The sequence below is a fragment of the Electrona antarctica genome (genome assembly GCF_951216825.1).
Source record: "Electrona antarctica genome assembly, chromosome: 6".
In the NCBI taxonomy this organism is placed as follows: Eukaryota; Metazoa; Chordata; class Actinopteri; order Myctophiformes; family Myctophidae; genus Electrona; species Electrona antarctica.
In genome coordinates, this window is record NC_136811.1 from 44,440,248 (window position 1) to 44,501,195 (window position 60,948).

The following is a 60,948-nucleotide window of genomic DNA, read 5'->3' on the forward strand; positions in this document are numbered from 1 at the left end:
AGTTACATCTGACATGCCTTACGGTTAACTCTGAAGTGACTTTCCAGCATCTGTTCAATGTTTGTGGATGTGGATTCTTTTCCCCTTTTTGGGGGGGGGGGGGGGGGACTGGAGGCTGCGAAGGGGGTAGAGAAGGTTTGTCCCAAATTAATCTGATTCAGTACAATATCCCTGCAATCCAAGAGAATTGGAGACAAACTCCAGATCTTAATTCAGATGTGCATTTCAAGCCCCTCTGAAGTATAGACAAAGAGGTAATTTCCAGAGGCATCTGGATCCTGTGGCGACACAGGCGAGGCGGGCCCAGCGACAGCACACTACGTTCCCTTCCCATCCCAACCCGCGTCCACCCACCCCTTCCCACTCCAACCACCACCCCAGTCTGTTTATCATAGAATCTCCAACACGCGATCAAACATGAAAGGATGAGTGCTCGCAAGAGTCCTTTTTAGATTTTGTGGAAATGTGACATCTCTGGAAACATTTAGCCTGTCATAGCTGCTGCTGCTCTTCAAAGGCTCCAGAGAGGGAATAGATTAATGTTGCTTCTGTAACAAACCTTCTTCCTGTATGTCCTTCCCCTCCTACCAAACCGACTGGCTCCCTATATCCACTGTAACCCTACAGAGAGATTACAGACTGTATAGCAATAGGGCAGCAAATCATTGTAAGATGCCATGCATGCATTGCATGTATACGTGCATCAGCATTGTGTTGGCCATGTGTTCCCAACTGATAAGGCACAAAACACCAGATTCCATGTTTAGATATCTAACCTGGCTGCCTCTGAAATAATGCGGTGTATTTCCAAATGTGATTTAACACCATCTTAAATGTAAACCGCATGTGTAACAATGCACTGCAAATGAAGTTTTGTCAACAGACGCAGACAACGCCAGATATGACACCTCCTGCCAGCTGTACCTTCTTTGCAGGGACATACTGCATGCGCTAAGAGATATGCACATGTTGTCTTTTCTGGTATTCTCAGGTGAGTGATAACTCTGCGGATGTAAAATTGAACATGTAAGGGTCTCTGTGGTCATCTAAGGAAACTTAACACACACATTATGTGTAGTGTAAAATGGCTGAATGTTCAGTTCTGTTTCGGTTTTTATTTATAGAGCAATATCACCCCAATACAAGGGCTCTTTGTACACTTCACAACATAGAATACACAATAGCAAATATTAAGACGCTCCAGGTTGATTTCAATCACATCCCAGCTATAGTCTACTGATGTAAAGTCAGCAGAGGAGTCAGAAGATTGACACATCAGCCTGACAATCAGCCTGACAGACATGCAGACATGCAGACAGACAGCCAGCCAGCCAGCCAGCCAGACAGACAGACAGACAGACAGACAGACAGGCAGGCAGGCAGACAGACAGACAGACAGACAGACAGACAGACAGACAGACAGACAGACAGACAGACAGACAGACATACAGACAGACAGACAGACAGACAGACAGACAGACAGACAGACAGACAGACAGACAGACAGACAGACAGACAGACAGACAGACAGACAGACAGACAGACAGACAGACAGACAGACAGACAGACAGACAAAGAGATATGGATGCAGTGTTTGGGGTTCGGTCATTCAGACTCATGAGAGGCGGAGAGGGTGAGAGAGAGAGAGAGAGAGAGAGAGAGAGAGAGAGAGAGAGAGAGAGAGAGAGAGAGAGAGAGAGACAGAGAGAGAGACAGAGAGACAGAGAGAAAGGAATGCTGTTTACACATTGCACTCATCCATAAGAAGGCTCCATCTCCACAGTCAGTCAGCCGGACATTCCCTTGTGTTGAGCACCGCATCCAGCCCACCCCACCACCACCACCCTGCCACCCTTAACTGCCACCACTTTACCAACACAAAAAGACACAGCGCTGCACTTTCCTTTTCACCCTAGCATGCAACCCCCTCCACAGTCACCCCCCTTTCCCACCTTTGTATTAGTTGAAAGGCATATGGTTACTGCCATCTGATTCCCCTGCATGGCTGAGAGTGCCTTTCACTTCACCGCAGTTCACAAAGAGGTCACACCACAGCAAACAGAAATATTGTGTGGGAGCTCACTTTTTTGGTGCTTAAGCTAAGAGATGTGAGAGAGACACAAGAATAGCAGGAGGAGAGAAGGTCCCTGATAAAGTTACATCTGGTCAAACAAACCCCACTCCATTCCTCACGCCAGAAAAGGAGAATTTATGCTGCAGTGAATAAAGAGCGGTATTTGGGGGAATTGACAGGAACTAACCTCAGACACGGACAACTGTATATCATTCATTCAATTCCACATCCACGTGCCTCGTTTTGAAGCTAGGTAGGATTTCCTATGAAGCAAAGTGCTGCTATAAGCCTGCTCTGCTGGGACTACAGCCATAGTGATGGTAGACGATGTTTTTTTCTCTTTCTTTTTTCTTTAAAAAAATAATTGTGACAAATTTAGGAATAAGAAAACAAGATGGCTTTTTTTTTAAATGTATTTCTGGGTCAGCTAACAACAGTGACATGAAACATGTAGAAACAAATGTGAAAAGAAAATATATTTGCTACAAAGAATTGTACATGTGATTGACTCAATAAAGTAAAAAGAAAAAGAAAAAAGAAAACAAGATGGTCACATGATGTCAGAGCTAATGTTCATATTGAGACTGTGTGTGTGTGTGTGTGTGTGTGTGTGTGTGTGTGTGTGTGTGTGTGTGTGTGTGTGTGTGTGTGCGTGCGTGCGTGCGTGCGTGCGTGCGTGCGTGTGGTGTAATACGATGAGGCACTATTTAAGTCACAAAGCCCTGGGTACTCTGCGCTATCTAGTCTCACCAGCTCTCTTTGTTTCCTTCTAGTAAATGATTAATAGTCAGTGTTCCTCCGCTGACCTTGTTTGTTAAAAGACTTGTACCTGACAACTTTCTACAGTTTGTGGGCAAAAGGGAAAACTATTTCTGACAATAACAGAGCCCTACTCCAATTTCAGAAGGTAAAATGAGTCGTAAAATATCCCGTTCTCTTTGAAGCTGCCATATAGCGTCCCTTTTGTTCATCTTAATAATTGTCGCCATGAGTCGCAGGGGAAATTTTCACTGCAAACGCCCTGTAATTACATTGCCTGTTCATGCACCAATTTATGACCAATATTTTGCTAGGCATAAAAGCTACTGAACTGTGCATTTGATTTCCAAGTGGAACCCTGGGGAACCACACCAAAACAGCCTCTGGAAAGAAACCACACAGTTAAAGAGACTTCAGCACATCAAACACTTCACAGCGAGCTTAAAAAGATTAATTCTGAAAAGCTAACTCGTATTTACTCTGCCCTTTATGATGATTATACTTTCAGTAGGATAACATTTGGTGAGAAAGTGTCATACTCAGTTTGACTCTGGGCCCGCCGCCTCCCACAGACCGGGGACTCTTCGAGGAGGTCTTCCCCAGTGAACCCCCCCCCCCCCCCCCCCTTCCTCCACCTTGGGGAACAGGCTGACGACCAGCCTGGAAGCGTGCCTGTTCCATGGGGCCATCAAACATTTATTCATCTCATAAGCCACTGCCAACAACCTCAGTTACGGCATGGCCACTGCAGTGAGCTGGGAGCTGACTGATGCAGGGAAGGTCAGACGCAGCTGCGACTGTGATATCCAACTCCTATAAAGTGTAAAAATGAATGACCGTCCTATATGAATGAATGAATGAATAAATGAATGAATGAATGAATGACCTATATGGGTCCAATTGTGTCTCAGAGTCTGAGTTCGGTTAACACTCAGAATTTGACAGTGTGGGGAATGGGGGATGGCTCCCCTGAATGGAAGACTGACTTGCACCATAAATCTGTCCCTCATCGGGAAGACAAAATGAAAAGGGCCCCCGTCATAAAACATCTGTAACAGTTCCATCCGCCACCAACACGTAATGGGGTAATTACCAGGAGGGGGCTGGGACGGCATCAAATATTTAACTGCCTTTTGCACACCATGCGGTGGTGTGTGTGTGTGTGTGTGTGTGTGTGTGTGTGTGTGTGTGTGTGTGTGTGTGTGTGTGTGTGTGTGTGTGTGTGTACATGCTTCCTTGAAAGGGTCCCTGAGTGTGTAAGTGTGTGCGTGTGTGTGCGCGTGTGCGTGTGCGTGTGCGTGTGTGTGTGTGTGTGTGTGTGTGTGTGTGTGTGTACATGCTTCCTTGAAAGGGTCCCTGAGTGTGTAAGTGTGTACATTTATGTGGGGTATAGAGTTATAGTCTGACGTCCCAATAATCCGACATTACTAACCCTACGTCTAACACTGAAGTCCTTAAACCAGAAACCTAACAGCACGCGGAAGCCACGGGTGAGTCTTAACCAGCCACGTATGTCGGACTAACGGGAGGTCGGAACTAACGCATGCACCCCATTTATGTGTACAGTATGCACTCCAGCATGTTCCGCCACAAGTAACAAGCCACAAGAGTGAGAACAGAGTGAGCACTAATCCAAAAGCTTCCATTTCCCAATCATTACCAACACCGGGATCCACATAATCCAAATAGAGATTCTTCCTCCTGTCGTGAGACCTTCACAGATACTCAAAAGGCAAGCTGGTGTATGTTCCACAATTGGCCACGCTCCGCTCCGCACGGTGACAGACGGGCACATCTAATCTGAGATTGAATTATTGATGCCTGATCTGTTGCGAGGCCAAGGCCCGGGCCTTGTGTCTTCCACACCTCGTAATCAAGCATAATTGAGGCTAACTGTACGGCATGGTTGAAATGCAAGACAGGTAAGCCACAGCCTCTCATGATTAATGTAGTGCGTTAGTGTTCTGGGCTCTGACCTTTTGAGATAGGCCAGGCACCATTTTTAAGTGAAAGCTCTGCCTTAGCTGAGTTGTGGAGTTGTCCATCAAGTCCTCCTGCCCCTATAATGCCCTCCCCCACCCAGCAGCACCACCATCTTCTCCTTCCAGAGTCAGATCCTTGTCTTGCTGCCTCGTTGCCCCTGACCCATGTTTGTTTTCTTATATGTCTCCTTTCACGCCAAAAACCTCTGTTTCCCCTTTGGCCCGTTCCTTACATTCAGACATGCACTGTTTGTTCAGGGTGTAAAGTGTTAACAACAGTTATCGTCCTGGGCATGGGGTTCAGTTTAATTCGGAAGAAAAATAAGTCCCTCCCTCTCAGACACAGAGGTAATGGATATTGCTGGGGTGGGTTAGTGATTGATTTATCGTTCGTGCATGTGTGTGTGTGTGTGTGCGTGCGTGCGTGCGTGCGTGCGTGCGTGCGTGCGTGCGTGCGTGCGTGCGTGCGTGCATGCGCGCGTGCGCGTGCGTGTGTTTCAAGTCAAAATGCCAGTCACACTCTGCATGTATGGAAGGACTGTTATACCCACCAATGGCCAGACCAATGAAATCCATTGTCCACCCCACTGGTCAGTAACCCTGCCTCCTCCGCTCCACTAGTCTTCGCAGATGTGAATTGGCAGGGAGGTCATGTCCTTGCTTTGCCCCCAAACACAAGCATTGTCCGAGTTAACTAAGTAAATTTACTTTTGACTCAAGTCCATTCAGACTCTCACACAAACACACACACACACACACACACACACACACACACACACACACACACACACACACACACACACACACACACACACACACACACACAACCACACGTACGCCAACACTCAGACACATGCCCTAACAAAAAAGATGGACTATAAGCACACAAGAAAGACAATCTCCTCTTGAGTGTACAGAGGAGTTTACTGGGGAGTCGTGAGGTGCGTGCGCTGCAGGGATGACTTTAGGACGCAGGTCACCCTCTGTAACACAGACCAGGGGTAGTAAATAGATGAGGAGGGGTGAAAGGGCATGCCTGAGACATTCCTTTAGAAAATAAACAGAAAGAAAGGGGCTTCGCCAGACAGGTACTCCATGCAGATCCATCAACCTGACCCAAACCGCTTTCTGTTTTCTGAATTTCTCATGTGCACTTTGATGTGCTCTCTAAATCCTCCCGGACGGTATCAACAACCTAAACAACGCTGCCCGTGCTTCAATCTGGAACCATACTGGTGGTGATTGGTGAAGCCTCTCGGGCCACAATTCAATGTAAAATATAGTGGCAGCCGCAAAAGTAAAATAAGTAGCACTGTATCGTGTTTCAACAGCCCAGTTGGGAGTGTGTTTAATGTAATTAGGAGGTTATCTATGGGGAAGCAGAGGTGTCTGCTATCTCCCTGCTGCCGTATGATGTGATGAGAGCACGGAGTGGGGTGCTGCAGGGTTGGATGTGCTGCCATTGGACCACAGAGTGTCCTTGTTGTGGCTGCTCGCTTCAGCAGGGCCGGACCCTCAGAGGAAGCAAGCAGATGCTTCATCAGAGGGAACTCCCTGGTCCTTTGTTATGCGATGGCTACTGCTCCAAACCTGGTTTGTTTTTCCTCTCTCTTTCTTTCTCTAGTTATAAAGAGAGCAGCTGCCAAGGGCAACCACAACTCTTTGTAGTCGCTTTTGAGCCAGTCATACATCTGTGTTTTGGTTATTTCCTAAAATAGAGGTTTAAAAACATTCTGAATTAATCTGATGTTTAATATTGTCAAAATATATGTACTCCCCTCCAATGCATGGCTTTCCGAAATTACGTCATGTGGCAACCAAGTCTATGGACTTTAATGTTTGTTTAGGGAAGTTAAATGCCAACGTTTATTAATACATGAAATTTTCACAGACATGAAAACATCAACATGCCCCCAAAAGTCTGGGCGCCACTCACTTCACACGAGTGTTATTTTTCACTTCTGTCTTGTTGTTCAGGAAAATGAAAGAAAGGAGAAAAAAGTGATCTCTGGCATAAAGGCACAAGCAAGTGTATTTAATGTTGAGATCCACCCATGCTATTGTGTTGAAGCTGGTAGTTCAATAAAGGCGGCAGTATAGGGGTCAGTCCAGGCATCTGCTGGTCCTCTAAAACCACTCATCTGTCCATCTGTGGATGCTGCTGCCCTTATGTCCCCTGACACACACACACACTCATTCTTGTATGTATATATGTCCATATGTGTGTGTGTGTGTGTGTGTGTGTGTGTGTGTGTGTGTGTGTGTGTGTGTGTGTGTGTGTGTGTGTGTGTGTGTGTGTGTGTGTGTGTGTGTGTGTGTGTGTGTGTGTGTGTGTGTGTGTTGTGTGTGTGTGTGTGTGTGTGTGTGTGTGTGTGTGTGTGGGGGGGGGGGGGGGTACATATTTTTACTCCCATGCTCTCTCAATGTCTTATTATATAAAGAGGAACACAGGATGGGAAAAGGGTGACGGGGGGTCATTCTGTGTAGTAAGACGAGCACATGGCGAGTGGCGAGTGCTATAAGAACAGGGACCGATCCCTCCAGACAAACATTCAGGAAAGTCTCTAAGAAGGGAAACAGATATTGAAAATCTTTGATAACGAAATTCCTATTTGATGTCATCCACATTATAGAGGGCCTGTTCCAACTACAGGCCTCATGCAGCAGAGGCCAAGCTGCAGTCTCCTGCTTTTGGTTTTCTCAACAATCAAAACTCAGCTGTTCAACAAATCAAAACCAGGGATCAAATTCCTTACAAATATATCATCTATAGTTCTCTTCAATGTCCATTTCACAATTTCTGCTCGCTCAGAGGTCCTCACTGTCTGAGAGATCGGCCTGATTTATCTCCTTTCTGCCGCCTGATGAGGACATCACTGATAGCAATGGGGTTAAGTATGAGGAACATTTATGTCTCCATATATGAGCCAAGAAGTGTTTCTAAACCTTGGAGAGACTCCCGGGCTTTGGACTTGGAGCAACACCTACTAGATCTTCACTATGCAGTCTACGCATGCAGGAAAAACCTTAAATGAACACTCAGGATTTTACTGTGTACTACTATGCGCCACAGTTCTCTAAGAGGAGTCTCCACCACAGATGTGGGGTGTCAAGACTATTTGTGTTATACATTCTCCACATTTCTGATGAAAGGGACCTGTGCCTTTGCCAATTTTGGTTTGGTTAAACTAATATATTAGGACGAAGTTTCAAATAAACACAACTCTCTTTTGCTCTCTCTCTCTCCGAATAGCCTCTCAGCTGAGAGACAATAACTGGGTTGTGATGAAGAACTTTGGAGGAACATTCAACTTAAGAGCGAGGGATGGAGACAGGTAAACAAAGCATTCCTTTCCCTTTCATCACCATTTAACTGTTCCCTACATTCAGTCCGATGCCCACCACCATCCCGGTGAACGTGTCAAATAAATATAAATCAAACGTTTACGTTATTTTCACCATAGGAACTATAACAAGTGTGAGTTCCAGCAGCATCATAATTCACCACTAATATTCTAATCCTGCATCAGGCTTAAAGTATTCACCATTCTCACTGCAGTTACAGACGACAGGACACAATACCTCACACAATGCACTAGTGAGGTGAAACGGATAGCATACCTGCTATAGTGGCTGTATATAGCACATAGCATCCTGATGATGGTGTTCCAACCACCACACAGACATAGCCTGAAGGGCCATTTGGTTATACTCAGGGGAATGGTTGTTGTGTCAGTCATTTGCAGGGGCTGCTAAAGAGTGCACTTAGCATCCTCCATTTCCCCCAGCAAACATGTGGGGAGTGACATGATACTGTACGAGAGCCTGGACAACATATAACATTTCAAAGCAATTTCCTAATTGTTTCCAGGCCAAGGTCGACAGTCTATATGGAAGCAATCCCTGCTTTCAAACTTTTTCATCCCCAGATTGGGAAACATTAAAGTGTTAAGTAAACTTGACCCAGGCTGGCTAATTCATTGGGAAATAGCTGTGGTTCATACATTCAGTACCGTATCAGTGACAGTCAATGTATTTCCTTCTACTTGGATGGTCACCATATGTTTACATATAGTTTGTAATTCTGAGCCAGACTTATACACTGAACAATGACATTCATTGTCTGTGATTAGAGAGTGAACTGTTTACAAATGGCAAGAATACTAGATTAGCCATTATGCCTCCAGCTTGCTCCATATGGACTGTATACACATCTTAACGTGGATGACGGGGGGAAAGAAATCACATGAAATTTATGGGAAATGAACTGACCGATTTATCTTTATTTGTAAAAAGAAAACAAAAAAACATTAGGCTTTTCAAATCCATCGGCATCAACGGTATACTTATTAAGTAAAGAAACTGTCACATATGTCTTTTTAATGTATTTTTGTTTGTAAAGTGACCTTCAAGATCAACCACTTCACACACCGTCTAATATGCCCATGCATGTTGACACTCTGGAATGTCCACATCAACTCTGACACAAGTAAAACACCTCGCTGGTTCTATAGAAAGACTAAATGTGTAATCCAAGCACATTTAATCATTCGATGGGAAATATATAATGATTTTTATTATGATTTTTGTAAGACTGATATTAAATATGCATAGATAGGAATGAGAAACAGAACAATATACAAATATCTCTTATCAGTTATTTACAGTCTTTTAAAAACATAGCAAATAAGCGATTCAAAGTTACTTTTTGCTCTCATAATTAATCTGTTGACCAAATATAGGAACATTCTTTGCCTCTCATTGCAGTCAACGTGAAGATGACCAACAACATCCTTGCATGGATTAAGAATGAACAGTTTGACTTTTGTATATCACATGATTAACCAGTGATGATATTTGCTCTTTGGATGCCTATATGAACACTTAAAAGAGTTAAGGTTTCATTCACAGAGACTCCCCACAAATGTATTTGTGAAAAGGGTGGAATTAATCATTTGAAGTACAAGACCTGGATTTATTTTGAGTTTGGATTTTATTTATACAGTAATGGTGTGGAATATTATCCAATAATATATGTATATAAATGATTTTATATAGCATTGTAATTGCTCTTTACACTCTAAACTGAATACCTCAAAACTCAGATCCTATATGCAATTATGAGGTAGACATTAAAAATGGTCTTTCCACCCTCTGCAAAAAATATTGAATACAGCTTAAATTACTCTTATCAATGTAAGAAATATATGATTATCATGAAACTCTGTACAGCACAAATAATAAAATAATTATAGAATAGAAATTATAACGATTTGAGTGCATTTGTATATTTACAAAGAAATGTGTTTTGTTCATTTCTCCATTCGTTGCACTTTTGTAAAGTTTTCGACTATACAAATATTTACAGCTCAAAAATAATGAACAGCAGTGCATTCAAAGCTAATGTGCATTTAAATAGTATCTCGTTTGCGAGTCTTTTATGTCAGGCGATTCATCAAGGGGCGGGGGGGGTCTTGCTGACTACATGTCTTTAGCGCAGTCAGTTGTGGAAGTGCATTTCGTAAAGATGGCGATGCAGACTGAGCAAAAGTTCGTCTCAATGTTTGAACGCGGTCGCGATGCTCCTGCGTTTTTTTTCTTCCTTTCTTTCTTTCTTTCTTTCTTTTTTACAAGAGGTTTCCAGTCAGTCACTTTGAGGCACAATGTGGTTTGTGTCCGTTATATGCAGGAGTGTGTATAAAGGGGCCACCGTGTTCCCACCGCCTTGCGTTGTGAGCGGCCAGCCGTCTGGAGGAAGCTGGCCTAGGCATCTCTTGCCGGCCGATGCCCCCACAGTCAGAGACCATTGTGTTAGATCACATTCATATACCTAGGCATTGCAGGGCCTATTGATAACGCATCAGGAGAGCGTAATTATTATCCCAGCTGGCCACAGACAATGACTGCCTGGATACACGTAGGCCTGCCTGCCCAAATGAGTGCCCCTCACATGATCACATGGGAGAGCTGCAAACAACAGGCCACCCATAATAATGTCCTCTGGCTTCAGCACGAGCAGGTGCGTCATGGAATTATCGTTGGCCACTCGGGGGAAAAAAAAGGCTGCCCGTCTCTTCTTCGTGTAATCAGCCATTTGGAAATGCACGCACGCACGCGCGCACGCACGCACGCGCGCACACACACACACACACACACACACACACACGCAGACACGCACGAACGAACGAAGAGGATAGGCCCCCATTTCCCGTGCCACACACGGACACGTAGGCTATATTGCTGTGGGAATATAAAAACAAAACAAAAATAAAAGCCTATTTGTTGATTATTAATAACGTTTTGCATGGTTGGAAATGTGGGCGTAATACTATGACACTGGGTGTAAATCATTGTGGTTGGATTGAGTCTGAATTGACAGAATAAATACAGCAAATAATGCCTTCGTGTATCCCTTTTCAATAAAGAATATAGGCGCGCCATCTCCATGTGTTGAGCATTTTACACTTGGAAACGCACGTTTGCCAAACTTTATTCGACCATGGGACCAACTGGCTTTGATTTTAAGTGTTTTCTCTTCTGTTTAGGCCTAGCCTACTTATACAGGCGACACATAAGCGCTGCTACCTGCAGCCACACTGCTCCACCACCATGTCCTCGTACTGTTTGTACACAACGTTGTTGCCCGAGTCAATGTAAAGGATGCTGATGGGACTCAGCTTGGTGGGGACGCAGCAGCTCGGCGGCGTGCTGTTCGGGTCCATGGAGTTCATGAGCGTCTGTATGATGGCGTGGTTGGTCGGCTCCAGGTGCGACCTCAGCGGGAAGTCGCACACGCCCTCGCAGTGGTACGCCTCGTAATCCAGTGGCGCGATGATCCAGTCGTCCCATCCGAGCTCTTTGAAGTTGACGTGCAGCGCCTTTTTGCTGCACCTCGACTTGGACTTCTTGCCGTGTCGCTTGCCGTGGCGGTTGTTCAGCGCCGTCCTCCGTCGGCGTCGGGCTTTAAACTGGAGGCCCCGCTCCTCATCCAGCCTCCCCCCGGAGGCGCCGGCGCCGCCGCCGCGCGACTTGATCTTCTCCTTGATTTCGTTGAACAAATTCTCCCGTTTCTTCGACCTCGTGTACACGACCAAGATGGCCTTCTCCTGCTGGGACCGTCCGGTTCTGCCAAAGCCCAACTGTTTCAGGTCGATTTCCGTTTCTGATTTACCAAGTGTGACCTTGAGCTGGAAACAAAGCTGGCTCCCGCCCTGGGCAGAGTGATGGTGGTTTCTGAACATTTCCCACACATCCAGAACCTCCCATCCCGGTTTTCTGGAATCTAGAGGATCAAGGGACCTGGAATCCAGTAGTCTTTCGGACCGACAGGAGAATAATTGAATGTTATAGAGACCTGTCGGAGACGTCTGGAAATCCCCAGGCACTTTCCTAAATATCCTTAATTCTGTTCCAACCAGCTCCTCTTTGTCTGAAAGGGTTGAGACATCAAACAGATACTTTTGTCTTCGCAAAGGAGAGTGCAAAAGATCGTCTGCAAGATAAAAAGAAATAATTGCAGTCAGATTCACTTAGGGTGTACAGTGTTCAGAAAGGAGGGGGGGTAGGGGAGAGGGGAGGGGGAGCTCGCATTCTCACAGAGAGGCCAGACCCGCTGGCCTTCTTTCTTGTTTTTCAATGCCCACTCAGAACCTCAGCTGAGCCAAACTACGGCTGACACGTCGTCAAATTGGATAAAAAGAACTCACGGCCAACATAATGCTTGATATTATTTTGGAAAGGGGAGTTATTTTATTTTTTGTGTGGTAAAGCGTTGCTATTACAGAGTATACACTACAGAGTAAAACGCATTCGCAACGTTTACAGTGGGCCATGCTAGTGCAGGCCCACTTGTCATTTCTCGTTAAAACTAATTTGATAAATCTTGCATAAATTATAACTTATTATTAGTCAGACCAACATGGGAAAGGAAAGAAGTTTGCAACCGGTTTCTTTTATAACATTACGCGCTAAATACGGATGAGTGATGATGATGATGACGTTAACGAGCCTGCTTTTACACAGTATTGTCATCGCGAATGTCACTTTATAGGTTATTTCGTAGTGTGGGCTATAGGCCAGACAGACTGCAGTTAACAAGGATATATAAATAAATAAAATGGCAAGCACATTTCGTGTTCTATGCAGGGAGCTAAGGGCTTGTGCACAGTTTCACTTTTGGGTACATGAGCTGAGGTATATATAGGCCTATACTACTCGATTTATTATTCTGACTGCACAATTGTAATTAGGCTACAATAATTGTATTACAATTCTGTAATATATAGGATACGACGTGATGATATCTAAACGATAACCATTTCCCAGGAAATCAAACGACTTTAATAAAGGAGAAAAAAAGGTCGATCCCTCATTGTACTTGATGACAGATGAATTATTAGACTAGTAATTTCCACCTCTTTTGCAGATGGGGACAAATTACAAACCTTCCCGTTCTTACTATAGCAGCAGTCACAATCACAATAACAGAAATATGAATAGTTTCTGCGTTCATTATTTAAAAGTGTTTTTTTTTGTTTTGTTTGTTTTGTTGTTTTTTTGCTGTAGGAGTTGTGAAGCAGAAAAACAAGGGGCCTAGTGATGCAGCGGCCCGCGGGGTGCTGCTGCATGCCAGACACAACGAACCAAAGGCGACATACTGTACACTCAGCTGAACAATACACAATTAATGCATTATTCCCTGATGGAGAGACCCATGAGGCCTGGCCTGCATGCACATATTTCAACAAGGCGACGCAATGTGCTTATAGCTACAGGAAATATTACTTAAATGGAAAAGAAAAGTGTTTATATTATAGCTTCAGATTGTTCGTTATTTTAATAAATCTCATGGTTTGATTTTGTTTTAAAGGTGCCCGATTTTCTAAATAGTAGGCTATGCTATTCCATGTCTTAAAAGCGAGCTAAACATAATTTATATACTGAGCATGTGCTGCTCGTTGTGTTCCATCATTTTTCTGGCAACATGTCGATATGGTTTATAATGTGACTTATTATCTAGTGATTAATGTTGATAAGGGTGCACGTTAGTTCACCAGAATGGTGTTTTAAATACATTTGATATGCCTGCGTGTACTTAAATACGTCAAGGCCAAGTGATACAATTTGTTAAGTTATTCCAAATCCATAGGCTATTTGAATCTGCCAGTTTTCCCCCTCTGTGAACCCTGCGGAGTTAAATAGTAAAGGCAGATTGAAACCTTCTGTTTGTTTCCGTAACTTTGCACGTATGGTCTGCATTAGGATTTTTATAAGGCCTCAAACAAATCGAATACAAGGTCACCAAATAATTAACGGTTCTGAATTCCCATCTTCCTCATTAAAATACTTCCTCGTTTATGTTTCATCTCATCTTGCCAAAGAACACATTTTCGAATGAAAGTGCTCGCGCAGATTATGGGCTTTTAAACTATTGGAGGTTTTACTGTTTAGCAATAAAAAAAAAAGAAAAAAAGAAGAAGAAGATAAAGCTCGAACAATTTCTATTAAAGTTTTGACATTTTCACCATAGGCAGATATATGTGAAGCTGATTTTCAGCTTCATAATCAGCTGCTGATCTATTTTATTAACTGTACCGGTAATCCTTATCCAACAGGCTTTAATTGCTGGCAATGTGCCAGGCACTTTTGCATTGTCAAGACCTTGTCGGTGGGTGTATGCGAAGAATTGCAAAACATGTTTTCACTGTCATCTATACATGCCTCTGTTTAATAAGAGAGAGAGACAGAGAGAGAGAGAGAGAGAGAGAGAGAGAGAGAGAGAGAGGGGGGGGGGAGGGTTGGGGGGGGGGGGAGAGAGAGCGAGAGAGAGAGAGAGAGAGAGAGAGAGAGAGTTCTCCTGCATGCTTCCGAGTCCGGCCAGCAGCCCAGCACCATCTGCGTTTTAATGAGTTACCTCAAGTGCCAAAAGTAATTTTCAGAATAGCGTTGTTCTTTTCTGATCTTGCGACTGACCCCAGGCAGCAACGCCCTGCTTTATAAAACAAATTTAATTTTACCTATACAGACTAATATACAGACAGGCGGAATTCGCAGAGAAAGTTTCACGGGGTGCTCTAAAAAACGTGTCTAAAGAAATGATGCGCAGAATACGCATGCCTTCTCACTTCACGCATGGAATACTGTCCCCAAGGTATTCCTTTCCTTACTCATTTAAGAGAGAGAAATAACCTTAGCTGTGTTTATTCTGCAGGTTAATGAAATTCAGCACTCGGGGGGCTTTTGGGACCCCAACAGAAACCACCACTGGGCTCAGAGAACGGAAGAAAAATAATTTTCCGCAATTAAAGTGGCGGTCTCATGGGGAGGTGCGCTGTAAAATACTAACCACTTCACAGCGAAGGAAGCGCTCTTTCATTTTTTTCCCCCCTCGTCGTTTTTTTGGTGATGTGCCATTGGCTGAGCTGGGTCATTATGGGAGAATAGACAGTGTTTGATATGTTATGACATGAACACTCAATTAGATCAGCGAGTTCAAATACTCCAATCAGTGGTTCGATGCTAAGCAACCCTCAGAGAGTCCAGCGAGGGGTCAGACCCAGTGACACATCAAATCAAAATCACAGGCGAAAGTGAGGCGTTTTCATCAAATCAGTTCACAGCCCGTCTCTCTGCAGGCTGCAGTTCGGGGTTGCAAAGATGGGATGGAATGCAAACAAAGATATAGCTTTTATTTCTTCTCCAAAGATTATCTTGGCCTGTGTCCTCGCGCTTGTTAGGTCTGATTGTGTTTATCAGGGCTGTGTTTGTCTACTCAACTCACTTGGTTACACAGTTAACTGACTCTGCACCTGCCTCTCACACTTTTGTCTTCCTTTTTATCATTCCAGTTGGCTACATAGGCTACATACTTGCTATACAACAATCCTGACCAGTGACCACCATTACATTTAAAAAGCGACAATCCAGGGATATAGGCTATTGCGTGTTTTTACGTTTGTTATAGTTCCCGTTTTCATAAATGCAAGTGTTTTAAATATATCCCAACACATTCAAATTGAGGTAAGTCTTTTTTTCTGTTGATCAGGGACCATGGATGGAGAATGATTTACTTTCATTTAAAGAACACATCAATTAGTGTTTTATTATGTCGTGTTAGCTGGAGGTCAATTTAAGCTTAATTTAACTTAATACTCGGCTAAAATAGGCTTCAACGTTTAAAACAGACCAGCATATGCATGGCGAAGGAAAAAAAGGTAAATAAATGGTAAAAAACAAACAGCATTTTAAATAACCTTAAGTTTATAGGCCTACAGCAAATAGCATAGTCGGTCAAAGTATTGCATTATTGTTTATTGGTTTCCTGTTGGTCTCTTTTGTAGTTTTATTTTAATTTAAAGTAAACTAAACATTTAAACACTTAAACAATTGTTTGTTTGTTTCTACTTTTCTTCAACGTGCAATAGACCCGTCGGACAATAAGGGGTGATTTAATAGGGGCTAACAACTATTCCGTTATTTCCTATATGTAAGTTGCAAAATACTTTTGATCTTATAAAAGAGGCATTCATACTTAAATCAGGGGGAAAACATGAACAATTTAGCTGCAGAGTATAGGCTAGCCTAGTTGAAACCAACCTGTTCCTCTGTCCACAAAACTTGTAATGGTGTTGGCAGATTTAGAGGAGCGAAAAAAACTGGCATTTAGTCCGAGCTTCTCTGCAGCTGAGTATGTCCTGTATATAGAAAGCATATAATCGTGCGGCACAATAGCGTCCTTTAGGTCTTCGCGGTGATGGCTCACGACTGGAGAAGATGCGAAGATCTCTTTTAGAAATTTGTTTGACCTTTGTCCGTCATGATGAGGGATCCTGGTTCCCTTGTTTCTCCTTGGCACAGAGGGAGAGATGATAGCAGCCGTCTGAAAACATGGTATATTCCAGAGAAAAATGAGGAGTATATATAGCGTTACTGCTCTAAATGCGTCCATGGTTATGAAGTCCCAAAGATGTTTATGAACTCGTTCCACGATGAAGCCGATGATGAGTGAGCGCTATATCGCCACGCAGCCAGAGAGAAGTCTGAACATGAGCTCATAGAGCTGCACTTTTGCGTTCCCGTCTCACCACAGAAAAGTGCGTTCGCGCTCTTCACTTCACACACGAGCGGAGACTGTTGAATCGACAGAAACACGCCCACTCGCAGAGACGCGGAGGAGAGGACATGCTTTTCCCAAAGTCTCTCCGACCGTGGCTGTTGATAATACCGAGACATTTCTGACGGGTTTCTCAGCACCATAAGTAACGCCACGGGATGCCAAGTTTAAAGGTACAATAACATGTTGACAAAGGTCAGTAGTTCGTGGCAGATTTCAATAGGGCTATAGGTCTGACTGAGCCAACCCTCTGAGACTGAGAGTGTAGAAGGCTACAAATTCAACCAAAGATTCCCTTTGGTTACATTAATAGCCGTATACTCTCAGAGTCACACATTGTTATATTAACACTATAGGATTTGCAGTCGAATGTGCAAACAAGCTGATTTACGCATTGGGCTTCTTATGGAGCTGCATAAATATGAAAATATGGAGCTGCATAAATATGTAAATACTGCTCAGTGTTCAGCAATATTATGTGAATGGCCTATTTATATTAGCATTTCGATTTTTGATAGGCCTACACATTTAATACAATTTGTCTGTGTTTAACAGATTAATGCATTAAGTTTGTATGTGTACAGCCATGCGTTTCAGTAGCTGTATGAATATCAATTTGAATAATTTAACAGAATGGGCTATTAACCCAGTGAATGACAGGTACATCTTTGAGCGCTTAGCTTGGTCAAAGATAATTTGTATAGGACATATTTGTGATGGACTCTATCGACATCTAGTGGTGTTTCACGTGAACTATTAGTAGAAGCTTGATTCATGGCATGCCATGATGAGATGAGTGAGGCAAAGCACTCTCTTATAATAATAATAATAATAATAATAATAATAATAATAATAATAATAATAATAATAATAATAATAATAATGATAATAATGATAATAATAATAATACATTTTATTTATAAGGCGCCTTTCAGGGCACTCAAGGTCGCCGTACAACAGGTTAAAAACAGTTAATACAATTAAAAGAAAAATCATAACTAAGGTACAGCCTGCAGCAGAAGACAACAGAGGTCAGCCTGTCATGCCTGCCTGTCAGCCAGTCATGCCTGCCTAAACAGGTGGGTTTTGAGGTGAGTCCACGTTTCTAATATCAGGGGGGAGGGAGTTCCAGAGGTGATGCCGGGCAGCGCGGCTGAAGGCTCTTGACCCCATAGTGGACAGACGGGCTGGGAGGACTTTCAGATCAAGTGGTGGAGGAGGCAGACAGACATAAGAGACCGGGTGGGAATGTTGACGTGGACAAGGTCAGACAGGTAGGGGGGGCGTTCTGGACCACTTAATCTACGGTTTGACCCAAAATAAATTGCAATAGCAATCGTTCAAGGTTTTTTACGATCCTTAGGGTCATATCCGTCCTTCCTTATAGTCATCCTTTTTCACAAATGTGAGGAGTCATCACATTTGGGCAAGTGGCTATATGGCCGTTTTTAGCCCAAGGAGTGTTTTTCGTGCAAAACGAATGCTTGCAATTGATTCAGAATCATGAATAACCCCATAGTTTGACATGTCACATGCTACTTAAAGCATCATTAAAATGTCATAGGTTTTCAATGGTACCCCAACGTTCAACCCCTGAATTTACCATAATCCAAAATGTATATAATAATCAATTTTATAATATGTTATTTGGATGACTCTCGGATCATAAAAAACCTTGAGCAATTACTATTGCAATGTATTTTGGGTCACGCCCCTTTTTAGCTGACTGGCCCATTACTGCTGTGTGTGTGTGTGTGTGTGTGTGTGTGTGTGTGTGTGTGTGTGTGTGTGTGTGTGTGTGTGTGTGTGTGTGTGTGTGTGTGTGTGTGTGTGTGTGTGTGTGTGTGTGTGTGTGTGTGTGTGTGTGTGTGTGTGTGTGTGTCTTGTGTCTTTTAAGGACAAGGCGCATTTTTGCTCCAGCAGGTGGCATCATTTATCCATGAATGTGGACATGGTGCTGAACACATGGTCTACTTCTATCCTTTGGGTCAGATGCTTTTGTCAACAAGGAGGATCATCTACGCAGCGAAATCATCACCAGTGTTCGAATTGTTACTGCGTAGTGAGTAAGGGACATACAACACCGGTCCTTTATCATCAATTTACGGGTGTGCAATTGTGCAACTGTTCCAAGCTATTAACAGTAGGCCTGTATTAACGTTATTTGGTCTCTTGCTAAACGCACCATTATTAGAATAGCCCGATGATGCTTAATCTATCTGACATTGATTCGGCCTTCACTCCAGGCCTCGCAAGATCGTGACGCACTACTGAAGTCCTCCGATTTCAGCACCATGGAGAGTAGATTCTGGGTGACTTCATGGAGGCAGACCGTACGTCAGACAGACTATTAGATGTCAAATGCACGATGGAGATATAGAAATCAGTTGCAGCATGTTGTCATGTATAGTAGCCTGCCTATATAGTTTAGCAGATATATAAATCGTGTTACTGTTAATGTTATGTCTAATGTTTTGTTTAGAGCCTATACAGGGAGGATTAAATTCCACCATACGGCTTATGTCCTTTCAATATACAGTGGATGCCAGCCACCACTATAGCATCGAGTGCAGGACTACCAGGCGTTAAACTGTACAGTAAACATGCCACTGCCAGTGTTATGTAACACACTTGGGATGTTCGTCTACGTAGGACGCGCGCTATCATAGGTCTGCACGGGGCGCTCTGCTTTTATCCAATCGTGTGTGCACGGACTGAACACATCAAAACACCGAGGGGGGATCATCAACACACCCAGACCCGTCACCAGCAGCAACGACAGAGGACCAGAGCGATCCTTTGTGCTTCACAGATTTAGGCGCATCCTTTGCGACTGGAGGAATCACCATCAAACATCCAGGCAAGAACTGATTTTCTCGAAATGGTATAGTGATAGTAATGCTACTAATAGTTTAATAACGATACGAAACTACAATCCAAAACTATTTTCATGTGCTTTAGCTTTTTGTTATTGTTTCTTTTCCCCCTCGGTGGATCTGTATAAGCATGTACACTGGCCAGGATTTGTTTATGATGTAGCCTAAGCATAGTATGTATACACGAAACAATAACGTACTGTAGCATAATTCACATTTGTGATTATAGCCTATTTATTACCAATATTATTAATTTACTGCACCTAAGCCAAGAGGAGGGGCTGGTCAAATTATGTTTGATAGGTGTTTTCAGCACCGCGAGTCGTTGGACAGCTCCCTATAGTTTATCTGCGTTTCTCCCCAGAAAAAAAGAAAATATGGAAGGGAAAAAAACAGTCTCAGTGCACGAGGGTGGGGGCGCCAGATGAACAAAACAAAAACACTGCTGGTCACAGGGAGAGTACCTATACAGCCATGCAGCAATATGCTCCTTTTAGCATATTTGTAGTTTAAACAGAGACATGTTTTCATGGTTAAGCATTTTGATGGTAACAATGGGAAGCTTTATGTTTTTAAAGTACCAGTTATAGCACATTCACCGATATAAATTGCACTTTCATTCCTCTGTTGCTTAACAGCTGATGATGTGGTGGTTGGTAGGGTGGGTGGGAGAGGTTGAGCAAGCTGTCTGTGCATTTATGTATGTATGTATATTGTCTTTACATGTGTACTGTACGTCTTATGTATCTTGTCTGTATGTTACGGGTCCCCCTCTAAAATGAGATGCTGCATCTCAAGGGGCTATCCCTTCAATAAAATCTTTACAAATCTTACAAGCTTAGGTCTGTCTGTGTGTGTGTGTGTGTGTGTGTGTGTGTGTGTGTGTGTGTGTGTGTGTGTGTGTGTGTGTGTGCGTGTGTGTGTATATATGTACAGTATATGTATATATATATATATATATATATATATATATATATACACACACACACACACACACACACACACACACACACACACACACACACACACACACACACACACACACACACACACACACACACACACACACACACACCAGTAACCAAGGATGAGTCACCAGAACCAAGGACGGGTGTTTTCGATTAAAATGGTCAAAATGGAGTTTGAAGTTACAATGGGTTTGTATAGGAAGGCAGGGCAGGGCAGCCAAAATGAATATCAAATATCTAAATACTGAATCAATCAACTTAAAAACTGATTGGGGTATTCACATAAGCCTGGGTAGACGAGGAAATTACCTTTTTTTAAGTGAATTTAAGTACATTAATCATTCACCTATAGACAGTTTGGTTGTTCACAGTTGTCTGGACTCAAGCAGAAGATCCGGATGGGAGAACACATTGATTGCATAATCCTACTTTCTGTGCTCCAGGACTGTCAGGACAGGAACAGGGTGAACCACAAACACAGCAACAGAAGTCTTCCACTGAAGCTTTGTGAATCTTATCAGAGACCACAGACCAGAGCATGCATGGGAAAGCATCTGTGTAACGGACCCGCAGTCGAGACTTTTAATGTGAAGGTGCTTTTCTTGGTGGTGTCATATATGCAAAAACATGGAGCCCAAACTGGCCAAATCTTGTCATGATTGGGCCAGCTGCAGAGAATCTGGTGATGGGGAATTAGGCTCAGCTGTGGTGCTGGGGTTTAAATGCTGCCTCAGGTTGAGGAAGGGACACTATGGCAACAGATATGGCAGCAGAGTAACAGAACAGAAGTGTTCAAATGGTTTGTGGACCATGGACCTTGGACCGGATGGAAAGGCCTAAGGAAAGGACTCACGGCCAAACTTTATGAAACAAATGGATGCCATGCAATGAAGCACACGCCACTTTAGCACCCAGCTGGAAAGGGGACAAGGTGAATTTCTTTAATGGTTATTTGGTCTGATTGGGTCTTATTATTGTGGTTTTCATATTGCATTTTGATATGGTAGATTTAAGCTATGCACTGTATGGCTTTTATTGGTTATGTAATTATGGTTTATGGGAATGTTTGTTGCTGATATTAAGATTTTTGATATGTTTATTGATTACTGTCTGATTTATGATACATTTTATGCCTGTTTCTTGTACAGTTCTACGTTGATTACCAATAAAAACTTCAAAATCATCAGTTCAGTCTTCAACCTTTCATGGCCAGCTGGGTCCGCTACAGTAGAACTTTACCCGGAATGGACTCATCACTCATCTCTACATCCACCTGCAAGAAAATGGACTTCTCTCACTCTGGGGCTGCCATCAACCAAACTCAACTAACCCTGTTGTATGGATCCGGTGAACAATTGCATTAACACAAACACGCACAACAGAATGGAACGTTACGAAACAAGGACTGCTACAATATGCATTTTCACAGTAGCTGAATTCAATTTTAGTTTGTGGTTCTATGATGTACACGCCAGTGAAGATTCATATTTTGCCAAAGGTTTTGTATAATTTAAGGTGTTGAATTTACAATACAAGTTAAAGGTACATTTGTTTACGGTGTTATATTTAAGGTCTTTATTTACTTGCTCTCATAGCCAGGTTTATTGTAATTTCACATAGGCCATTATTAGCATGGCTGCAAAGGATTCAGAGATGGACTCAGGAAAGGTTGATAATATGGTAAAAAGGCTTCTCTGCTTATATGACGAGTGGAAGGTCATTGTACGCACAGCAAGAACGCAGTTAAAGTCAAAGTCCAATGCTGAGAGCTACCTAGGAATTCTAATTGAAACACTGGTTAAGAGTAAAGAAGACATTTCGAGACTATATGATGAAATCAGAGAATACATCACACCTGATATTGGGATAAAACGACGAGTTGAGGCATGTAAATGTATTTCAGAGGACATTGTTAAAATAGAATACCAGAGGTTTCTAGATGATGAATTGAATGGAATCTTAGTGCAAAAACGGTTTAAAGAACTGCTTGACTGTGAGCCTCACTCCTTTGGCCCTCCAACACAAATCAATTCCAGATATGGCTGTCATTCTACACCGGCTTTGGTGGTAGCCAGCCATGTGGAGGCAGCAGAGCTTGCTGCAAGGAAAGCAGAAGTAAAGAAACGGAAGGAGCAGATGAGCTGGACGGAGCAGTTTGAAGCTGGACGGAAGGAGCAGATGAGCTGGACGGAGCAGATTGAAGCTGGACGGAAGAAGCAGAAGACATGGACGGAGCAGTTTGAGCAGGAGCGGGAGCAGCAAAGGAAGCTCCAGGCTGCCGCACAGGAGCGGGAGCAGCAGAGTAAGCTCCAGGCTGCCGCACAGGAGCGGGAGCAGCAGAGGAAGCTCCAGGCTGCCGCACAGGAGCGGGAGCAGCAGAGGAAGCTCCAGGCTGCCGCACAGGAGCGGGAGCAGCAGAGGAAGCTCCAGGCTGCCGCACAGGAGCGGGAGCAGCAGAGGAAGCTCCAGGCTGCCGCACAGGAGCGGGAGCAGCAGAGGAAGCTACAGGCTGCCGCACAGGAGCGGGAGCAGCAGAGGAAGCTCCAGGCTGCCGCACAGGAGCGGGAGCAGCAGAGGAAGCTCCAGGCTGCCGCACAGGAGCGGGAGCAGCAGAGTAAGCTCCAGGCTGCCGCACAGGAGCGGGAGCAGCAGAGGAAGCTCCAGGCTGCCGCACAGGAGCGGGAGCAGCAGAGGAAGCTCCAGGCTGCCGCACGGGAGCGGGAGCAGAAGAGGAAGCTCCTGGCTGTCAGAGGAGCAACAAAAGGAGATCCACCACTGCCAGACACAACAGCTAGGTCGGGTGCTCCGGATCGCAAAGAGGAAAAGGGCATCGAGGAACAGCTGGAGGTGAATGAGGGAGAGGCAGCAGTGAAGCCCAAAGACTCAGCCCAGCAGGGTGCAACGGCCGTAGCCTCAGATCCCAAGAGGCCAGGGGATTCAGTTGGAGCTGGTGTTCTGCAGGTCGGAGGGGCCGAGCCTCATGCCATCCCTCAGAATCAAGTTCAAGCTGAGGGCCAGGCCCCCAAAGCAGTGGCTGCCAAGGAAGACACCCTGGCTGCTTTAGTAGCGACACGAGCAGCTAGAGGAGCACCACTGCAACAAGGACGACGACCAGATGAAGTACAGGCATCCGTACCCAAGGTGGGAGGAGGAATCATGGTGGGAGAAGGGTGGTTCAGATTATTGCTACCTATTGTGAAAATCTTAAATGCGTCTGGGGTCACATGATTTTATGTACAAATAATTTGTATTTTTTAACTTGATCTAAAGGGTTTTAAAAATCACTTATTTTTGGTGGGAGTGTAACGGACCCGCAGTCGAGACTTTTAATGTGAAGGTGCTTTTCTTGGTGGTGTCATATATGCAAAAACATGGAGCCCAAACTGGCCAAATCTTGTCATGATTGGGCCAGCTGCAGAGAATCTGGTGATGGGGAATTAGGCTCAGCTGTGGTGCTGGGGTTTAAATGCTGCCTCAGGTTGAGGAAGGGACACTATGGCAACAGATATGGCAGCAGAGTAACAGAACAGAAGTGTTCAAATGGTTTGTGGACCATGGACCTTGGACCGGATGGAAAGGCCTAAGGAAAGGACTCACGGCCAAACTTTATGAAACAAATGGATGCCATGCAATGAAGCACACGCCACTTTAGCACCCAGCTGGAAAGGGGACAAGGTGAATTTCTTTAATGGTTATTTGGTCTGATTGGGTCTTATTATTGTGGTTTTCATATTGCATTTTGATATGGTAGATTTAAGCTATGCACTGTATGGCTTTTATTGGTTATGTAATTATGGTTTATGGGAATGTTTGTTGCTGATATTAAGATTTTTGATATGTTTATTGATTACTGTCTGATTTATGATACATTTTATGCCTGTTTCTTGTACAGTTCTACGTTGATTACCAATAAAAACTTCAAAATCATCAGTTCAGTCTTCAACCTTTCATGGCCAGCTGGGTCCGCTACAATCTGTATCAAAACATCTCACTATATTTCAGAGAGTGCAAAATCAATTTAGGTACCAGCAGGAACCGAACGTAATCAGATGCCGGAACAAATTATTTCCCTTTTCTTTTCATGTTCATAAATCATGAACACTCTTTGAATTGATGTGGAAATTCCATGCAGGGAGTAGCCTACTTGCTGCTTATATTTAAACACCAGCTCCCACATGCTCACAAATCTAAGTATGCAACAACACAAGCTCAAGGACATTAATACGGAAATTGAAAAGCACTAAAATAATTATTTGGCCTTGTTAAATCCAACAATACCCCCCCCCCCCCCCCCCCCCTCCAAGCAAAGGTACAACTCATGATAAGAAATGGAACCCTGAGCTGTGTGCCAATTTACAGTAATTGGGCCCCATAGCCTGCATGTAGCATTCCTTTCTTTGTTGCCAAGTCTGTTGCAATGGCATGGGGTTCTACACTGTCTGTTCCTATGATTCCGTTTCTGAGTGCCAGTCTACCAGGAAGCTTGGGCATTTCTTTGATTTTACTGTAGGAATGATTGGCTCTTAGATGTCTATACGTAAATACAGATGGTAGTGTTGTAGGACGTATAGGTAACATTAGGTGAGCCAATACTGTCCACAATTTTAGATGGGGTCTGATTGACATCCTTTTCTATGATTTCTATATGTGTAATATCTTGGCTATAGCCCTGTCTATATATAGAGAACATATACACAACGAATGATACGATACTAGACTAGTACAGTATACCTAATCTCTTTTTTAAATGAGAGGAATTAGCCCAAATAGGCTGTGTTACGGGTGACAGTTTATTTTAATAATATACTCAAACACTGTCAGCCATGCTGTTGAGATAATTTGTCATTCAGACAATTCTATGTGAAATGCCTGAACTCTGGTGACGAGCACGGCACGTGGCACGTATACAGATGCAAGTCCATCTAGTTGGGACAACCATGCAGGACCCATCTGGACTCGGGATGAAAGAAAGGTTGAGATTCACTGATGCGACAACAGAGACCTTCGGGCCAATTACGTCATTCTCAGTATAAAAAAGGAAAACACAAATGCACTTACATAACAAAGCTCCTTAATGGAGCTTGCTCGCAGGCACAACATTCAACAGGCGAGAGAGGAAGTGACATGGCTATATGAAATTCATTCAAGCATGACTGCTATGTTGAATTATTTAGCCAAAAAGCCTCAATAAAACATTTCACTGCATGTACATAATGCATGTACAGTACAGTTACTGTAGATATAGATTATAAAAGGATAGTAGATATAAATTGATAACTGCAAGGAAGAAATTCACGAGAACCTCTCGGAGGTAGTTTTTATGTAATTTCTGCATCGTTTTTTTGGAGTAATTAAAAAAATAAGCACTAGCATGATTTTTCCCATTCACATTAATTTTATGAAACCCACACAAAACAACAGCTTCAAAATTCACAGCTAAGATATTAATGGGTGTAAATTAGGCTATATCAAAGAACAAAACAAGAAACTCTCTTAGGCTTATTTTAAACATAGACTGCATTTCCTGCACAAATTGAAAACCCTGATATGGGAACCCTTTTCACTTCTGGGTTTTAGGATAATACTGTAATTGTTATTGTTACTGTACTGAACTCCTGTGCTACTCGTACTTTACTACTCGTACTGTACTGTATTGTACTGCTCATGCTGTATTGTACTGTACTCTAGTCTACTGTACTCATACTGTACCGTACTGTGCTCTGTACTGTACAGTACTGTATGTATGCGTATGTACTCATACTGTACTCATACTGTACTGTAATGTAAGAGTATGTACTTGTACTGTACTGTAATCTATACTGTACAGTATTGTACAAGTATGTACGCATACTGTACTCGTACTGTACAGTACAACTACTGTATGTACCCATACTGTACTGTACTGTACTGTACTGTACTGTACCGTCTATATGTTTACTGTGCATTGAGCATTGAGCCTTGCCAGGCGATCCCTTGACCTTTCCACCATGTGTCAACTATGGAGTTACAGATCTAATATATATAATCAGTTTCATGACCATGAGCTGTGATTTGATAATGTTACAGTTGACATCAGGCATCAACGGTGAATGCCCAGATAGATGGTAATTTTGTGTTGACACAATTATTTAGTCACAAACTAACACATCAAGAGAGTAATGCAACCGCTATGGCAGCCATGCTTGACAGGATGAGCTCCTTCCCCATGGAGGTCACTCAAGGTGACAGCTATGGTCAGCTACTTCCATATCAGCCCTTAGGCTGTTATCAGCCGTCACTCTCCTTGTATCACCCTCCTCCTCATCCATAGCAAATAAAAACTGCTCGTGTTATGAATACATATGCACAAAGAGAACACTCATTACAATTGCTTAATATTTTGCTCACTATTCCCAGACCACCAGGGGGTCAAGTTCTAGCCTTCGTGATAATAATGTGTGTATGTTAAACAACCCAAAACATACACGTTGATTCAGCTGCTTAAATGCTGATCTACTTTTCCCTACGGCGCTGTCGCTTGCCCCAAAATAACTGATCTACAAGCTAGGCTTCGGATAGAATAGAATGGTGTTTTTTTTAGGTAGGCTACCCACATTCACAACCTCCTCTGTTGGTTCCTGTGCCATCTGTGCCAGGCAGCCGTGCCAGTTAGTGATGTAACAGATTTTCTAAACAGGCTCGGCCTTGTTTGTGAACAGGACTGCCACGTCAAGATGATGCCACTCACTGCACAGAGCAAAACGACCCGATTTTGATTCTCCCTTTTCATTCCACCTCCAGGGGGGAACGCTCGCATGAGGCACAATGGGACCGTTCCAGGAATATGAGGTGTGTCAGATCTACTTGCTGCTAATATCTGATGATTTTATGTCACTTATCAGTGGCAGTTTTAATGCAAGATTTAGCAACACGTCAAATACCAAAAATGTTGCTGTCAATTAACTTTTTTGCACAGGCTTAAAGTATAGCCTACGCCCTAGGGTATTGACAGATTTTCTTTTTAGCAGGAGAAGAAGTCACCTGAGAAAGGGAGCCCTCGTAGTCGCATACCACGGTTGGTTCTACATACATTCCGCCCCAAAGATAAAGATTCACCGCTGTCTGATTCACCTGCTTCAGAAGAGGAAGGGAAAGAACGTGAGATGTCAGATCATTCCAAAAGGACCGTCAGCACCAATAGCTATTGCTCTGGTAAGAAGCCTCACCCCCAATCTTCAAAATAGTACGCTATGTTAGCCTATTAGTATTAGTAGTATTTGCTTTTCATGATTCATTGTATTTTTGTTGTTAAATGAGGTGAGATTAGCCGTATAAACACCACTGGGTTTACTAAATCTCACCTGCACAACCCTAGTATATTTTCACAAAATGGTGTCACAAAACTGTACATGTAAATGCACTTGTTTAAAGGAACAATCAGTAATAGGGGCTCTTAGTTCACCTCTAACTAGAGCAACTGCTCCTTTGGTCTCCCCCAGGTTTGTTGTGGGTGTGCATTCATTGTTTGGTATTGAGTGATCATAAAAGTAGCAGTTAACAGCCAATAGGCGTAGATGGAACTTGTAGTGTGTTGGTGTATGTAGTTGTGGTTTATTATGACAGGATCATAAAGAAAAACAGGTCAAGGTTGATGCGTTAAAATCAAGTATGTGTGCTATCATAATGTGTATGGATTTGCGTGATGTTTAGACAAAATGTGTAGAAGTATTATAAAAAAAACATTGTGGTGGTGCTATAACAGGCATTTATTCCTCAGCCTAGTGAGAATGTGTGTGCAAAATTTCAGGGAAATCGCACGCTGTTTTCATGAATTGAGGCTTTTTCAAAACGGACCAATCCTGCAAAGTTTGGAAGCCAGTGCTAGCCAATTAGGATGGAATATGAAATATATCAGACAGATCTGTGTTGATCACATGACTATAGAGATACTATGTACTGATTTGCTCGATTTTTGGACAAAATCTGTATGAGTAGCCTCATATTAAAAAAATGTGTGTCGCAAAAGTCGGCCTCCTGGTGGCGCTATGACAGGTTGAATCTGAGCAGAGGTTCTGCTCTGGCATCCATGGATGTGTGCACAGTTTGGCAGCTACCGGGCCAACGGTGGTGGAGATTAGCTGGTCGCAGAGTAGACAGACGGACATTAGGACGGACGGACAGGGTGCAAAACATCTCCCCATGCCTTCAGCCTGATGGAGACAATGAAGCCACAACATGGGCTTAATGTTGGGTGACAGAAACTAAATGGCATTATCAGACACGTAGAGGTACAGTTCAGAAATGTCTAGTGAACATGTATATTTGGGGATATTTTTTTTATTGGGGACAGTTGCACATAGTCACCCATTTCTTTTTCTTTTTTAAAAAACATCACAAATCACAAACACAAACATAAAAGCAACAACGTCCCCAAAGAGACAAGGACAAACAGGACAAAAAGAAACATTGCAAATTTCTAGGTTAATAATTTCCCACATAGTTGCAGAAATAGTGTAGGCCTAATGCAAGTGTTTGTGAGTATACTGCTTTTATTTATCACAGATAGATGTGTTTGTTGACCAATTATTTGTTTACAAACATTGGGACTGGGCGCACGGGTGACTGTTTCATGTAATCAATTCCCAACAGATCTCCAAACCTGTTGTTTTGGGGAGCGCTGGTTTCAGTCCATTCAACCTCCTCTTGTGAGTTGGCTAGTGAGGTGCACTGCACCCTAGGAGACATTTATACTTCAAAGCCCAACAGTATTGCGCATAGAGAACAGCTGATATACAAGCTCACATCGCATCGCAGATTCGACTGTTGTGAGCGTAGAGGTCTGCGTGCGCGACACCATCGCGGGACGAAGCATAGATTATACTTGATGGGTTGCAGGTGCGCGTGCAGCCGTGCTTGAGCGCACCTCCCGTTCTTATGACAGCGACTGGAGCCGTCTGGAGGTGTGGTTTTGAGGACAACTGTTTTCAAACACAACAGAAACCAAGGATTATATATTTCAAGGGCGAGAGATCACAATAAAAATCCTAATCATTCTTCCTCCACACTGGGAGAAAAACAGCATCTGAAAGTTTGATGGGGCATTTTTTACACGTGAGTGCAGTTAGAACTTTCCCATTGCATCTTATGAGAGGTGGTGTTCTTCTGCTGCCTTTATGCGCGCATGCTGTTTCTTATCAGTGTGACGTCGTCTGATAAGGCGTCTGACCTAAGTTATATTGAATTTCCTGGGGGTGTGGGGCACCTCCAATGAAAGACAGAGAGTTTGTTTAGAAACAATTTAATTCTCTGAATTCTAATCTCAGCAGCCATTAAGGTAACAGAGGAGTGATTGTTGATCAACACTGATGAGCCAATAAAATATTACTGATTTTTCCTTTAAAGAAATAGGAGATTTGTATATAGGCCTACTGCTCTTAGTCTTGTCAAATGATAAGTCTAGTCAAATGATACAAACATTATGATACAGACACTGTGCATAGTAGTGAATAGTAAGTTGTGTTCAGAATTTTGACATGGTGTGAAACAGAACTACACCACATTACACCTAATCAAAGTAACAGTAGTAACAACAGCACTTTTCATGTAAATGAGCCACTGTCAAAATGATTGGTTATCTCTTAGATAACACTGTAAACACGAACCTTGAGCTTTGATTGGTTGTTCTCTGCCTGCCTGCATTCCTGCCTGTCCGCCTGTTCTTGGATACGGTATTACTGTCTGTGTGCCTGTCTACATAGATGACACCGGCTGCCCCACTAGTCAGTCTGTGTCCCCCTCCAAAACCCCGTCAGGCTCAGAGAACAGTCCGCACAGTCCCTTACTGCCCGAGCGCAAGACCAAAGTGAAGAGGGTGAGAATGATGATGGAGTGGAATGCAGAACGCACCACACCAAGGTACAAGAGGGAGCAGAAATCCGCCATGAAGTCAACAGCTAAAGGTGAATATGGATGGTGGGGTTTACGTAAATCCATTAGAACTTTCAAACACAGGTACATCTTTTGTTGGGACACCGTCGGGGACTGGGAGGGCTGCACCCCCCCAATGTTTTCCAGGGTCCGAGTTAGTTTGCAGACAAGTGCAGCACATCTCCAGTGCCAATTATACAATTTAAATATTGGTATTTTGCTTCATATGACACAGATATGAGTAAATATGTTTGATCTGTATACCTTGATGAAATATTAATTTGTGTATTGCAGACAGGCTTATGCAGTATGTTGTACGGTGCTCTGAGTGCTTCTGCGTGCCAATAATTCAAGTACAATGACTGTGTATTTGTTAGTTGTCAGCAACAGATTCCTTGACATGTTAAGCTCGGCAGACACTGGTTGGGAAACAGTTGCTTTGAAAATGACAACACACTATGTCTTCATTGTTAGATTAATGTGCATTTGTGGTGTAGGCTACTGACAACGTTTATCTCTGAATGGATTTACCATCCACATTTTTAATCTGTGCTTAGTGAAACAAAATACACAGATTAGTAAAGACAAAACTGGTTGATCATTGGTAAAACAAAACAACAACAAAACTAGAGAACAAAACCCCAACAGGACTATGTAAACTGATTGGTTGACTCAGGGTGTAGCCAATTAGGCCGATTAGCTGGAGCTGGTTATTTTCCTGTTTGCACATACCATCATTTCAGTCACTGAGTACTTGAGGTCTGGATCAGTCACTTTTACACTATTCTTTTTCACAATCACTAGTGAGCACAAGTTAACACTATGGTTTTATTTAATGGCAAGAGATGCTACTCAGGTATAGCTATTCAATTAACTTTCATCATTACTTACAGTGCTGTGGCATAGTGATCTCCCACACCTGGAATTTGAATTGCTGATATTACAGGTTCTGGTTCTTATTTCTGTGTTGGAGATGCTATGTTACATTGTTTGTGTTTTTATTCAGAAATTTGTTTCAAAATGGTGTGTGAGTTAACCTTTCCTCTGCATTTACACATTTTCTGTGGGACTGTTGTATTTATTGTATCTTTATTGGGGGGATATAATGAATGCCCATCAGACAAGGGTTGATAGATCTGTTGGATGAAACTTAGCTGCAATTTGCAACTCTAGATCTTTTTATAATTGGATGAATCTAGAGTTGCAATACCCTCCATTGACTCCCCATTCATCCAATTTGCTTTTGCGATCTGCTTGTATTAAACAACGTTAAACTCACCAACATGCAGCTCTAGGCCAAGCTTGAATTATCCTCTTTCAATCTGCCAAGCTTGTTTCATAAAAATCCACCATAGACATGTTATGAGCTACTTTCTGTCAAGAAATTCTGTGCAAGTGATTCTTTTTCAAAGTGTTGGAGTTTGGAAGCACTTGTCGAAGTCACTGAACGGCCCTGTTTTGAATTTGCACATAATGCAGGAGGCAGCAGCGTGACCTGTTATAAAAACAAGTGCTTCCAAACTCCAACTCCAACGAAAAAGAATAACCTGCACAGACTGTCTTGACAAAGTAGCTCATAATGTCTACGGTGGATTTTTATGAAACAAAAGCTTGGCAGATTGAAAGAGGATAATTCAAGCTTGGCCTAGAGCTGCAATGTTGGTGAGTTTAACGTTGTTTAATACAAGCAGATCGCAAAAGCAAATTGGATGAATGGGGAGTCAATGGAGGGTATTGCAACTCTAGATTCATCCAATTATAAAAAGATCTAGAGTTGCAAATTGCAGCTAAGTTTCATCCAACAGATCTGTCAACCCTTGTCAAACAATTGTGGCTAGATGGATCTGCTTTTCACATCTTTCTACAGCTTCTGTAGGGAGTAGGGACTCGTATATTTAGAAGAGATACAGGTTATGTAGCTGATTTGAACAGGTTTCTGTTCCTCTTGTTATTCACAAAAGTCTTGTACATCCTATAAAACTTGTCTGTTTCATCTTGATAACACACTGGCTAATGTATTGCAGGTAGTGAGGCAGATTTCAGCTCCTCTAGCAGCTCTGGCAGCCTAAAGACCAGCCTTGCATCCATGTCTACAGGGAAGAAGAATCCTTCACGCAGCAGGTATGGGGTGGTTTTAATTTATTTTTGCAGTATAACATTTTCTTAATTCCTAACATGCCAGTGTTTAGACTTGGAAGCTAGGCAGCTCAGTAGATTAAAAAGTTAAAATAAAAATAATATATCAAAGGTGATATATTCTTTGTTAAAATGCTTCATTCCTGGTAGGATACCAAGCCGTGGTGGTGCCCAAACAAGACCTGTCCCAGTGTTCAAGCCACCAGGGAGTCCAAAACTCAACCGTGATGCAGCGCTGTATGCCCCCTACAGAACCCCTCCCAGAACTCCCCCCTCAACAAACAGCAGCAGCAACTCCAGCCCTACCTCCAGGTGACCATTTTTAAGAATGAACTAGCTTCTTCTTGTCTCTAGATCATTTCTGCTTTTATCTATTTGGCATTAGTGCATAGCAGAATAAACAGTTTTGAGCAGTGGATATCTGATCTACAATGGTGATTATTGTGTTGCAGAAAGGATTATTAGGATATGACTATAAACAAAATGTCCTTGGGTGACCCTAAAGAACTGTACCCTGTAGTACAATGTTTAGGCTGACCAGCCAGTATCTCAGATTCTCGGCATTGCCTGATTTCTTTCTCTCCTTTTTTTTGTCTAGTTACTGAGCTGGCACAGCAGGCTTATCCTGTTGCTTAGTGACAGCATATTTTTAACAATAGCCTCGGCAGCTGAGCCCTACTTGGTTGGGACATGTAGCATGTGGGTTTTTTTTTAGTAGCTTAACCTATCTTCTGGATACATGGTTAACGATTAATGCACTGTCATGCCTACATCATCCCCCCCCTCCGTATCCATCCCTCAGTCAGCTCTCTCTGCTCGCCTCAGTGTCATGTGACATCCTCGTTCTCTCAGTAGCAACCTTCTGCTGGGCGTTTCTATTTCTGGCTGGGATGCAGAGCACTCGCATCACAGTATTACAATCCCAGGTTGCTAGGATATTGGGATGACTATGAATCCTGCATGTATTGGAGGAGTTTGCTCCTTTACATATTAACCAATCCCACAAACATGGCGATTATCCTTTTATCCATACTCTTTGAGCAAGATGAAAAACGCTAACTGGGCTTATTTACCAACATGAATCTGTGAATAGTGTCTAGATTCTGTCAAATAATCAATGCAGTTTGTTCCTTTTTATTCCTAAAGTGATTGCTTTTCTGGCTGACTCTATTAGCATTTAACATAACACAGCATTTAAATAACCTAGTGTTGTGTGGGTCTTTTGCCTGTAGTCTGCATGCCAGTAATCCTGTGTCGGGAGTAATTCCAGGCTTCAGCAAGCATCTGCCCTGACAGCACACTTGCCAGACTGAACAAACTAATCAATTTCCTTCTTTAGGGGTGGATTTTAGTTTTCATCTGAAAGGGGGTATTTCTGTTGTTGCTGTTTTTAAAATGGCAACTTGGATGCTGCTCTTTCTTAGAGTTGGATCTTCATTTTGAATAATCTCTCCTCCAACCAGAAGGGTGAGCCGCTACCATTCTTGCGGAGACAACCATGGTATAAGGCCCCCGAACCCTGAACAGTACCTTACCCCCCTGCAACAAAAGGAGGTGGCTATCAGGCATCTGAAGATCAAACTGATGGAGTCTGAGAACAGAGTTCATGACAGGTTGGTTAATATGGAGATTTGTGGCTATCGTTGCATTTTTAGTGTGATACCACAATTTTATTGTACAAAAGCCACCCTATTTAAATCATTTTCTTCATAACCTGTTTGAGGCCACCTTTGTCTTTTTCTGGGAGTATATTTTAAAGACCATTCTTTCTCCTCAGGGAGGCTGATATTGACGAGCTGAAATCGCAGTTGGACAGGATGAGGGAGGACTGGATTGAGGAGGAGTGCCACCGCGTTGAAGCACAGCTGTCCCTGAAGGAGGCACGTAAGGAAATCAAACAGCTGCGCCAGGTGGTGGAGACGATGAAGAGCAGTCTGATGGAGAAGGACAAGGGCATCCAGAAGTATTTCGTCGACATCAACATCCAGAACAGGAAGCTGGAGTCTCTGCTGCAAAGTATGGAGCTCTCCCAGAGTGGTTCAAACCTCCACGACGAGCCCACGGAGGAATTTAACTGCGACTCCCTAGCAACGTCTCCTGATGATGAGGAGGAGAAGAGCAAGATGGTAGGGGAGGAGGAAGGAGGTATGGAGCTTGGAGACCAGGCTGCAGAGGCGATGGCGGACAGTGGGCTACTGGTGAATGATGAGATGGCCAACAGAGCAGATATTTTGGAGCAGGTCTTCATGTCCACGGCAGTGGATTTTAGTCAGGACTCCAGCAGTAACCTGAGACAATTGCCTGGGCCTGGAGTGTCTGCACTGCTAGAGGAGGGTGTGGAGAAGTCCAACAATCACCCACCCCCACCCCCAATTTGTTCCACCTTCACCACCTGCCCCAGCCCACCACCTCCTAGCTTCGTTGATCAGAGTGTGCAAGCTGATGTTGTGTCAATATCTCCACAAGACCTCCAGGCTCTGCTCCTCCAGCTGCTGAAGCTCAATGGGGGAACAATGGGGGCAAATGCAGCCCTCCCAGCCCCCAACGGTGTCCCAGGTTTCCTAGACCTGCAGGCACCTATCCTGAATTCCACCCACACCACTGTTCACTTGGATGACTCAACCCCTACCCTGTCTGTCCTGCCGAACCCTGCTCCCCCAAAGAGCCCTGACACTTCGACTGATTCAGGGATGTGCTCCTTGGAGCCTGCAGAGAGCCACAGGTTCATGGAAGAGCTGGACTTTACCGTTGGTGAGAAGCAGTCTTTGGTCAAGGAGCAGTCTTGCATGCAGCCTGAATTGGGGGTGGTCAGCAAGCGGCACTGGAGCAACAGTTTTCTGGTTGATTTTGTTGCGGTGGCAGCACCCGTGTTGCCTACAGTGGCATGGCTGTACTCGCGGCATGGTGTGGATGGAAGTGCTCCAGTGTACAACATCGCTGCTTTGATCAGGGGTTGCTGCATCATGGGATTACACTCTCTTCGCCACGTCACTCGCAGGCCAGATGTGTAATGGCCACCAACCCGCATGAACACACCTGTCCTTCAACTAAAAGCACTTAGCATCTGCTTATGAGTATTAGTGAATTTTTCTTTTCCAACACTTGAGCATATCAATGCAGTTATTTTGGATTTGTTATTTTGCACTGTTGGTTATTTGAAAGGGATAATTTATTAAAGGTATTATTTTCTTGATTTATTTGTGTTTGCAGTATTACTGGTCATCTGGTTAGATGGTTAAGTGGTATCACTGTTCAATAGCGCTCCCTGTTTTGGGGTGTTTTTTGTTTAAAGTGAGTTTGCGTTGTAGATGGAATCAATGTTATTTGAGTTTATGGTATTTTGAGACTTCAATGTCATGTGGTGTTCAAAAACAAACAAAGTTCAGCCAAAGCTTCTATGTATTCTTATGTCATGTTTTTGTGAAGATTTCTCCCTGGGAGTATAGAGCTCTTTACAGTATTTACATTACACCCTTTGTATAGCAAGTACTGATGCTTCTAAAATATTGACACTTGTGTTATGTGCCTGAGCTATGTGCAATACTGGTGGTTTACATCAAATGTCCTTGTATATTTATTAAAGCATGATAATCGCACCTGTCTTTGTGTTTTAAGGGCAGCAGCAAAATGTAATAAAGAACCTAGAAGACAACTCTGATATATTGCCATTGCCTGTCTCCATGAATGGAAAATGTATTGTTCATAACTACAAACTAAATTATACAAGTTGCAGTAGTTCAAGCGGCACAAACATGTGGGTGGTACATGGTTTCTTCCTTCACATAAGTTAAACATGAATTATTAAGGAAAATGTCTTCAGTCTGAACCCAGTGCAACAACGCACATTTGCCTGTTATGTAAATGCTGTGTTTTCAAATATCTCTTGGGCTATGGTGATGACAATGTTGGTGTTAGAAATAATCTACTTTACTAAGAACACTGATGCTTTAAAATGGATTTACTGAGAACACCCTGGTGCTTTAAAATGGATTTCCAGACCCTGAGACCAATAAAAACGGGTTCACTGCTAGAGCAGCGTCTTAAGCAATCATCCACTTGGTGTGGAAAAAATGGATCACTATTGACCATATATTCAAATGGTGACCATGTTCTTTTGCCATCGAGAGGATGGAGGGGCATGACAAAAGTGTGAATATGGTCAATTACTAGGAACCTTTTGGTACACAACAGACTCCAATTTATCTCTGCCATATGGTGGTCTGTCATCAGTTGCATAATCATGACCTCTCAGTTCATGATAGTGATGACAGACTAATGAATCATCCCACATGCTGTAATCTCTGAGGCCCTGGTCTGTTAGTGAGCAGTACAAAGTAGATTGAGAGGCAGGGCCAATGATGGTCTTAAAAGAAAATTGAAACCAGCTGACAATACACCAGTAGGCCTATTTCTAATGTGTAAGTTGTAGGCTATGTCACTGTCGGTGAATAAGAAAATGTAGGTCTCCGTTCCAAAAACCTGATAAGTGTTCAGCCTCTGAGGGTCTGTCAGGAAAGCATGCCTTGAAACGGGTGGTGGTGACAGTGGTGAGATTACAGTCACATGACTTACTAATTGTTCAGCAAAATGGGTGATGCCTATTAATAAATATATCCTTGTCTGTTATCTTGGGTTTTGTTTCTTCCAAATCATAACACGTAACCCCTATATACTTTGTCCTAATAGCTAAAATTGCTCACAAGCTTGTAGATCTAATTGAGCTATTTTTGACAATGACATGCCCAGAATAGGCCAGGGTTAATTTGGTTTATATGGAAATCAGGTCATGCATTTCATGAAACCACACAGGGATTAATAAGTTTCATCTTGCACCCCGACACAAAACCTAAATTATGCTTAATCTTTGTCCATCACTGCGACAGCCGACAGATAGTAAAAGGGGATTCAATTTATTGTTGAAAATGAAATGTGCAGAATAAAAAACAATCCCTTTGATACAACAGAACGTGCACCTTTTACCATAATGCTAACTGATAACAGAAGGCAAAAGAGCATTTTCCAAACATCAGAAAAGAAAAATGAGGACAGTTGCCATAATTCCTGTGAGCCTCCCAGTTGATTCTTCAACCGATTCATGCATAAGTCTGTTATTTTACAGTGCATATTGTAAATTAAGATTCTTGAAATTTGGAATGAATCATTCAATAGATGAACTCCACTATATGTTCATACAAGTACTGTTATTGTATCATTCAGCAGACACTCAAAACACTGCATCATGTGAGTGATGGAACAAGTCCTGAAGACCCAGGACATACGGTAATATCCACCTAAAACACATTTTCCAAGTACAGGACTTTGTTTCCATGACAACTACAGCTCTCTGACTGGAAACACAACCATTCGGTGCGTAAAAGGCTGTTAAGTTGCATCACTTGAGCCGTTACCATAGTTATTTTCTTTTTTCCATGAGAAAGGGAGTAACACGTCATTTTCCATCCCTTTCCAACTTACAGATCCAAAGCTGTACTGCAAGCAGCTGACAGTACACAAAAGACTGTCTGTGCAGCAATACTAGTCATCATGTAAAAAAAAAAGAACAGATGAGAGGGTAAGCCTGATAAGTATAGTTTTACTGTATATTAAAAGGGAGGGTTAGGGCAAAATAGTAGATATTTTGATTCAACACCAAAGACACAGGACATGAGCCTGGCAGATCAGCAGCTATGCAGTTACCATAGGAACACATAGCTAACTATTATAAGGCTATAAATTACAGTCTCTCGAATCCCTTGAACTGTTATTTCAAGACCCTTCATTTCAATGCAGAATTCCAGTGTAATACAAGATACACAGTACAGGGAGGTACATGGAATATCAAACATACATCAATAAGGAAAATGTGACTTCAATAAAGAGAAATTAAATTATAAAAGCACAATGATCAAGCAAAAAAGGGATGTCACTGATATACAGTGAATTAAGCCTGATTTATACTTTGTCATACAATGGTGTCACACTCTGAAAATAGATATATACGGTCACACCATGTTGCAAGCTTGTAGAGCGGCTATTTTCACGCAAGCGACACCATCGTACAATAGAGTATAAATTAAACATTACACTCCTTTGTCTTTAAAGATTATAAATAAGACAAATCAAATAACTTGCACTCCCCATTAGAGTACTATAGGTACCAGTTTATTTACAATTGTTCCTGGAAAACCCCAAATAGAATTTGTGTAATTTATCTAATAGATGAAACCAGAAACTTAGTAGTTGTGTCTAATGCTGCTGTATCTTTGTTTTTTTGGTGCAAGATACATTTGCATTATACAAAATACTGAATCCCCTTTAGACCAGAATGACCTAAAGTCTTGATGTGGCAGACAGCTAGCTGTATGTCAAATTCACAAGTGCTTTCACATTGCTGTGGCAAAACAACAATGACTAAAATGGCTGCTAGGGGAAATCATTTGGTGTAAGATGACATTGGCTCATTGGATCACTAGTGGATCCTGGATTCCTGGTTGCTTTTGTGACAGCAGGGTCGAGTTAATGGTTGAATGTTTTTTCTTCCGTCCACAAGCTCAACATTGAGCATTATTAAAATGTTACGAGAGCTTAACAGCAATCTTTTGCTCCTTCTTCATCATCCTCTGGGCATCTTTCTCCATCTTCTTCCTCTGCTGCTCCATGGAACGCTTTTCTCGGTCTGCCAGCTTCCCTTGTCTGAAAAACAAACAGGATTGCAAGCAATGTCACCACAATGCACTAGAAGCTGTCAGCTTTGGAGTGTGTAGTGTCTATATTCTATTTACTTGCAACCACTGCCACCTGCTGGACATAACATTAACGTACAGACTCCAAATGCACAATACCAATAGAGTACTGTGAAATGTGAATATCTATTTGCCTCCTATCAAAACCCACAGCAACCTACAACAATAAAGTGTATTGTGTGTGTGTGTGGTGGACTATGAATAGGCCAGTGTGAACTCTTGACATGCCATTACCTGAGCACCTCCTCTGCCATCCAGGTTGCATCAGACTCATCCTCCCAGGCGTTGGCATCCTCCTGCCAGTTATCTAGTTCTCCCAACTCGGCCTGTTGAATAGTAAGGAACATGAGAATAATAACGCCACAGCCAGTATTCCAGTTAATTTACTAAACTAAAAGGTTTGCTTTTGTTGTACATTCTCAAATCTATGTCAGTGGCTGAAGTGGTAGAGCTCAGAATTTCCAATTATATACATTTTTAATTACATTTGGGGAAAAAATAGACAATTTAACATTGACGTGCCCACAATATTTAGGTGCCTGCTCTTCTGGTTACCTTTCCCTCTATTGCCGTTAAAATATCAATGTATTCATTAAAATAAGTCCTGGATCATTTTAAAACACTCCCAACGCGGATCGCGTATCAATACGTTATCAATTAATCAAACGTCGGGTGCGGATCACGTATCAATACGTTTCAATCACTTTTTTATAGCATACTTTCATTCATCTTTTTACCCACCCGGACAATGAAGAACCATCGCCCTATCATTGCTGCTTATTCCCGCTCACGTGATCAGAAAAAAAAACAAAAAAAAAAAACCCCCTCCCCTCCTGAAAACAGGAGGGCGGGCCGCTTTACGTGTAGAAGCCAGTGTAAGCGCCCATGCCGATGTGTGAAAACCTCGCCTCACCAGGCTTTCCACCTCGGCTCGGACATTTGCAACACACATGGACAGATGCATGTTTCCTTCTTCATACTGTAGCGACCAAACGATCCCCGAGCCTACAATACTACGAACTAACCACAGTATCGAGGGGCCCGCTACGACAAGACAGTGTTCCGTTGGTGGATCACGTATCGCCATGCAGAGCCGTCATAATCGGAGATCGCTCAGACGTGTGATTGTAACGCTTTTTTATTCATTATAATTGTAGTGATAAGACCGCAATGAACGCGTCGGGGACGTAATCGACCCGGGTGTAATGTATAACGAACTTTTCCGCGACCTAAACCGTGGTGTTGTCATCTGTGGAAGTCATTTTTTCCTTCTCGTCGACATCACAGCCGGGTGACGCTTTTTTCCCCCTCCATCGCCCCCAAGCTGCATGCCCATAGCCTGGCTTGGCCAGCCTCATAGCGGGGATTCACTGAAGATTCTTCCCCGGAGGAAACATCAGTGAACCCTCGCTATGAGTCTGGCCGTGCCAGGCTAGCATGCCCAGGCATGTTCCCCTACACTAGCTTGAAAAACAAAATCAGCGGATGACAACGCGTCTCACCGTTATACTATAGTTCTGAACCGAACGGTGGAATGGGACTTTTTATAGCCGTACGGATCAAGACTTTTGCTGCCCAATGTGCCCATGACCCCCCCCCCCCCCCCCCCCAATGTTACTGCGATCAAAACAATGAAAGCAGTGAGATAGATTAGGCGAGGCGGCAATCATCATCAAAAAGAAAGCATAGTTATGAAGGTTTATAGTCAGACATTGACAGGCAGATATAACAATAAACACAATAAATATGCTATACATCCTATACATCGAATGAAAGCCCTGAATGTGTACTTTTACGAGGAAAAGAGTAAACATTGATCCCATGTACAGTTTGTCATAAATTGGATACTGGGTGGATGCACATTGCGCCCACCAGATATAACTGCAGAGAAGACATGGACCCGAACTCAATATTCACAAAATAAGGCCTATAGCGACATATAAATACTATATACCGTATGAAACAGAAGACTCTCTGCTTTCATAAGAAAAAAACTTCTACTGTAGTAATAATAAAAATCACACCCATGTGAAGTGAGTGGTGCAACTCTGACAGAGTTGCACCACTCAGTCCATGTCTTCTCTGAAGTTATCTGGTGGGCACAAGCTGCATTCAATAACCAATTACTGTCTAACTGTACATGGGATCAATGTTTACTCTTTTCCTCGTAAAAGTACACATTCAGGGCTTTCATTCGGTGTATAGGATGTATAGGATATTTATTGGGTTCAATTTTATATCTGCCTGTCAATGTCTCTGACTTTAAACCATCCATAACTCTGCTCGCTGTTCAAGATAACCACTTCCAGGCAAATGCAGGTGTTGCAAAAAGGTCAATATCTCCAGAATGGAACATGGTAAAATCAAAATGTATTTTTTTAATTGAAGTGGACAAGTTCAGCTTTCTTTTGATGTAGGCGTGTGATTCTCGCTATAAGAGAACATTTTACTGTGGGCCCCCGAACAAGGCCTTTGTGCAATGTTAAATGGCAGCAACATCCAAATAGGCCTGTTGAGATCTTCCAGCAATCAAAGTGTTAAAGCAAGCATTGGAGCTTGGTCTAATATCACTGCATAGATGTATTATGTCTGGAATCTCTCTGTGGAACCTGCATTTCCAGGACGGGTGAAAAAAAAAGAATGCCTCTGGTGATAAACCGGGAGGTGTCCTTTGGTTAGAAAATTTGATCACATCACCCCTATCCTGGCCACCCTACATTGGCTGCCTGTCTCATACAGAATCAATTTTAAAATACTTTTATTCACTTTCAAAGCTAGATCCGGACTTGCTCCATCTTACATTTCTGACCTACTCGACCCCTATGAGCCAGCTCGCGAGCTACGATCATCCGGCACGGCACTTCTCTCAATCAAATCAAAAAAACTGTAGGCGACCGGGCATTCGCTATCCGTGCACCGTCTCTCTGGAATGCCCTGCCCATAGAGATCAGGCTTGCCGAATCTGTGCCCCGTTTTAAATCACTCCTTAAGACTAATTTTTACAAAGCTGCATTCAACCCCTACCCTTGTGATTTTTTTATTGATTTCTTCTGTTGTGATTTTGTGCATTATTGACAATGTATTTTATTCTATGCCTCCTTGCTATGTCTTTATATACGTTTCTCTGTTAAAGCACTTTGTGACTGGTTCTTAAAAGGTGCTATACAAATAAAGCATTATTATTATTATTATTATAGACATAAGGTTGGTGAGGGGTGCGTTAAGACTACCGGATTAAGGTTGGTGAGGGGTGCGTTAAAACGACCGGATTAAGGTTGGTGAGGGGTGCGTTAAGGGTTGGGAGAGGTTTAAGGTTAGGTTTAGGTGTGCTGCCCCATGGGAGGTTAGGGTTAGGGTGAGGGTTATGACCACATATTTGCATACTGGGCCCTGATTGGTGCCCAACAACTGAGGGCAGCGAAATCCAATCCAATTAATTAATTGGAAATGACTAACAGTAGGCAAAGCTCAGTTGTCAGAAGGTAAAGTCTGACTCACAGAGGGTTGATTGAACTGCATCATGTCCTGTGTGGCCGCCAGTCGGCTGGAGAAACCTGCCGAGCCGTCAGGTACAAGGTAGTTAGGTTCCCGCTTCTTCAGCACAATCTGTAAAATGTACAACCAGAGAACAGGACAGGAAGTGTTGAGGGTAGGGAGGGACAGTCCAGTAAAGCAGATCTAGATCGGCTAATATTTTAAACTAAGCAGGTGGTTGGTCATAACATGACTCCATGACCTTATTTTGGTTTATCAGAAAATACAAGTACACTCATTATTACAGGTGGGGTGGGATCAAGTCAAGTAAAAATCACGATTCCTATTTTCTACAATTCTGAATCACTTTTAACGAAATTAATAAATTGGCTGCCGGTAATGTTGACTTGCCTGCCCAGCTTACGCAGTTCTGCAACAAGTAATGTAGGGCTGCAGCAAACGATTTTATGGCTGCAGCAAACGATTATTTTGATAATTGATTAATCCGCATTTTTTTTGTTTTAGGGCAGGCATGTTCTAACTAACAATAACGAAGACAATAAAGATAAAATACAATACGAAGACAGACATAATACCTTCTGTGTTTTCCTGATAGTGGGCGTCATGTCTTTGAAGTAGTCAGGTTCCCCTTCTTCCCCTTCTCCCTCAATGTTTCCATTGCCACCCTCAATCTTGATACTTGTTGGAGCGTCTTCATCCCAAGAGCTCCATTCCTCAATCTCCGGCTGTACAGACTAGCAACAACAATGTGTGGCATTAAAATTCGACAGGACCAACATCACTTTAACATCAACCATTTCCCTAAAATGGATACCCTTGAAAACAATGTAAACTGCCTGGTAGATTGAGTAAGTAAGATACGGTAGATTCAAATGTATACACACAATGGCCAGTGTCAGATTTCTCTCATAAAACTGGCACTGTGCCAAACTACAGTAGATTAGATGTGGGTGCAGTGGCCAGCTGATTAAGAATACTGACCTGTTTGGGTACAGAGAAATCCACAGTGGTTGGGAGGGTTATCTGATCACCACTGAGTTTACGTCCCCTTCCAGTCCTGTAAAAATACATAAAGAAGATATCATTCATGATCATTATAATGAAACCGTGGCATATACCAGTGTGTTTTAAACTCAGGATTTTGAGCTAAAATGGGTCCCTGTGTCCACAGTCCCTATTTTATTTGGTCACCAGTTGGAGATTATTTAGGATTATCAATTTCTAATTAACGAGAGCAACTACTACTGAAGATATTTTGCCTGAGTTACATAATTGCAAGTTAACTACACACAAGTTACACAACCCATTTTGCGTGAAGGTTGAAGGACAGCTCAGGCGCTCGGGTGGTGCGATGGTAAAAAGTCCCTGCCTACCACCACCGAGGTTGCGAGTTCGAAACCACCGTGGTGCATCCGGCTTTGTCGGGCATCTAGGTGAATACAATTGGCACGTGTATGGCGAAGAGAAGCAGGGCGGGGAGAGTGATATTGGTCATTGCACATACTCCTACATGGTAACACCCCTGGGGTGGCAATTGTCAGTAGGGCGTGTTTGGTGGGGGCTCCTCACTGGCAGTAGGATACAACACCAGTAGTGACAACTATGGATGGGTATCGTTAGGATTTTTATGAGTCCGATTCAGGTTCTGCGCATCGATTCCGGTTCCTAACAATGGTATAAAATAGCGTAAATAAGGTGGTTAAATGTTTATTTAACAAAATTATTTACTTTATTATTTTAAGCCTTGCTCAATTTAAGACGTGTAATGAATAGAGTAACATCCTCTCCAGTATTCAACAGTTAAGCCATTTGTGGATACATATATAGTGAGCTGCATCTATTCGGTAATTACCCAGTGATGTAAATAGGTTTTCAATGTAATGGGTCCCAGGCGGGACATTTTGAGTCCTACTTCAACTAAGTTATACAGTATTGCATGCATCACAGGATTCAGGACCCCCAGAGGGTGTCATGATTGCGTCCTCTCTCAATTTAGTGAGTAAAGATGCAGGCAATTTGCATCACTGTTTATCTGTACAAGTTTTCTGGTAACACACACACACACACACACACACACACACACACACACACACACACACACACACACACACACACACACACACACACACACACACACACACACACACACACACACACACACACACACACACACACACACACACACACACACACACCCCTTTCTGTGCAGCTGCAATGTTGGTGAGTTTAACGTAATTTAATACAATCAGATTGGATGTATGGGGTGTCATAGCCCCTCTCGGAACCCCCGTAAAGGTTAAACATTTGGATGTTTACCTTCCGGAGGGTCCCTTCTCAGTTGATGTTTCCGTTGTCTCCTATAGCAGATATATGCTTCTTTTGAAACATCTAACCCCAATCAAAAAAGCGCAGCACGGCTGCAACGGAGGTTATGTACAGATCCTATAGTGGGCTTACGCACTGGAGAGGGACCCTACGTTAAAGTCATACAAATGTCAGAAAACTTTAACGTAGGGTCCCGAGAGGTAACCTGACTCCGCCAGATGGGGCAGCAGAGAGTACACTGGGTTCCCCCCTCCTGCTCCCATCTGGGAACTCTCAGGCAGACTTGATGCCCGGCCACAAAACGGCCTGGCCAATCAGCAGCAGCTTCTAGCAGCTTCTAGCAGCAGCTTCTAGCTTCTAGCTGCTGCTGATTGGCCAGGCCGTTTGGTGTTGCAGCTCTAGATTCAAAATTGAATCTAGAGTTGCTTGTGGCTGTGGGAACTGGCATATACAACATTATAAGACATATAACATATAAACAACAAAAACACTGTTGCTGCTGATATGCTGATTTGTATGAACATTCTGACAAGCTTACCTGCATATCAATCTTTTGAAGAAGGAAAGCAAACTGGCTAGACATGTGCAGATCTTGAAAAGGCGGAATTGTGTGATGGCCATAATGAAATTAAACTGGTGAAGAGAAACATATTGACAGAATTTACATGGTTAGAAAGGCCATGCATTCCTTGGGTTAGTTCACTGTGTGTGTGTGTGTGTGTGTGTGTGTATATGTGTGTGTGTGTCAGTCACATGACATTGGGATGTTATGTTGTGCATCTTTATGTATTCTTCCAAGTTCATGTTCAAGTGTATGTCCTAGTTGTTAAGTGGTAACATTGCGTCATTAATACTTTACAGAAACAGACTAGACTACAATAGTTTAACCACTTATGTTCTCTGGATATCCGACTAAAGCAAATCTACAAGCTACAACGCGTTGAGATTGTAGATTAGCCATGATTTTCAGTCAACTTTCACACACACAAATGTTACACAGTTTACATTATTTTGAATTGCATGATAGAATCAGGAACGCTCGTTCATATTCGTGTGTGTTTAATACAAATCGTTGTTTTATCAACAGATGTGTAACTCACCATGCACGGTGTTCAGATCCAGGATGCAGAACAGAACAGATGGCTGGATGGCTTGGCTTTCAGACGCACACAGCGAAACGAAACGAGCAGCTCATCTATGTGGCTAACAGAGGCTTGCTAACTTAGCTTACAGGCAACCATCATCACGTCTGTTTTTCACAACACTCGTCATTTGAGGGCGCATCTGAGACGATTTAAGATTATTGCAAATGTGCCACGTTGCGAGCATAAAGCCGTACAGCTGCTAACTCCAATGCCATGTCATAATAAACGCCTCGAGCCTGAACCTGTCTGTCGTCGCTCGTTCACGGTCTCATGGCTGCCATCTTTAAACAGAGAGCGGAAACAGGAACCAGAGCAGACGTGGAAGAAACCGAGTGGAATAGTAAGAGAGTGGCGACACGCAAAGCGGGTGCCTATGGGTTATAGTTCCAAACATTGGAACTATCCCTTTGAGATAGAATGAGCACTTCCGCATTCCATTGTTACAACGGGATTCAACGCTAGTGTCGTCACTCTCTTACTAGATTACTCTGGGAAGAAGGAAAGGACATCTACGTCACTTTCTTGGTCCGACTGGCAGATTCGTCGCACGAGGTCAGGAGGAGCACCCACCATAGACAACAGAGTTCCCTTTTCTTTATTTGGAGTGCGCATCTAAAATGTGCACAAATACATTTTCTGCTTTTCGCAAATGTTTAAAATTAACATTGCGTCTATTGTGATATTGGTAAGCAAATGTCGTTTAATTTTCATTTCTAAGCCCTGTTTTAAACGTAACATGACCCCCATTATTTCACCCCGATGGTAGAGCCTAAAATGTGACGATGACGTGTCCATCTGGTGTTACCATAATCTTTAGATTAGATGTGCAGGCAGTCAGTGACGCATTCATTCATTGACACATTTTTACAGGTTAATATGCATAATAAACTTGTGCCGTTCCAATGCGGACAAGATGGCAAATTGTTCATGTGTACATTCATGATTCATTATGTATGTGCCCACATTAAGTAAAAATAACCAAGCATTTTTCTACCACCCGTTTATAGGTGTTGCATTACGGTAGTACCGGCATTGGCCTCAGTGGCGTGATTGTGAGGTAAACAACAACAGGCTGCTACAAAGACTAGAGGTTCATGTAGACAATTATTTTGTGGGGACTGACATAATGGAGACAGTAGAAGAACCAAAACTCATTCTGGTGTTCAGTGGGAAGCGAAAATCCGGGAAAGATTACGTGACTGATTTAATTCATAAACGGTAATAAGTTGACAGTACTGTGTGAGTTCAACACGCTGTCCATATAGTTCTGTTGTGTTTGTGTACATTCATTGATTTAGATGTTATGTGTCATTTAATTTAGTTTGTGTGCATTGATCGATGAACGGTGTCTCTTTCAGACTTGGTCCTGATGCATGCTGCATCCTGCGTCTTTCTGGTCCTTTGAAGCAGCAGTATGCACTGGTGAGTTGAATGGGTTTTCAAAAATGTTGCATGGTATGTCTGTTTGCTCGTGATTCAACATACTTTTTGATTGATTGAAATATTTATTAAGTTTGCAGACGTACAAATAGACACTTCTATATAGCCAAAGAACAGAACAGGAATTCGTCCTAAAGGAGGTAAAAAGGGGAAAGAAACCTATACAGTGAGGGGAAAAAGGGGTGGGGGGAGGGGATTCAGATTCTTGCACTGGTGAGTTGAAGGGGTTTTCAAAAATCATGCATGGTATGTCTGTTTGCTCATGATTCAACATACCGCAGCTGATACACCGTAACCGTATAGCTAGAAATATGAACCACCCACGCTCAACCAGAGCTAACTCAAACTCGCACGTCCCACCCTGGATAAAGGATTCTGAAATGGAATATATGAGTGTATTTAGGTGTGTGTGTGTGTGTGTGTATATAAATGATCATGTTTGTAACCTGTCAAATATAGAATACTGTACCCTGATATTTACCCACTTCTGCCATGAGATCAAATCCCATCACCTACCTACACTGTCTCCATGACTCCATCTCAACGTTCCTACTGTCTGTCTCTCCTCCTTTTTTATTTCATTGAAGTGAAATGTTTATGATGCTTAACATGTGGCCACTGTCTGATCATGTGTAGGAACACAGTCTAGACTTTGGGGAGCTACTGGGAGCAAGTGAGTATAAAGAGAAGTACAGAGCCGATATGATACAATGGGGAGAGAGACAGAGAGAAAAGGACCCTGGATTCTTCTGCAGACTGGCCACTAGAGGTGCCCAACAGCCTGTCTGGGTAACAGCACACACACACACACACACACACACACACACCACACACCACACACCACACACCACACACCACACACACACACACACACACACACACACACACACACACACACACACACACAAGAATTAAACATTTTACGTTATTATTCTCATCACTATCCAGTCCTCCTCCGTAGCAACAATGCATGTGATGCGTCAGGAGACGTTGTAACAGTTCCACAGCAGTTCTTACATTACACTGACTTCCATGACTCCATCCCTCCCAGATGATCAGCGATGCTCGGCGCCTGTCAGATGTGCAGTGGTTCTGGAGGGAGTACCCGAGTCAGACCCGCTGTGTCCGAGTGCACGCCTCACAAGAGACCAGGGCGGATCGTGGCTGGGTCTTCACTGCTGGTTTGTAGAATATCTGCAAAGTTACGTTTATACAAGAAGCCCTGTCATGGCCTAAGCACCTAAAATATACTTAGTTGGCTGGGTCCCCCATGGCTCTATACTAGGTCTGCTGGTACTAAATCTGACAAAAATAGCTGATTACGATGCGTTTTGAGCATCTAGATCAGCTAAGTTTCGTGAATGTTTTTCCCAGAATAGTTTAATGTTTAGTGTGGATTTAGTGTTTGGAGAGACTGCTATAATGCAAAGGCTGCATGTTTGACCTCCTAACAACCACTGCAATGCTGTGCGTTGTGAGCTTGTAGATCTGCTATTTTTGGCACAGGACATCGGTATGTTGTACAACTTAAGCATAAAGCTTTACATGTCCTTTTTCTGCAGGGATAGACGATGCGGAGTCTGAATGCGGCTTGGACAGCAACGTGGAATTTGATTGGACGATCAGGAATGAGGCTGATGCCCCGCCACTGAATGAGCAGCTTCAGTTAATTTTGTCTTTAGCTGAAACGGCAGCGGGACTGAAACAGAGCAACCATTTAATAACGAGTGAACACTGAGACATCATGTGGACCAGGAAGCATGCCGCTTGAAGAACGGCTCATCGTTGTTTTCTGTGAGAATGTTTTACAAACTTGTTGAGCAGAACAGTGCCATAGAAACGCATTTCAAATCTTCAGAAATGAGTGATGTGTTGTGCTGAATTTAAGAGGAATTACTTTTAATAAAAGTTAAATTATGTTAAAGTTAAATTATGTAGCTTGTATATGTGCATAATGTGCATTGTGGATAATATGCTGTTTTCCCTTCAACGCTTATTGGCTGTAATATTTCTGTGCAAGACAAATATTGGAACTCACAGACTCTAGTTAGATGGATGGGTGGATGGATGGACACACACACGTAAAATAGCATGCTCTTTTTGTCGGTATTGTTACTGATTACAGTACTGTTGACAGTGACACATTTATCTGCATTCTTTGACCGGTAGATGTCATTGCAGTGAATATGAATTGCGTTGCATGCCGATTGCCGATATAATGTTGTCAACAATATTGTAAGTGATTGCAATATTACACGCTGTTATACTGTAGGGGCATTGGATTTCTTTGCATCAATGTATTATTTTTATTTTTTTTATCCCACGATTTTGCAACCCATTTTCTCGCCCAGTGTCATATCTAATGCAATCCTGGGCACTACACTTCCTCTGCCAACCTGGGAGGGCAGTGGACTGACCTCATGCCCCCTTCTATGCATGAGGAATCCAAGCTGCTTCTTTTCACCTGACGGGGAAGTTTCCCCGGCCGGACGTAGCGCGCAGAAGGAACATGTTATTCTGACCAGTTCCCTTCCCCCATCAGGTGCCCCGGCTGGCCAGGGGGAGGTCGTTTTAGAGACCAGGATTACTGCATGTTTTTTGTGAGGGTACCTACCCTAGGGGACACGGGGAGAAAATGCAAACTCCACACAGAAAGGCCCTTTCGCCAACCCTGCCTCGGGTATAGGCACTGATGACTCAATGTATGTTTTTAAATGAATTATTAACATTAATGTATTAATTCATGTATATACATTTGAATATAACTGGTAATAAATATGTAGCCTACAGCACTAATTTCACAAACGGTTGTTACACAATTGATCCTGCCTTTCTTTTCTTTTTTGTGTAAAGCACTTTGAGCTGCATTTCATGTCATGAAAGGTGCTATAAAAATAAAGTTTTATTATTATAGATGTAAGCACAAGTGATAATACTTGCTGGGCATTTCTGCCTGACGCACCTCCGACGGTGCCATGGTGCTGGCTGCAGGGTCATCAGCCGGGAGCCACCCTTCACAGATGTTTCGCTCCTTTAATCCCGGAACATCTCTGGGTGGTGGAGCAGCGACAGGGACGTCTCCCTGCCGCCCCCTGCAGCCAGCGGAAGGATCCTTGTTCTCCCCACACTCTGTCCCCTGTGTTATTGCTTTTGTGGTTGTGGAATGAGTCCCAAGGGACTATGCATGGCAGGGACGTCCATCTCCCTGAGTCAGGCGTGGGCTGACCGCATACCACAGCATCTCAGGGTGGTGGAATATAGTAGCAGGAAAGGTTCCCTACTGCCCCCTGTCTAAGCTCCTTGTTTTCCCCACGATTTGTCATTTCTCCTGAGCCACAACCAGAAGCTTCCTTGTTCTGCCTCCTCTGCCAGGACTTTGAGGGCATTCTTAAGCTTGGAGCCTTTGATCCCAAGGGACTTTAGTAGCCGCTGGGTGGATGCTCCAGTGTAGCCTCTACACCCGACTTCCACTGGGTATGTGAAGGCTCTCCACCCTGCTTGTGAGCACTCACTTGCCAGCTCTGAATATTTGTCCCTCTTTCTCTCAAAGGCAGCCTCCATTCCCTCCTCCCAAGGAACTGTCAGCTCTACCATGATGACTGTCTTAGTAGAGGTGGACCACAACACGATGTCTGGTCGTAGAGAGGTTGTGGTGATCTCTTGCGGGAACTTCAACTGCCGGTCTAGGTCAGCCCTCATGTTCCACTCGCTTCCAGCTGACAGGAGGGACTGTGGGCTCTTGGTGATGCTCTGCGGCTTGCCCCCTTGCTTGACAAACTGGATCGACCGCTCTGCTGTTCTTGAACTGGCGCCATTTGCTTCCATTCTGCGTACTTCCAGGATTTCAGCCAGTTTCCGCAGAACGCGATCGTGGCGCCATCCATATCGGCCCTGCGTCAAAGCCACTTTACAGCCAGAAAGGATGTGATGCAAGCTTGCGTTCTGGGAGTCACAGAGCTTGCAGGTCACCTCTGTCCCGTACCACACATGCAGATTCCAGGGACTGGGAAGGGTGTCGTATGTGGCCCTGATGAGGAAACTCAGCCTCGCTTGGGGCATTCTCCACATGTCTGCCCATGTAATGACCCTGTTGACTACGGCCTCCCAATTGGTCCATCTCCCTTGTTGCTGTTGGCCCACAGCCTTGATCACATAGCTCTCCTCTTCCATTTTCACCACTTCTGAAACCACAAGGTCTTTCCTTTCCTTCTTTGAGGCTTTGGACCACTTTGTGGGTGCTGTTCCCCAGCCAAAACCAGCCCTGCCAGACTGCACTTGTCCTACCATTTCCTGGTGTTTCAGTCGGACGATGGCCTGGTCTACTGTCTGCATAGCATTCCATTTACGTCCTGTGCGGACTTGGGCCTTGGCGTTGCGGACAGTTGGATCAGGTGAGTCTCTCAGCTCGAACACAAGCCTCACCTTCTCCTGTTTGTAGCCCAGGCTGATGGATTTCAGTGGCAGCTTCAGTGTGGTTCTTCCAAACAGAGCTGTGTTGGAAAGACATCTGGGAAGGCCCAGCCACTTACGGATGTAATTGTTGGCTTTTGAATCCATCTTGAGGACAGTTGTGGAGGTGATATCACACAACTTTAGGGGCCACATCAAACGATAGAATAGGGTGAACTGGTAACACCAGACCTTGAGTTTCCCTGGGAGAAAGCTTTGGTCAATTTTGTTCAGGCCGTCCAAGAGCTGAGATGTGACTGAGGCAGCCATGTGCTTGTCAGACAGGTCGGCAGTGTAAAGCCTTCCAAGGCTCCGAACAGGTTCATCAACCACACGTGGGATTTCCTCACCATCCACTGAGAATGAGATGTTGTCATTCCTGACTCCTTTCCGGATGGAGAGGCTGCGTGACTTGGTAGGTTTTATTTTCATCCGGGCCCATGTTAGAAGCTCCCCAAGTCTTAGGAGTCTGGAGGTACACACTGCTGTCTGGAGGAGGGTGGTGACGTCATCCATGTAGCTCCGTAGGGCCAGGAGTCGCTGACCTGATTGGGATCTGACTCCTCGGACCATCTGTCTTCCACCAATCAGGATGATCTCAAAGGCTATTGTGAAGAGGATTGGAGAAATGGAGCAACCCATTGCTATCCCCTTCTCTAGCTGGTGCCAACCAGTTGAGACCTCCTGAGTTGTGTAGCAGACTTGGAAGTTGTTAAAGTAGTTCACTACAAGGCTCTGCATGCAGGGTGGAATATGGAAGAAGTTGAGTGCAAAGCTGATGAGTTGGTGGGGAACCGACCCATAGGCATTTGCAAGATCCAACCAAACCACGTGTAGATCTGCTTTATTATTATTATTACTAGATGGTAGTCTAAGACCACAAATTGCTTATTCTACAAATCTGCACATTTCTCGCAAGTCGCAAGCAAACATCAACTGAAAACCACCTTTGTCACTGTATGGTTCAACATTTACATCTAAAGTTTTTTATTGGTTCAAAACCTCCCCAGTCAGCTGTGTCAAATATGTGAACCTACCGGTATTATTGGGCGGAGTTAAGTTGACATTGATTTTACAATATAAATAAAAAATAATAAATTGAGGTCCCTTATATAAATGGCATTAAATGGGGGTCAGTAGCCTAATGCATGTCAAACTGGGTGTCCTTGTAATTAAAATGATGAGAATCACTGCTAGAGCCCTGGCATATATTTTCAAATGGGGGTCTGTGGGCTAATAACAATTTGGGGTCCTTGCTCCTTGACATGAAAAGGTTTGAGGCCAACTGACCGGACACACACAGACTCAAGCACCCTCACACTCAGTACAATAATAATTGCATGCTTTGTAAGGCTACTTTCACTATTTCATGTTATATTGTTGTTTTTATTAATTTAAAAAAAACCACACGTGTGTGGGGGGCACTCTTATCATCATACGTCATATACACAAAGATGGTTTATGTATGAAGATGGGCCAACTTCATTGGAGCCACTAGAGGCGAAATGGTACACAAAGCCTACAAATGGTCTCCTAAATATAGTAGGCGTGGTTTGCTTCTCCCCGACCTCCATCTCCACCCTCCCCCCCTGACAACAACACTGTTTCCACACTCAGTCTAGTAGGTGGCGGTAATGCACCATTTAGGTTTGCCGACCGCCATGAAACCCGATAGAAGAAGAAGACAACAACACTGACAAGTCATTTAACAAAGTACATTGAAAACAACTGACACTGTACTTTTGAAATAGTCGTTTTAGTTTCTCGAAGTCCTCCAACCATATAAATTCATGATTTGGATCTATCTCATTAAAAAGTCTCTCCCTAATAGAGTTGTAGAATGGACAATAAAAATGTCCTTTAGATCACACAGACTACATAATCTATCCTCCTCAACCGTGCCTACATATCTGCCTGTCTCAATATGCAGACCAAGTATGCCAGCTCTAATTTGGGCACATAAGGATCATTTCTAATCGTTTTAAATATGTCCATTCATTTCACATTATAATATTCACATATTATCATCTTAAATATGGGGTCAGAGCCCCCTATGTGTTGTCCGTGAAATTGCAGATGAACAGAGAGAGGCTTCCGGACTCATCTCAAATCTCGCGAGAGTTTGTTGCTGGGATAAAGAAATGTCATTAACAAAGTAGATTTTCTCCTGGTTTGTCTCGCTAAAAGAAGCCATTTTACTATGAATATCTTGTAAATATTGTGTGCCTTGAGATGATTTGGTCCAGTATTTAGTTCAGTGACCATGGAGTTAAGGAATGGTTCAGAAGCTGTGTTCACGTTCACTCTCCCATTGGAAATGAATCGACTCCAACATTCTTCCTGTCTCCTAATAATGTTACCGCCCACCTCACGCAGATACAGGAAGTAAGCAAAGTTGGCCTCTCTTGCTAATTCTCCTCTTGGATATACATCATCTCATTCTGGCCAATCACAATTTGCGTCCTTACTTTTGCCTTAGTGGAAATAGGCAGACTCAAAAGAAACATATTGGTGCTTCTTACATTTTGGTGGGTGCTCCCATAGATAGTTTATATATATCTATGGGTGCTCCTACATTTTTACCTGGTAGCACTGGTGCTACCAGGTAAAAATGTTAATTTCAAGCACTATATGAAAAAAATAACATTATTGTATTTTTTCATATGCTTGCAGTTCTGCTAAATTATTATTTGTTGTATCTGCTGATTGTATCTGCTGACAAAGCACCCTGCATGTGGCAGCGGTGTGGCAGCGGTGGCCGAACGGATAGCGGCGCGGTCTTGATACCGGAAGGTTCCTGGTTCGAATCAGCCGTCCGACACGGTTAAAAATTACCACCGCTGAAGTGCCCTTGAACAAGGCATTGAACCACTACGATGAAATGTGTTCTATGAGCAGGGCCTGGCTGGAAACAAGTTCTTGAGCTTAGCCCAGATACCCTGGGTAAATATAGATTTCATTTCATTTCATTGTCAAAGGTATGATATAGCCTACTATACTGTATTTGCTTAGGTCAAAGCTGTGTTACATGTACCATTACTCACTAGTATGTCTTTTATTTCTGTGTATATATTTGAGTGGTGCACGAAAACAGCATGGTTGTTTTTCACCACCTGTGTGCAACCTAACACACACACAAACACACAACTCAGGTATATATATATATATATATATATATAGTGATTTCGGGTGTGCCAGTACAGTACAGTAGAGGGCACAGTACAGGCCGGCACCCTGGCACGGCTGCCAAGTTTTAGAAAATGTCAAGAGTGAGACTCTAGTGTCTCAATGCGTTCACACAAATATGTGGCCTTTTTTAATGTCGATTTGGCCCGTTTTAACGTTGATATTTAACCTTAACACTGATGTCTTCACCTCCATGCCCCCTGCTCTCCCTGCACTGACAGCCTCCTCATGCTTAAAGTAGAAATGAAAAAGATTGTACTTTTGTTTTTACAAATAAATACATTTATAAAAAATATAGCAGCTTTAAATAGCAGCCTGCAACAAAAAAATAAAGTGTAAAAAACATCTGTGTCAATTTAGCGTTTAACCACATTAACCATTCGATGCAATGCAAGCTCATAGCACGGCCGCACTACAAATGTGTGCAAATCTTTGAACATATTCTTTCACAGGGAAAGTACTTGAGGGGGTTCCTGGAACAACACATTTTCAAAAGGGGGTTAGCGGCCAAATACATTTTTGGGTCCTTCAGAAAACAGGATACAAGTTATACAGTATGTCTGTCAACATGCCACCATTGGTCAACTGTCTGTCATGTCTGCATCAAAGCAGGAAAGAAACACACTTCTAAGTTTCATGTCTCATGTTGTAGGCGTTTGTGGCTGATTTGATGCCTTGATGACAGAGAGAGGGGGCTCCCACTTGTAACACTGTGGCTCAAGGTTCGCCATCTTCACAGTCATGATTGATGACAGTGTCCCCTCAAGAGCCAGACTGTTTCGGGTCTTGGTTTTATTCAGTCCCACCACAGAGAACACACGTTCCGCATCAGCATTTGAATGTGGAAGGACCAACACCAACTTGGCGATACGAGAAAGCCTCCCAAATCTGCTCATACCGGTCACCTTTGAAAAATGTACAAAGGAAGCCTAATTACTCTCAAGTACTTTTGTATAGTATCAAGTTGATTACGTCAATGGGTATTCCCAAGGGTGCAGAATAATTCTTACCTTATTCTTCATTGATGCCATGTTCCCCCAAAAGCTCTCACAGTCGAACGTGGCTGGGTTCTCGGGCATGGCAATGTCCATGGTCTGGTAGTCCAGAAACTCCTCACTCAGTTTGTCACGCTCTTCAGGCCCGCTGTATGGGAGAAGTTCAGGAAACCTAAAAAGAACACAATATGCACTGATCTGGTAAAGTAATGTAGCTGAAACAGGGGTTATTTTTCAGGTGTGGTCACTGGTTATCAGACTTTCAAACTATTAAGAAAATGTGACAAGAGCCAGGTCTTAAAGCTGCTCTACTTGTAAAGCATATTGAGTTAACATCTGTTATGATTTGATAAAATGTACTTTACATCCCCAACTAACCTGTTGACAAAGTACACAGCATCTTCCACTCCACACTCTACCCTCTGCTGGGCATCCAGAAACATGGCGTGTTTAATGAGGGGCTCTTTCATTGGGAGTTTCTGCAGGGCATACTCCACAGCCCTCTCCAGGAACGCCACTGCTGCCTGCTGGAAAACCTGCACTTGCTGTGCTGAAATCTCCACCACCAAGGAACCGGTTGAGTGTAGCTCTAGTTGTAAAGCCGATCTCCAGCTTTTCTCCTAGGGGGGAGACAATAAATCAACAACTTCAGAGGTCATTAAGGTGCTGTATGTGATACTGGAGAAAGATTGATGCAATATATTCTCATTCCCAACATGTCAGTATGAGACCGGTGTTGAGTCACTTTGGCAACCATCAACAACCACAATAGCAAACTTGACATCACCCCTTTAAATATCTCCATCACATCAGTGATTGCATACTTTATTAGAAATGAAAACAGCACAAGGTATATAGTCACACATTTAGGCTAAAAGGATAACGTCCTGGGGGCTTGTTTCCATTGTGGGCCTGTGTGTGATGAGATGACATTAGCAAATTAAAAACTCATAACCTCTGCAGCCCTCTAACAAACACAATCTGTTGTGTGAGATCAGTGAGTGGATAGTGTATGTGCATCTGCTGATGTGAAACTTGGAGAATGACCTGGTAGTTGGTTTGATGGCTCCTGAAAGAGGATCTCATGCAAGTTCCGGTTCTGCAGTACTGCAGGCTTCAGAAACTTTGAGAGCAGCATGCGGATGAAACTCCTCATCTAAAAAAAATGCAGAAAAGATTTTCATTCATTTAGTGCTAATGAAAAAAGAAACAAACATTCCATAGCATACTGTATCCCAACATTCCCAATTTACCTCTTCATGTAGAAGGAAGATTGATGACTTCTCTCTCTGGAGGAGGAGGTTGAAGGTGGAGAAGACTGGATACGCTTGATAGAAGCGTATCCGGCTGGAGAATGCTGCCAACAGCCTCCTGAACCTTGGTTGTTTGTCATCTGTGAAAAAAAAAAGACAAAAAAAAAACATACTACATACTTTTAAGTCTGTTATAATAATTGTGCATTTGGATCATTGAAATATGATGCCTACTTGACGACTTGAAGTAGCTGGTCAATGGCCCATATTGCTGCAGGATACGAGTCAAACACTTCTCCAGGCTCAACCATCGAATGGAAACGTGCATGAGTATCTCCATATAGTCACTCTCATGGAGCTCACAGAACTCTGACAAGAACGGAACAAATTAATTTCAATTTGATCAAACTCTTCTGCATTTAATTTGTACTACATTGGGAGAAATTGGGACTGCACATACCTGTCAGGTAACCTTTACGATTGGTGCTTCCCTTAAACCAGAGTCCCACATCCACAGTCAGATCCTCTGGATCAAATCCACAAACCTGCAATACATGATCATTTATAGTCACATGATATTTTTGTCATAGATTCATGACACCACAACCTGTTGGGCATAACAGATATGGTAGGTCATAGAAAGCATAAATGATTCAACTAACCTCCAAAAAGCTCTGGCCAGCCTGTTTGGCAGTGTTGTGGACGATGTGACAGGGGCACCCATGGATGTAGATATTAGAATGTTCTTTCAGAATTCTGGATGCGATGCTATTCCTGACTCCTGTATTGACAGGTGCATTGTCAACAGAGAGACTCACACAGTTTCTCCATGGTATGGTGTTTTTTCAAGGCCTCATCCATCTTCTTGTAGATTACTTCTGCTGTGCCGCAACTTGGCCCGCTGGTTGGGTCCAGAAACTGGTGGACCACTCTACTGGTGTCACTGTCATATACCTGCACAGTGAGTGGGTTCATCTTCTCTCTTCCTGCAATGATATGGTACACATATGTAAGATTAAAGGTACACATCAGACAGAGAGAGAAAGAGTGAGTGAGTGAGTGAGATCATAATGCATCTAAAATGGTACTGGGAAGTGTGATGACCTGTATCATTTGATCCATCAGTGATCAAGGTGAAGGGATTTGTCCTCATCTTCATCACCAGTTCCTTTCTAAAGTGAGGGGCCACTGCTTCATTGATTATGCACGATGTTTTTGTGCGGGCACACTTGTAGTTCTGCGCTGTAGGGGAATCTTTGAAGCACTCCTTTAGCAAGGGACTGAAGTGATCTGCCACTGCAAACGGCACGTTGTGTTCGACCATTGCCACAGCCATCTTCACCTCGGCTCTCCTCGTCTGAGGCCGATTTTAAAAACGCCTCTAAATCCTGACCTAACCTAAACCTACCCCCTCTCCCCAATTCCATGTACCTTGACATCTTGTGCTGTCATGCCACCAACAGAGGCTGGGGCATAATATGGTGCAATCCTAGATGTTGACTGGATTGCCTGTGTCTTTGTTTGGTGGGCTTTGCTTTTGATATGTCTGCTGATATCTGCCTTCCCTTGATGGGCACAGCTGTTTTCATGTCGGCAGATAGAGCACCAATAGTAGGAGTTGGTTGTGCCTAGAGTGATGAATGGCCATTCTGCTGTCCACTCCCTTTTAAAGGTGCACCTGTAGGTGGCTGCTCCACTCTTAGCCCTCTGCTTTTCCCCTGTTTCTACCCTCATCTCCACCGTTGGCTCTGTGTCCTCAACCACTAATTCTGGCTCATCCTCTTCTACTAATTCTTCTAAAACATCTGTCTCTTCTTCTGTGTCATTTGAGTCTCAGTCTCCCTCTCATCCCTTTTTTCCTCTCTCTCATTTTGAGAGAGAACCACCATCTCCTCCACTGCCTCCTCCTCCTCCTCCTCCACTGCCTCCTCCTCCTCCTCCTCTGACCTGGCAAGCTTGGCAGGGGGTCGTTGACCCTTCACTGCCCAGAATGACAGCAGATCTCTCTGCTGCTTCTTCTTACCTGACATCTTTCAAAAGATAGCTATGTTACTGTTTGATTGAATACTTTATTATGCTGCGTTCACACAGGCAAAGATTGACAGCTGTCAGCATTTGTCGTTTTTTATCTTTGTATCTGAAGTCACCTTATTTGTGGCTTTGTATATTTTACAGCAGCTACAAACGTCGGATGCATCTTTGCATCTTCATGTCGCTGGCTTACAAATACAATTGACATTGACAATGAATGGTAGACTCATCTTTGCATCTGCCCATGTGAACGCACCATTAAACAGAAATAAAATGCAAACAGCACGGGTTAGGGTACAGTACTACAAATCCTCATAGATCATTCCTCATAGTAAGTATCCATTAGCTCACACAACGTGATGATGACTAACAGTGCTATTAGTCACAGACTGTTGTTAAATGCCCCTGCAGCAACCTGCCACGCTGTTCAGTTGATGGACCCCGTTCAGTTCACCAGGCACCAGCACTCAGAGAAGCCTAAAAATCTTTTGTATGAAAAATTAAATAAAATAATTAGGTGGTTGCCTACCGTTTGCCTGCAGGACATGGGGCTGCTGCGTCGTTCTGTGCTACAGCCTATCGGAGGAGTGTTCTAGGCTCTTGAAATGGAGTTTTCCCAGCTCTATCCGCGACGTCCTCGGCTACCCATGCCATGCACGGCCGGGCTGAACTTCTGGGACTTGAAATGAAATGAATGAAATGAAATCTATATTTACCCAGGGTATCTGGGCTAAGCTCAAGAACTTGTTTCCAGCCAGGCCCTGCTCATAGAACACATTTCATCGTAGTGGTTGATGCCTTGTTCAAGGGCATTTCAGCGGTGGTAATTTTAACGTGTCGGACGGCTGGTTCGAACTGGGAACCTTCCGGTATCTAGACCGCGCCGCTATCCGTTCGGCCACCGCGGCTACTTCTGCGTGGCACAGGCTGTTTTCTTTGAAGATGTAATGCTGCAAATTGCTGATGGCCACTTAAATGGCCAGAGCTTCTTCCGGGGGGAGACTGTCACCATAGAGTGTTCCAGGCTCTTGAAATGGAGTTTTCCCAGCTCTATCCGCGACGTCCTCGGCTAC

At 43.3% G+C, this 60,948-nt stretch overlaps 4 protein-coding genes across 9 annotated transcripts; 2 read left to right on the forward strand and 2 right to left on the reverse strand.

Annotated features, from left to right (window-relative positions):
- Positions 1-11,396: 11,396 nt before the first annotated feature.
- On the reverse strand, positions 11,397-16,762 carry gdf6a (growth differentiation factor 6a; the record flags this gene model as incomplete). Its single annotated transcript, XM_079502793.1, has 2 exons — positions 11,397-12,307; positions 16,411-16,762. The coding sequence occupies 2 exons, from the start codon at positions 16,760-16,762 to the stop codon at positions 11,397-11,399; spliced, it is 1,263 nt and encodes a 420-aa protein (XP_079358919.1).
- A 10,797-nt stretch (positions 16,763-27,559) lies between these two features.
- On the forward strand, positions 27,560-36,465 carry sybu (syntabulin (syntaxin-interacting)). 6 transcript variants are annotated; one of them, XM_079502788.1, is made up of 7 exons: positions 27,560-27,599; positions 27,779-27,962; positions 30,509-30,709; positions 32,702-32,798; positions 32,964-33,125; positions 34,277-34,426; positions 34,591-36,465. In XM_079502788.1, the coding sequence occupies exons 1-7, from the start codon at positions 27,576-27,578 to the stop codon at positions 35,822-35,824; spliced, it is 2,052 nt and encodes a 683-aa protein (XP_079358914.1). In that variant the 5' UTR covers positions 27,560-27,575; the 3' UTR covers positions 35,825-36,465. The 6 variants fall into 6 exon arrangements, with proteins under 6 accessions (XP_079358914.1, XP_079358913.1, XP_079358915.1 ...); XM_079502787.1 differs by having other exon boundaries at positions 27,561-27,599; positions 27,776-27,962; XM_079502789.1 differs by having other exon boundaries at positions 27,561-27,599; positions 27,776-27,962; positions 34,280-34,426.
- Positions 36,466-37,707: 1,242 nt separating this feature from the next.
- On the reverse strand, positions 37,708-46,864 carry ebag9 (estrogen receptor binding site associated antigen 9). The gene is made up of 7 exons (XM_079502650.1): positions 46,477-46,864; positions 45,915-46,009; positions 44,033-44,108; positions 43,627-43,785; positions 43,055-43,162; positions 39,791-39,882; positions 37,708-39,506 (listed from the first exon to the last, which is right to left on the reverse strand). The coding sequence occupies exons 1-7, from the start codon at positions 46,477-46,479 to the stop codon at positions 39,389-39,391; spliced, it is 651 nt and encodes a 216-aa protein (XP_079358776.1). The 5' UTR covers positions 46,480-46,864; the 3' UTR covers positions 37,708-39,388.
- A 708-nt stretch (positions 46,865-47,572) lies between these two features.
- On the forward strand, positions 47,573-50,729 carry pmvk (phosphomevalonate kinase). Its single transcript, XM_079503380.1, has 5 exons — positions 47,573-47,739; positions 47,880-47,943; positions 48,598-48,750; positions 49,013-49,142; positions 49,524-50,729. The coding sequence occupies exons 1-5, from the start codon at positions 47,648-47,650 to the stop codon at positions 49,697-49,699; spliced, it is 615 nt and encodes a 204-aa protein (XP_079359506.1). The 5' UTR covers positions 47,573-47,647; the 3' UTR covers positions 49,700-50,729.
- Positions 50,730-60,948: the final 10,219 nt, after the last annotated feature.

What these genes read in the sequence shown, in the direction of transcription:
- pmvk (XM_079503380.1), top strand. Translation starts at nt 47,648, where the DNA reads ATGGAGACAGTAGAAGAACCAAAACTCATTCTGGTGTTCAGTGGGAAG. An exon ending in TGAAGCAGCAGTATGCACTG is followed by an intron (nt 47,944 to 48,597) that starts GTGAGTTGAATG and finishes GATCATGTGTAG; the next exon opens with GAACACAGTCTAGACTTTGG. An exon ending in TGGCTGGGTCTTCACTGCTG is followed by an intron (nt 49,143 to 49,523) that starts GTTTGTAGAATA and finishes CTTTTTCTGCAG; the next exon opens with GGATAGACGATGCGGAGTCT.
- sybu (XM_079502787.1), top strand. Translation starts at nt 27,576, where the DNA reads ATGGGACCGTTCCAGGAATATGAG. An exon ending in CATGAAGTCAACAGCTAAAG is followed by an intron (nt 30,710 to 32,701) that starts GTGAATATGGAT and finishes AATGTATTGCAG; the next exon opens with GTAGTGAGGCAGATTTCAGC. An exon ending in AACTCCAGCCCTACCTCCAG is followed by an intron (nt 33,126 to 34,276) that starts GTGACCATTTTT and finishes TCCTCCAACCAG; the next exon opens with AAGGGTGAGCCGCTACCATT.
- ebag9 (XM_079502650.1), bottom strand. An exon ending in TTCAAAAGATTGATATGCAG is followed by an intron (nt 44,109 to 45,914) that starts GTAAGCTTGTCA and finishes GTATTTTTACAG; the next exon opens with GACTGGAAGGGGACGTAAAC. An exon ending in CTATCAGGAAAACACAGAAG is followed by an intron (nt 43,163 to 43,626) that starts GTATTATGTCTG and finishes TACATTTTACAG; the next exon opens with ATTGTGCTGAAGAAGCGGGA.